Genomic DNA, 72,089 nt, shown 5'->3' with positions numbered 1-72,089 from the left:
CCCCTAGGTGTTACGCTCACGAAATAATACATTTCAGTTTGCACGTATAATAATTACCATTGTATTACTTACGTGTTATGACTGATTCGACAGACAAGATAAGATTTTCCAACATTATTGAGTTTGCCGAGTGTATTTGGGATCTACTTAGCTTTCTACGAAAAATGCTTAATTTATATAAATGCTTAATTTATTGTAATTCTATGAATTCTTTACTATCAAGATTACGAGACATATTTTAAACAAAATTCAAGTTTTAGATTTTTTTTTTAAATTTGAAGTATTCTAGACTTAAGATATTTCATAAAATAAGCGCTTTTTAGGGTTCCGTACCTCAAAAGGAAAAAACGGAACCCTTATAGGATCACTTTGTTGTCCGTCTGTCCGTCCGTCCGTCCGGACGGACGGAACGAAAAAGACAAAACGAAAAACAGACGGACGTCTGTCAAGACCCTTTTGCTCAGGAATGCGTGGAGGTATGAAGCTGAAATTTATATCAATTACTCAAGTCTACTGTCCCTTAAAGCTGTGAAAAAATCAAACTTCTAAGCCAACGCAATCAAAAGATACAGCCGTTTATGCCGCAAATTTTCGACACTTGCAAGGGAATCAAAACCTACAGGGTGCTTCCCGTGAACTCAGAATCTTGAAATTTGGTACGAAGCAACGTCTTATAAAATAGATAAAGAAAAAATTACGAAAACCATAAATTTTTAGTTACATCACATAATATATATTTTTTTAATAATTTTAAACTTACTACCCATTTCCTCATAAAAGCGTAGAGGTATTAAATTGAAATTCATACCAAATACTCAGGTCTATAATACCTTTAAGCTGTAACAAAATCAAACTTCTATGTCAACGCAATCAAAAGAAACAGCAATTTAAGCTGCATATTTTGAAACTCGCAAGTACTCGCAAGGGAATCAAAACCTAAAGGGTACTTCCAGTCGACCTAGAATCTTGAAATTTGGCATGAAGCAACGTTTTATAGCACCCATAAAGGAAAAATTCCGAAAACCTTAAATTTTTAGTTACATTACAAAATAATATATTATATATATTTATTTTTTAATAAATATAAACTTATTACTTTTTTCCTCATGAACGCGTAGAGCTATCAAGTTGAAATTCATATCAAATACTTAGATCTAATTGCCTTTAACCAGTGAAAAAAAAAATTGCAGGTTTGTACGGAACCCTCGGTGCGCGAGTCCGACTCGCACTTGGCCGGTTTTTTGTAGTTGAAAATTATTTCATTGTTCATAAAAATTCTGCTCTTAAAATTAATTTACATACCTAATCGTATGCTGAAAATATACCCTCAATTATCCGTTTTTTCCTTGTTTCGATATAATAATATTATCCAACACCCACATGTTATTTTGTATATACTTTCATGAACCATTTTCCTTCAAGTAATCCCTAAACACTTAAAGCTTCTTGCCTAATCTAAAAGAGTTTATACATTTCGAAAACATTAAGCATAATATTACGATCTACTAAAACGAATTGATAATAATAAAAATATATCTATTAGGGAAAACCTAAATAACATTGTAAATTTTAAATTAAATACATTGTAATTGTGAATTAAAATATGTTACTGAAAGTAAATTTTTCAAAATAATATATAAGTTAGTTGAAAGACCTTTGTGCAGGTCACAGAACAGAAACACACAATATATCATGACCTCGTCGTCATTTTTGTAAAATGTTGAAAATATCTTTTATTCAAATATCTGCTTCAATGTCCAAACATTAACAAAATTAATAATAATTAATTTAGCATTCGTTTATTTAAACCAAGACCAGTTTACTGCGTAAATTGGAACATTTCTTCGCTATTTCTAATTGGGAAGCCATGAATACCAACTCCTTCCTGTACGTATTTAAAGTCACATTTTTAAAGAAATTCTGAAATAAATTCTTCTTCGTGTTGTAACAAGTCTAGCGTTATATTATAATTAATGGACGCAATGCCTCATTAGGCTTTTTTATAATCATAATATAAGGCCTTGTGTCAACCTTGTGTATAATGAAATGTGACCTTCAGGGAGACATAATATAGAGTACTACGGTTTTGAAATGAATAGCTTACGGAGCTAGGTGCGTTGAGAGTAATATTTCAAGGTCGCGTCGTGGCAGTACCGTCATGGAGTAAGGTGACAATTTTGGTATCGTTGAATCTTACCAAGGAAGTTTCACTTCTGACATGGGTGCTCGGCACCCACTCATTTTTTTCTAAAGAAAGCACCACAATAAAGATAAAAATTTTCTTACGTACAAAAATTCCTCACAATGCAATTTTCTTACGTACATAAAATGAACAAATTTACTCGAGAGCTAGTGCACAAAGTCTGGTTGTATTCATGTTCAGACTTCAGAGTAAAGTTATTCTTTAATCTTCGAAGAAATAGTGACCTGTGAAGATCAAACATGAACCACGTGTCATTTAAATCCTATTAATATTATAAAATATGTGAAAGTTTGTATGGATGTTTGTTACTCTTTCACGCAAAAACTACTGAACCGATTACAATGAATTTTAGCACACATATAGAGGGTAACTTGGATTAACACATAGGATAGGTTTTATCCCGGAAATCCCACGGGAACGGGAACTATACGGGTTTATCTTTGAAAATGCGGGCGAAGCCGCGGGCGGAAAGCTAGTCTCTTTTTAACTATCGATGACGATATAAATGATGTTAGTAATGATGATGAAGATGAGCAGCAAATATACATTTTGGGAGGTTAGGAATTTCCCTTGTCATAAAAGCAGATCATTTAAGAAGAAGTAAATATTAATTACATGGATCAAAATGTTTTCGGTTACTTACATTATAGTTTAAAATACAAGTAGCTCTATCCATTTATAATGATTCTACATTACCAAATATGAAAGATCTACAATAGTATCAAGCTCCAAATGCTGTAGTATTCTATGACCAATCACATCCTATAATCTAATCAATTACCCAACAATGGGTTTTACCAAACATTTAACATATAACAGCTGTTTATTTGCCAAATTTGCCTACCTATCTGATAGCAAGGTCGGCTCGTTTGCACCCGTAAAAATTGAAGCAAAAAACCTCTGTTTCTTGTTAAGATATCATCTGTAATCTGTTTGCATAGAGCCTTAACTTGGAAGGGATCCAAGAGGACATTTCTTGCTCGAGGGAAAAATATAATATTATCATTGGAACGTTTCGCGTTCAATTGTGGGTTAGGCAGGGTTGTTTTATTTCGTACAATATTTTTTGAGGATTTTGTTAGTTATGGAGGCGTTTTAATTGTGCTATTGTGTATTTTATTGAAGATTGGTTTGTCGTTCTATGTTAGTGATGAATTATTTTATCATGATTATCTTCTTTTCGCCACTTTACTCATTAATATGCCTTCGTCTTGGTATAGAAAGCATTAAACAAGAGTACGATTAAAATTTTTAATGTTACTAAATTAAATTACGAATCAACAATTTAAGTATTTATGCTTATAAAGGACATGTTTTTGATTATACACAAGTAATAATAACTCATTCGTTACGTACAATGAATTACATTAAAATACGAAAGAATAAAACACTTTTATAGCAGACGCTTACGAACATATTTCAAACTCTAAATAACATTTAAACCACGCAAAACACCATATTCCCAATACAACCTTACAAATTATATTTTCACACATACCCTTCCCATTTAAATAATAAATTGGCGTTCCGGACCAAGTTTATTCATACCATATTTTCCTCAAAGCTAATCTACCGCAGCCCTAATGGTGGAACAAATTCCCAAGACCGCCAGCCCTATTTTAACGTTGTTTGCAAATAGCTAGGGCGGGCAGCAATATGCCTCAGGTTATATATAAAAGAAAGTCGTGTTATTTACATTATTTATTACTCATGAACAGCTGAACTGATTTTCTGAATTGTTGGGGAGGTGGCTTAGAACCAGGAGAAGGATGGATACTTTTTACCCATAAAATAAAATAAAAAATTACAACTGGGGCGGAGCTTTTATATAAAAAGTTGTAGCTAGGACACGTCAAAATGTGGCTAATTAGCCAAATTTTATATTTTCAGCTGTCCTTTTTTAAAATGGTTGAATCATGCCACCTCTCTGACGTCATTTTGTGTGTGCATGCCTGTGTGTGCATTAGTGTGCCGTTTTTGAAGATCGAATGTTGTTGTGGTAACCTACCCTTTTTAATTATCGTTGCCTCAAGTGAATGCGATAAATAATTATTTTAACGTCTTAAAATATTCACACCCAATCAAAATGAATCTATATTAAGTTATGGTAAAACTTATTTTCCTTCACTTGCCGTTCACTCATTTATCTATCTCACTACTAATATAAACGTAGTCTTAATGTTAGTCAGTGAACTAATATTCAATGATTTATGCTGACGTTTCTAGTTAAGCTGCTTAAGCTCTCAAGCATAAGGTTTGAATTTAATATGTGAAATAGTTCATTGACCTCACTGTTTTATTTAAACTAGGTATGCTGCATACAATATGACTTTGCATATTAATACAATCTTTGCATTCATAAAATATTTAATTTGTTTTAAAGATGAATATTCCAACTGAAGATGTTTCAAGAATCTTGAGTACAATTTAATCTTATATATTATCTAATATAAGTAGCTTATAATTTAATCTTGAGTATGAAATAGAAAATTCATATTTCTATTCAAGCACATTTTATTATTATTGATTCTATATTATATTATTTAGTTCTCGTGTCACATTTATGTAAACCAACTACTTCTAAACGGCTTGACTGATTTTTATGATTTTAGATGTCGTATTATAATTATATCCATAAGTGATAATAATGTCCAGGCAGAACAACGTTTGCCCAGTGATGGGTCAGCTATTATGAATATAAATATAGCTCATATATTTTTATAACTAAGTTTTCTAAAATGCATTCAGCCGTTCACGCGTGATGCTGTGACCAAGGGAAACAGGAATTTATTTGGAGACATAGATCTCTATGTAGGTAGAAAAATTAATTCCTGTTAAAGGTTAAACTTTAAATTAAATATCTAATATTGTGTTAAAATTTAAATTTAATTATATTATGTTTTTCTTCAAGTTTCAATAATACAAATGTACTTCAATTGAATATTATAAAAATGACACAATTAACTATATTGAAATTTCATTATTCGATCCGACAAGTTGTATCTATTGTGACATTTTTAATTAATCCATGACTTTTCCAACTTGATAAGGGTCAGGACAAAAGACGGTTATATAAATAAAGAAAATAATAGCCTAATTTATTAAATTGTCTTTGTATGGATTGACAGAATTAATTAAAACTCTTATCAAAATAGTATCTTAGAAGGAAGACGTTTAAAATATTATATTAGGTACTTTGAAATTTTAAATATTATATCACGTACTTTTTTACTTTAAATTGTTTTTGTCAAAAATATTCGTTTGTATAGGTATCCTGTTATAAACTGCTCAACTTAGGGCCGATTTTTCAATGCTTGGATAAAACTTATCCGTCCAATAAAGTATTACACGATAATATTAAAATGTCACGTAAACTGTCAAATACGGGCAATTAGAATACGTTTTTAAAATGGTAGTTTTATACATTATTCGACGAATAAGTTTTAACTAAGGATTGAAAAATCCGCCCTTAATTACTTACCTGAAAAAAGTTTACTTGCATATTGCCCAAAAACTTGAAAATTAGACGTTAAAAATATTACGCTTAAGAAAATGCCTTATTTGAAATTATGAAAGATTACAAAATAACCCATTAAAACTCTACACTGAATACATTCACAAATATTAAGAATAATCGAGATTTCCTAAACATAATTTACTCCTACATACATGTCTTTATAAAAATATTCACCTTAATTTAGGTAACATAAAACATTTTTAGTTCAAAAGGTTTTAATGGGGTTATATAAATACATTGAAATACGTCCCAAAAACCTGATTAGAAACAGACAGATGAATAGACTTTCATGTATGAATTTTTATATTTAAAATAACATCTTATTTCTTGAGCTCAATGTTTATTACCTACTAGCTGCGCTCCGCGGTTTCACCCGCGTGGCTCCGCTTTTGTTGGTCTTAGCGTGATGATATATAGCCTATAGTTAGCCTTCCTCGATAAATGGGCTATCCAACACCGAAAGAACTTTTCAAATCGCACCAGTATCTCTTGAGATTAGCGCGTTTAAACAAACAAACTCTTCGGCTTTATAATATTATGATTAAATAGTATAGATATAACTTATGTTATTTCTTGAACTCAATATTTATTCTGTGTAATGAAGATCTTTGTGAAATGGTTTATTTTATTGTTATTGTAACTCTATCCTTATCAATGTCCAATTTATCGTGATGTTCTTATGATATTCGAAGAAAAGAAACATACTTTTTAATAATTTATTTCATAGATATGTAATTGTTATTGAGATTGATAGATGTGTGTAATATTATTGAAGAATTTGGAAAATGTATGATTATTTAACAGATTTTTGTACAGATGATAATTATTATTAAATTAAAAATTATAATGTAGTAATACAAAAAAAGATATATATACATATATATATTGTTCAAATAATCACTACATAGTATAAAACAAAGTCGCTTTCTCTGTCCCTATGTCCCTATGTCCCTTTGTATGCTTAAATCTTTGAAACTACCTACGCAACGGATTTTGATGCGGTTTTTTTAAATAGATAGAGTGATTCAAGAGGAAGGTTTTAGAATATAATTTATTAGGTTTAAGACAAAGCGGGCGAAGCCGCGGGCGGTAAGCTAGTTATAATTATAATGTTTAGATAAGGAACTATATACTTCAGGTAATATCATAGTTAAATAGCGCTGGTTTGAAACTAGATTCTATTTGTAACTCACATACATTCATGTAATATTTTAACTGCAAACTCGAACATTCTCATTCAATGACAATTAAGAATTGCTTTTAATTGAATAAATGTTTGAGTTTGAGTCTTATGTATGTGTGTGAACATACCAAACAATACGCAGTGACTTCTTGACAAATTGGGATACCATTATTCAACTCATTAGACCGATCCATTAATGCGTGATTGATTACATTCATTGCTCATAAACATTTGGCATCAGCTGATTGCGAATACATCGTGATGGACAATTCGATGGTCAGATTCAGCATTCAGCTTTGTTTTATAGATGTACAACAATTATTTATAGAGGTATTATGGGAAGGAAAACGTTTGTTTGTTTGAACGTGCTAATCTCAGGAACTACTGGTCCGATTTGAAAAATTCTTTCAGTTTTAGATAGCTCATTTATCAAGGAAGGCTATAGGCTATCACGCTACGACCCACAGAAGTGGAGCCACGGGGGTGGAACCGCGGGGTGCAGCTAGTCGTGAAATAATCTTTCAAATTGGGCCCGTGGTTCCAGAGATTAGCGCGTTCAAGCACGAAGTGAAGCTTGAAACATTAACTTTCTTTATTCCCTTTCTTAAGTCTTTGTTCATCTGTATCAAAAATAATCGAATTTAATTTCTTGGGGCTTGAAAACACTCCAGAGGAATTTCAGATATTCTTTAATTAAATATTTATTAAAAAAAAATACATTTTTATCGCTTTACATTGATATTAAAAAATACGAAACGGACGTACTTATAGAGTCATATTAACAAAACCAATGTGTCAATACTCGTCTGAAAACAAAAAATGTTGTGTGGTTTTATGAAACCACGGTAAAAGTGAAACTTAGGCACAAAATTATCGTATTTGTACGATAATGACTCCGAACACTGCTTTATACCTACTCGGCAGCCGACCGTCATGCGACATATGCGCTACAAAGACCAAAAAGTTTGAGACGATGTAATAAAAGTTTCACTTTAAAAAGAAATATAACATAAACGATAAACATTTTACAAATTATCGCACTTATGTATGTGTTATGAGAATAATATAGGAATTCGTCTTTCAATAATATTTGATTGATTACTTTGGGCTTCAATCGATCAATACTAACTTTCATGTATGGGTTGTTTGTAGGACTTAGTAGTTAGTCACATAAATGAGGTATATTTTCAACCGACTTGAAAAAAGGAGGTTCTCAAATTGTTACCTGAGAATTTTCAAGTGGTTGAACTAATTTTGATAATCCTTTTTTTATTTGAAAGGGGCAGGCATATAGTCCTATTAAAATTTGGCTTAGTTCTGACATTTGGAGGCGGTTTTTATATTCTATTTCCGGCTATAAAGATTTTTTTTGCTTGTTACCTTTTACCCTGGTTGCCTGCAAGAGATCACTTATAGGTAATAAGGCCGCCAAATGAGCTGTACTCTTTCTACTTTGTAAAGTTTCCTCTATGTACAAATGTACAACACCAACAACTGTTTTAAAGAGTGAAATAAATAAAATAAATAAGTAAATCTTCTCATGATTTATTTCACGTATATTGCAATAATCAATTCTCTTTATGATTTTTATGGAAGACTTTCTTCTATAAAGTGAAAATGTGCTTCCATCAAGGATCCTTTCTAAGCTTAGCTTTGGTACTTATAAGATATTTCTGTTGCTAGCTCACGAACTGACTAAATATGGCCGTCGATTTCTAAAATTGTGTTTTTTCTTCCAGACATATTTATTTCGGTATTACCTAGATCATACTAATATTATAAATCTGAATTATTTTGTGTTATGAAAGATGTGGTTGGTTATTTGTTATGACACTTGGATAATATTGAACGGGTTCACTTGATATTGTATATATGCAAAACTAAAGCTTTATAAAACAAATAATATAAAATATAATACTCTACTTAGGGCTGATTTAGGCTAAAAAGCATAATAATCATAAACCTCATTTCATTTCATATGATTTTCAAATCTCCTGAACACTGCGATAAAATGAAATGTACCTAATTTAAACAGTAAACTTATTTACAATTTTATACGCACACTAGCGGTTTGCCCCGGCTTCTCCCGTGGTACATATTTCGCAATAAAAAGTGGCCTATGTCCTTACTCGGGTATCAAAATATCTCTATACCAAATTTCATGCAAATTGGTTCAGTAGTTAAGGCGTGATTGATTAACAGACAGACAGACAGAGTTACTTTCGCATTTATAATATTATATATAGTATGGATGTGCTATTTATTAAATAGGTTTGAAGTTGGTGCCGAACATTAAGCACTTAGTATTAAGCCCGTGCACCGACATCAAACCTTTTTAATAAATAGCACATATAAATAATATGTAGTAAATAATAATGTCAAATCTTTTTATTTTCTTACTTTTCCGTTTTTGAAGTCGGTTGTTTTTAACGCAGTTATTTTTATTAGTGAATATTAAGCTTTCCGTGCGATTAGAGCTTTTTATGAAAATTAAGCTCTCCGTGTGATTAGAGCTTCTTGTGAAAATTAAGCTCTCCGTGCGATAAGAGCCTTTAATGAAAATTAAGCTCTGCGTGCGATTAGAGATTTTTGTGAAAATTAAGCTCTCCGTGCGATTACAGCTTTTTGTGAAAATCAAGCTTTCCGTTCGATTAGAGCTTTTAATGAAAATTAAGCTCTCCGTGCGATTATAGCTTTTTTGAAAATTAAGCCTCCGTGCGTATAGAGCTTTTTGTGAAAATTAAGCTCTCCATGCGATTAGAGCTTTTTGTGAAAATTAAGCTCTCCGTGCGATTAGAGCTTTTGTGAAAATTAAACTCCGTGCGATTAGAGCTTTTCGTGAAAATTGAGCTCTCCGTGTGATAAGAGCTTTTTTGTGAAAATTGAGCTTTCCGTGCGAATAGAGCTTTTTATGAAAATTAAGCTCTCCGTGCGATTAGAGCTTTTTGTGAAAATTAAGCTCTCCATGCGATTAGAGCTTTTTGTGAAAATTAAGCTCTCCGTGCGATTAGAGCTTTTTGTGAAAATTAAGCTCTCCGTGCGATGAGAGTTTTTTGTGAAAATAAAGCTCCGTGCGATTAGTTTTTTGTGAAAATTAAGCTCTCCGTGAGATAAGAGCTTTTTTGGAAAAAATTTAGCTTTCCGTGTGAAAAGAGCTTTTTGTGAAAATTAAGCTCTCCGTGTGATTAGAGCTTTTTGTGAAAATTAAGCTCTCCGTGCGATTAGAGATTTTTGTGAAAATTAAGCTCTCCGTGCGATTAGAGCTTTTTGTGAAAATTAAGCTCTCCATGCGTTTGGAGCTTTTTGTGAAAATTAAGCTCTCCGTGCGATTAGGGCTTTTTATGAAAATTAAGCTTTCCGTGCGATTAGTTTTTTTGTGAAAATTAAGCTCTCCGTGCGATGAGAGCTTTTTGTGAAAATTAAGCTCTCCGTGCGATGACTTTTTTGTGAAAATTAAGCTCTCCGTGCGATTAGAGCTTTATGTGAAAATTAAGCTCTCCATGCGATTAGAGCTTTTTTTGAAAATTAAGCTCTCCATTCGATTAGAGCTTTTTGTGAAAATTAAGCTCTCCGTGCGATTTGAGCTTTTTGTGAAAATTAAGCTTTCCGTGCGATTAGAGCTTAATGAGAAAAATTAAGCTCTCCGTGCGATTAGAGCTTTTTTGTGAAAATTCAGCTTTCCGTGCGATTAGAGCCTTTAATGAAAATTAAGCTCTCCATGCGATTTTATGCGGTTATTAATTCGGCCGGTATATTTTTTTTATGTATGTACACCGATTACTCCGAGGTTTCTGAACCGATTTACGTGATCCTTTTTTTGTTCGATGCGGGATGGTGTCGAATTGGTCCCATAAATTTTTGTCTGTACTCGATGACTAAGTTGATATGTAGCAAGTAACTTTGATTCACTTCCCGGTAACCGATTGAGCTGAAATTTTGTATACGTATGTAAATTTGATAGCGATGAAACATTATCATGACATGAAGCTGATTTGATGATGCAATCGGAAGGTGGCCATAGGAACTCAGTAATATATTGACTCAACTTTATCGAGTTTGGGCTCGTTTGATTCGTGTTGAAAAATACACTAAAAAGTATTAAATAAAAATAACTGCGTTAAAAACAACCGACTTCAAAAACGGAAAAGTAAGAAATAAAAAAGATTTGATATTATTAACTAACTACTACATAATATTATTGTACATATTTCGCAATAAAAAGTGGCCTATGTCCTTTCTCGGGTATCAAAATATCTCTATACCAAATTTCATGCAAATTAGTTCAGTAGTTAAGGCGTGATTGAGTAACAGACAGACAGACAGAGTTACTTTCGCATTTATAATATTAGTATGGATTATTCAGCAAAATTATTAGCTTAAAATATGATTTGAGACCGATCATGTTTAAATTAGATCCTAATATGTATGTGGAATTGTACTTAACTTTGTGTTTAAATGCATAAACGAAATCTCACATCGTTAATTATAAAGACCCTAATACACACATTGTGAGTGTATAAGTACGTGACTATAAACATACACAATAAAGTCTGTAATTAAGGTAAAACCTCTCAAATTAACACGTATTTCGGTACATTTGTAATGTCAATTACTTGGTGATGTGTTTTTGGAACGTGTTTATTTATAATTATTTTATGTAGAAAGCTTTATTTTGGGCTCATGATACCATGACTTGAATTATGTGACTAACTACAGATTTTATAGTTTTCTTATAAATGCAATTTTAAATGACGTATGTGTTTGTTAATGTTAACTACACATCTGCGCCAAAAAAAGGTTTTTCTTTACCCTTGTGTATTGGTAATTTTAGGCACCTGTGTAAAAAACTGAAAGGCTTTTCAGCCATTTGTAGTAACAAAATATAATACAGTTTAAAATATAACAAGAATAAATCGTAGTCAGTTTATTTCTCTTTTATTCAATGTCCAAACTATAGCCAAAATATTACTATGGCCAAAGATATAGTTACTTCTATGCTGTTGATGATAATTTATAAATAATATGTTATCTTTCAGGTACTGAAGAAGCTGGCCAGATGAAATCTATGGCTCCCGCGTCCAGGGGCTGACAAAATGTTGCCTCCTGGTTTGTTTATATTCTGCTCTCTGCTGACGAGCTCATTATGTGTTATAGCACCGCAAATACCAGGTTTGTGATATTTAATTTCCTTATAACCGCACTGCTTAGGGTAGTGACCCTGCCTTCGATGTCGTGGGTTCGATTCCCACCCAGGGAAAATATTTGTGTGATGAACATCGATGTTTGCTCTGTGTCTGGGTGGTTAGTATCTTCTATATCTGTATATATTTCAAAGTATATAATAGTATGTATGTTTATCAGCCATTTGGTTTTCATCAGATCGTGCCGTGTGTGAATAATGGTCCTGTTATTTGTTTTTATTTATTCAACTGGACTTCCTTCAAAAGCTATTTTGTGGCTAAACATATATAGACGAGGAATATTTTTACTATCTCTACTACTAAGCTACTATAATATAAAGTTTTTATTCCGAAAATTTACAAAATGTTATGCCAGGGATGAAATGTATACATCTTTTACTCTTAAACTTTATATGACTTGCTTAAGTTTCAAAGTGTAACGAATAAATCTATAAATGTTATGATTTCGAATGCATTCACACTTCCATGACTAAGTTTGACACGAAGTCCGAACTTTTATGCTTTTGATACTCGTCCAAAATGTTTTAGATAAAATATTGCTGGCTAGTGATTTAATGTTTATTTTTCATGATCAGACGTGGTCAAGATAAGCTAAAGTTTAATTTAAAATATGCCTAGAGGCTGTAATCAAGTTTAGGTAAAAATTGTTTATAAGGCAAAAGCCAAAAGGTTATAAATATCACGGGAAAATAATATAACTCTCTATCAGCCAATCCTTTTCGAAATCGGTTAAGAATTTTACATCAATAACCATCCAACACACAAAAATCAAATCTAAACTAAGACATTCATGAGATCTGTATCAACTGTGATATCAATGTCCAAATAAATGTTATTCGAAAGATAATATTGTTATCCCTTATAAAATATATTTCAAAATATAAGAAGAATTTTTATTCAAACAATGTTAACTGACGTTGGAATAATCAGCAATAAATTTTATTTCAAGTTCATTCCGATTCTTTCTTATTACTACGCTGTGTTTGAAATAAATTAAAGAAATACTTCTTTATTTTAAAGTGAATAGGAATTAATATTATTATTCTTTGACATTCAAAGTCTTCATTTAAACATAGACTGAACTAAATTGTACAATTTTTGAAAATACAAAACTAACTTATTCAATTTTGAAGACGACACTTCACATAAAGTTTTCTGTTAACATTTACCAGTATTTGTTACAAATTTTATAACCAAAAATGTGGACACAAAAGTCAAATAAAGGGTAGTTAGCTCCAAGCATTTCTCGTAAGGACACGTGTGTCGTACGACTTCCGTGTTCCTAATATACTCTGTTTAAAGAATGTCTGCAAGATATTTTGATAACAAGAACAATGTCACAGTAGAATTTCGTGTAACAACCGGAATGGGAACAGTTGCTTTGAATTTGTTCATCTGATAACGAGGTACGCATACTTTTATCTCTAACAAATATTCAACTTTTATATGACAGTGTAGTACATTTACGAAATAACTTTAAACATTTTGAATAAGGAGTTTAATACGCGAGCGTTGTAAACGCACGAGGTGTCTTAAATGATTATAATCATGTGTTTAATATTACAGTTTTTATATCATTTATGTGTGAAGTTGATTAAGTATTAAGCTGTGTTAGACCAAAATCAACAAAAAATGTACTGTGTAAGTATTTACAAAGATGAGGCTATTATATTTATTTAATCTGCCTGGATTGATTTTTTATTGAAATTTTGAAAGTGTAAGATATCGATTATTTTAAGTGCACATTTTTCAACAAAAGACCACATTGATGATAATAAGTATCACCAGACTAATTAAATTCCATCCCCACGAAATTGTCTACTACAAATTCTCCGCGCTCCGAACGTCGAAACGCGTAGTCTGCGAACAGCCTAACAGATAACAGCATTCCTTAAATGCTCTTTTCTTAATATCAGTTGGTATTGCTATTCTCAATTTCCTTGCCAGTGTCGTCTGTTACAATTACAGTTTGGAAGTCTCCAATTTGGTTTGGTAAAGTTGTGACATTGTATTTACTTCTGCTTTAATATTGCGAAGGGTTTTGGAAATCTTTTTCTCTGCATTATATATATAAATGGCAAACAAGTCTGTAACATTTAATGAAATTCTTGTATTGTTTGGAGATATTATTATGATTTGAGTAAATAGGAGGAACATGTAGCGTTAGGTTAAGGGTTTATTTTCTTGTTTTTGGCAATGTAATGTAAAACTGGTAGTACAGAGGAGCCTTTTGAAGGATGTATTATATGCCCAATACTTAATTCTTCTAAAAGGTACAATGTAGTTGCATTAAAATATATTCTATTACTATTCTTTTGAAATAATGTTATATCATATGGACATTCAATTTGCAATGATTAGAATATAACAGTCTTCAATATATCAACTGCTGGTGTATTGTAATTAGTTTCCAATATTTCTTTTGTAAGTCTCATATGGATTGGAAAAATAATACAAGGTTCTTCTAATTCAAATGATTGAACAGAGATCGAGCGAATAATTAACATCCCACAACTGTATTGTTTTTAAAAATTCTTGTTTGATTTATTTTAAATGTACTGTTAATTTTAAATGCAGATACTATTATATATAGATATATGTAGAATATCTGTCTTTATGTTTTCTTTGAATAAAATATGTGGCTAGTTATGTGTTTCATAACATGACTTCATTCATAAATTGATTTAACATGATTAATGTACTCTTGATCTATGAATACTCTTATCCACATCATTTTAAAGTTAATTAGCCGCCAAATGATGACTTTTTGAAACAACGACTGATTTAAAAGCATCAAGTGAATATCCGATATCGTAGTCGTATCGGATTGTATAAATACATTAATACATACTAAATCAATAGTTATTCAAAGTTCTAGGAATAACAGCCGTTACAGCTTTGTATTTGTCGAAAGAGCAATTTTAATTAAAAAATCTCTTACAAATATTGATATGGGTGCGGATATTTTTAACGAGAAAGGCATTTTTGTTAAGATCAAAGTGGCCACAACAAAATTCGAATTTTCATGTACATTAATCTCTTTAGGTTAAAAAATATAGAAAAGATAATTAATTTTTCGGATAATTATTAACAAGAAATCCTTGTTCCATCGAATTACAGAATTAAATACTTTATTAGGCAACCACAAGAGGAATGTCTATATAGTAATGGAGTTTCATGTTGGTTTTTCTCCATAGATACTGCTTTCCGAATCGGTGGTAAATGTTAAAACTGTTATGACGATTCAAAAGTGCCTCTAGAAGAAGTCTAATTGAATAAATACATGTTCGTTGTTTTGAGTGTATCATTATTCATAAGGAAGACACTAGATCTATTGCAATTAAAAATAGGGAGCTTTATAGGGTCACAACGTTGACCCGTTTTGACAATTTCTCCCCGCAGCCAGCCCATAGCTATACTCTTACTATTATCACGTCTGTCTTATTTATAATACTCGTATAGCATAAAGTATACCCAGTTATTTAGAATGAATCTATACTAATATTATAAAGCTGAAGAGTTTGTTTGTTTGTTTGTTTGAACGCGCTAATCTCGGGAACTACAGGTCCGATTTGAAAAATTCTTTCGTTGTTAGATAGCCCATTTACAGAGGAAGGTTATAGGCTATATATTATCACGCTACGACCAACAGGGTTGGAGCCACGGGGGTGAAACCGCGTGGAGCAGCTAGTAAGGAAATTTACCAGGCCATATAGATGGTTACTTATAATTCCTCTTGTTACAGACTTCAAAACCGGTGACAGCAAGATAATCAACGGGCCGTTCTGGCACGAAGTGTTCACGGAAATATATGAAGACCCTGAGGAGGACGTTTCAACGACGACGTCTGAACCACTACCGTTCTTCGAAGACGATGCCTCGACGAATAACGTCACAGCGCAGTTGGGGAGTCGTGTTCATCTGCATTGCAGAGTTCATGACTTGGGAGAGAAGACGGTACGTAGAATTTATAATCAATCATTATAATTATTACCATTATAAATAATAATAAAAAATATCATCAGAATCAGGGCCAAGTTAAAATCAGGGTAGTGATCAGAATCAGGGCCAATATCAGAATGAGAATTAGGGTAAAGTTCATAATCATAATCTGTAATGTCTATCGTTAAATTATTTAAAATTTGTACAAATTGATATCACATTAATTTGAATAGTACAAGACTGTGATAATAATAAAGAATTATTTAAATACCTCCCAGTTTATTCCCTTTATTTCCAAACTTTTAGTAAGATTTCCTAGATTTTCTATTTGCACATAACTCATAAAACTTTCTTACAATATTTCAATATTCTTACAATCTAACAATAATTCTAATATGATCGATGAAATAAATGCTGCTTTTAATCGATAAATTAAAAGCAGTCTCATCAGCAACGTAACTGCGACCCACACGGGGTCTTTTTCTCAACCCGCACCCTCATAACGAACATGTGGCTCAACGATATGAATGCAATCATGGGAAACCGCCCGTGTAGCTGAATGAGCGGTTTTACGCTGTGGTTAACTCAATGCAGCTACCGGTTTTATCACGGCCGAGAATTGTTCCATGTCTTTAATTGCGAGTTTAGAATAGAAATGTCATTGAAATATTTAGGTAAGGATCGAAAACTTAAAGAATAAATCACGTGTTTTTAATCAAACCTATCCTTCTAATATTATGTACGTGTATGTTTGAAATCATGTATAGATGATGTCTTTTTCTTTTTTACCCAACAACATCTCATTGGTTCATTAGGAAATTTGGTACACAGATGGATTATAGAGTTACTATTTTCCCAGGTTTCCATTTTAGGAAAATTAAATTATTCAGAAAAGTTTTCTTCGATAGAAATTGTCATCAGGTGGACAGAAAATAAAACATTCTATTCATACAAATTCATATGAATAGCCGAGAAATAGCGATTTCCAAGGCGAAATCTGCACACTAGATCTCTCCACAAAGCCTTGTTATGGATCTTATAGACTATTCAATCTGTGAAATCAAATATTCTATCCATGAAATGCGTCACTGGATATGTGACGTAATGGATAGCTTACCAAGATGTAGATTCTGACTTTGAAATGTGCAATTAAATACAGTGACAGTATAGAGAGCTAATGCATGTAAAGCAATGGAGTTTGGGTTCCATTATATCTATTGCTATAGATAATAGAGGTTTGGCATTCAGATAATGGTCTGAATAGATGTCTATTTAAAGGCAGTATGTAGATTTCTTTATAATTTGTAGATTGACTCTTCTTCGTACAATAAGAACATAAACAAAATAAAAAAGTGAATCATTTTGAACAATAACCGGCATTAAATAAAATATATTTTGCCCTTATATTGTAAAAGAAAAGTTCCTTAATACTAAAGACTTAAGCGCGTCACACACGGTGAAGATACTATAATATTTTAACTTAAGATACTGTAATATTTTATATCACAGTATCTTAAGTGGTGGTGGTGGTGGGTCATTTGTAACAGGATGGCGGTTCCACAGGGGTCTTAGTACGCAATGACAAAAAGAAAAATGATGGTCAAAACTCTGATACCGGATACCTTAAGATACTGTGATATACAATATTACAGTATCTTAAGTTAAAATATTATAGTATCTTCACCGTGTGTGACGCACTTTAGACTTGACCTATCATCTTACTCTACAGAACATATTATTAACCCTCTACTACCTGACCCTAATTTCTTATACGTAACTACCTACTTGGAGTCTCTCAGACTCCCATACTTTGAACTCTTAATAAACAAAAACTATTATAAATGAAAATAAATTAAAAGAAACATGTTATAGCTTGAACACTTCTTTATTTCTTAAAAGTAAAAAAAAATACATATAACCTTATGGCTTATACTTAAAAACTACACTTTTTTTAAAGTAAGCAAAATTTTTTCAAAAGTTTTACACTTTTATTAAATGAGATCTTTAAAAAAACTAACAAAAATTAGGAACTCTCTTCATAAATTGTTTAAAGTTTAGTAACTAATCAACATAATGTGACACAAATTTTTGGCAAAAAAGATTTTTTTTTATAAAATTGCAAGGCTCAAACTTTACAATTTTTCCCGGCATATTGAGCACGCCGTGTAGGAGCACTGTAGGCTTCTTACATATGAAACACAAGTACTGCGTCTTATGTTTTTTTTTCGGGTCACATGTGAAGCAGTACTTGCGTATTGCCAACTTTTCAGGTGCTTCATAACTACATCCTGCATCTGCATCTCTGTATCCGATGCAGAATTACAGGGAAGAACACAATTTTCTTCAATATCTTCCTCGTGTTCACTGCACTGTTCATCAAAACATTCTTCTTCATTCGAGGAAAGGTCCTCCTCCAACCAACGCTCAATATTTTTATCATTCGAGGTCATTTTGAACTAAAACAGAAAAAAAAAGTTTCATGAAAAAGTCACGTAACTACCTACCTGGAGTCTCTCAGACTCCACGACATAGTTTTTTACTCACCAAAACACAGCGCGCGCGCGTATGACCTCGACGAGTGCAGGCGCGGTACTGCGGGTAGAGGGGCGAAGGTACACGGACGCACACCGTTCAAGGACACTTGCTTGTAAAGATATAGACAAAAATAAGACTGCTGGAGTCTGAGAGACTCCGGTCAGGTAGTTGAGGGTTAAAATCGATAGTAACACAAAACCTAACATTTTTTGACAGTATTTTCTAAAATTGACAACATATTCTTTGGCATTTTCTAACCACGAAAATTGCAAAATGTCTTAGCGGAAAAAAGCCCGCTTTGCTCTTGGTTAGAAGCCAACTAAATACCCCTAAAGATGTTTATTACTTAATACATCAAGCAGTGTCCACATGTAAACAGAAGAATAATCGCTTCATACAATGGAAGCTGGATTGGAGCCAATACGTCTCTATATTTATGGTGTAAACTGGATGAAACCAGTACTGTGATATTTTGTAAAGCCAGTTATGATGATAAATGCTCGTTTTAATTTAGTGTTTGTTTGGTATTGAGTTTATGGAATGATATATCGCTTCATGTTGGGTTTATTGTATTTGCTGAAATATGGTGTAAAAATGGGATGCGAATTTTATTGTTTTTCTTGACGTCAATTAATGAACGTACTGTAAGCTTTTTCTTACAATTACATCGATATTTGGAGCCACTTTTTATTTTGAAAATTATTAAAGTAATAGAAACATTAAATCCTAATTATAACCTAAAATCGATTTTTTTTTTTTTTTTTATGTATAAGTCGGCAAACGAGCTTGAGCGTCACCGTACAGAAAGCGATGATTGGCGCCGCCCATGAACAACCACAGACTCAGGAGTATTGTGGTTGCGTTGCCGGCCCTTGAGGGAGGAATACGCTCTCTTCTTGAAGCATTCTAAATTATAGTCCTTGGGAAATGCCGAATTTGGAAGGTCATTCCACAGAGGAGTAGTGCGCGGTAGGAAGTTCCTCCTAAAACGCACGGTGGAAGAACGCCAAGTATCGAGATGATGTGGGTGAAATTTGAGCTTGTGGCGTGCGCTTCGGTGGTGAAATTCGGTGGTGAAATTCGATTGAGTTACAGATCTTATTTCTGTTCCATTTAAATATCATACCTATTATATTATATCATATTATATCTCTTTTCAAATAGCTACTAAACCTTAGCGTTACCAGAATAAGGCCGCCAGCTTAACACTTTTTCTTTACTTTGTCCTAGGTACCATACCTTTTTGTTAAGTGGATGTTGTATTTTTCGATTGTTGTCAAACTGTTTTTTTTTTTAATTTTATGCGCAACAGAGTTAAAAATAACTAAATATCTCATCAGATATCCTGGGTACGTCGGAAAGGTGAAGACTTACACCTCCTCTCCTTTGGTCGGCACACATACTCCGCCGACTCGCGCTATTCACTCGCCTTCGAACAACCGAATGACTGGCGCCTGCTCATACAGTACGTGAGCGAGAGAGACGAGGGATACTACGAGTGTCAGATATCGACGCACCCGCCACTCGTTCGACGCGTGCATTTGAGTGTAGTTGGTGAGTATGAAGCTAGTATTAGTGGCTAGGTACATCCATACTAATATTATAAATGCGAAAGTAACTCTGTCTGTCTGTCTGTTACTAAATCACGCCTTAACTACTGAACCAATTTGCATGAAATTTGGTATAGAGACATTTTGATACCCGAGAAAGGACATAGGCTACTTTTTACCCCGGGACATAGGATAGGTTTTATCCCGGAAATCCCACGGGAACGGGAACTATGCGGGTTTTTCTTTGACTGCGCGGGCGAAGCCGCGGGCGGAAAGCTAGTTACCTATAAATACCACACACATACTCCATCCACTCGTGCCATTAGCATGCGTTCAAGTAGCTTGCTAGGCTTGTGTTACCTATACTTACTACACACGTAATCCACCAACTCGCGCTATTCACTCGCCTGATCACACAGTTTACGTTACGATTTATAGACGTCTTTTGACGTATTCATTTAAAAAAAAGACGGGTTGCACTCCGGGAGTGCCGGCAGAAGTGAAAACTTGATTATTAACGTTGAGCATGTTTGATATCCATCCGTCTTACGCTTTTTCGATCAGGTCGGTATGTATAAGCTATATCTGCGGTGAAAGTAAATTGTAAAATGTTAAATGGTGTAAGCTTTATCAGCTGTAAATAAATAAAGTTCACACGTAGGTATAAGAAGTTGCAGACAAACGGCCCATTGAGATGCAATCAACCATATTTGTACGAAAGTTTAACAAACACCATTAATTCATTAACTTCAATGTTTAAAAGTATTAAGATATAACTCATAATTCTCACACATTTATTAAGAGCCTCTTAGACGAGCTTAAAGTATGTAATAAATATGTGTTACAAGCAAAATTAATAAGATTATTTTAAATTCCACTGCTAACTTCATAAGAGTCAGATCCACCTGAAAATATATTTTAACGGATATTATTACGACCACGTATGAGGCAATTAGAGTAATAAGCACTTAGCACATCATATAATTTTATTAAAGATGTCAGTTTTATTAAGCTGAGAGACTTTTCGAGCTGTATAAGGGATGCTCCATATTGCAGTTGACTTTTTAATATTTTTTTCCATACAGAATCCTAATGAGAGTAATTAATAAAGTGATATTAAATATGGTAATCATTATATACACAATTATATATTAATTGATATAATGACGTAAGTGTTGGACTTCAAGTTCAAATGAAAGTACATCTTTGGACTTTGTAAAATGATAAATAAATAAAAAATATTTTTAACCTTTTTAGTTAAATACAGGAAGAAGCTGCTCAATTACAAACACGATAATTAACTAGATCAGAGTCACTTTTCATTACTCATAACATAATATAGCGATGAAATAATATCTGAAAAGTCATTAATAGGTACTCTTTATGGGTCATAAATGATGCGTCCATTCTTATTACTGCTCAGTAGATGATAATAGTAATAATTAATGATGACGACGGTCGACGACATGAAAAATTCATTTTCGTTTGAAAAACACAAGAAAGGGTATTTAAATATGTGTTTTCAAATCTACCTTAGTTAATTGTTAGCCATATAAACCCTTTTAATATATTAAATGTTTATTTACATACATACCTAAATAGAATCTAATTTTTAAGAACTAATTAATTAAAACTTAATACATAACTTGTAAACATCAAAATTTAAACAAGCAAAAATTCTTAAGGCAATTTTACGTTTCGTTTCACACTCTCAAAATAATCGGAATAATATAATAGTTTTTTAAACGTGAAGCAATATTATTCATATAAATATAAAATTCCCTAACCGAGATTATACCAGCAATTATATGCACTACGTTTATTCAATTTACGAGTCATAAACGGAGGTTATACAACATTTTATGACTTTTACTGGCCACTAACATCACCCCGTATGAGCTGTGGCTTCATATAAAAATTTACGACTTCACAAAAAATAGCGTTGTCAAGAGAAGTAACTCTCATATACGTAGAAACATAATATCTAAGCATAATATTATTTTTAAAAATTGGTATCGTAAATACATATAGGTTAAAATATAGTAGAGTCGTGTTTTGTTTTACTATGTGTAATGTATAGCCTTGTTAAATAACATCCTGTTCAAAAAACTGTATTACTTTAACTAAGGATAGGTTAAGAAAAGAGATCGGCATTTCAATTCTGGACATAGTATTTATAATTTACTCAAAATCAACACTACACAGTACAAAATAAAACAAAACACTATCAAAATATATTGTATGCAATTGAATTGAGTCCAAAATACGATCCGTTACAAAATAAATAAAATATCTAACATTAACACGAAATATAGATATACCTATATAATACAATATTTTTTCCTGCCCATTGGTACCGATATAAGCTTATAAGCCGACGATTTTCAAATAGGGTGTTTCTATTGATTTTCGTTTATCCCTCCCTACTATATTGGAAGTGTAAAAATTGTTTTTGATCGTAGTTTTTAGGATTAACGTGATACTTACTTTGAAATGGATTATTGATACGTTGCAATAAAATAGAATGACTTTTTAAATGTCTATAGTGTTCAAAGCTGCATTACTAGCTTTTCGCCCGCAGCTTCGCCCGCTTTGTCTAAAAGCAATAAATTATATACTAAAACATTCCTCTTGAATTACTCTATTTATTAAAAAAACCGCATGAAAATAATTTGTTGCGTAGTTTTAAAGATTTAAGCATACATACATGGCTGATGGGACATATGGTCAGAGAAAGCGACTTTATTTTATACTAGCGGTCCGCCCCGGCTTCGCCCGTGGTACATAATATTTACGTTTTCTCTACATAAGAACCATCCTCGTACTTCAAGGAATATAATAAAAAAAGAATTATCGAAATCGGTTCAGCCGTTCTCGAGTTATGCGCTTACCAACACATTTTGCGATTCATTTTTATATATAAGATTCAAAGTACTTAATATATTAAGTTAAATACTCGATTTCTGTCATAACTCGAGAATTCACCCACAGCTTATTTCTTAGTCACGTTCTTACTATTATACCATAGGAATTCTTTTATTCCGATGCTATTTGCAATATGTGGCTCTAATGCTATTTTTAATACTAAATGAAAAGAAGAAAGAAGGCTAAGCGTTATTATTAAAAATTGATGTAGAGAAAACGTAAATACCTCGTACTTCAAGGAATAATATAATAAAAAAATAATTATCGAAATCGGGCCACCCGTTCACGCGTGATGCTGTGACAACGCGATACGGGTTTCATTTTTATATGTATAGACTAATTTAATCTATTCATATAATAAAACTATAGAATTAATATCTGTTGGGATTTCAAGCAAAACTGCTGGACGTATTTTGATTGAGTTTTGTTTCGGCAACATAGGCATATAAAAGAAGTAAACGATAGAATTTGAAAATTCATTGAAATCGATTCTTTATCCTCGTTAATTTTGAGTTTAATACAAGCATTTAGCATTATTAAGAATATAAATCTATCCACATTATATTAGTATTGATTATTTCACTAAGTATTAGTATTGATTATTTTCTTTCGATTTTGAATACATCTGTATACACCAAAAATCCCGCTTTAAAACATTAAATACCAATACTCATATTACCACGTTAAACAGAATAATATGATATCAATTTCACGTCACTAATTAAACTAATAAATGTAATTAAAATATTACTAAAATGTTCACTTTCAAAGCGTAAATGTTAATAATTAATATCTTCAGCAATTTTCACGTAGTGAATTCGTTAATTCAATATGAAATATCAAATATTTATACCTTGTGTAGTGTTATGTGTTTAGAATATTTATAATAACATCAAACGATATTTAATGTGTTTAAAAAACCACAAGTGTTTTTTTATTCGTATAAAAATGTTATTAAAGGACATTCACGGTCAAAAATACGACCAAATTATAATTTATATTACTTACAAACGAAGATATAATGAGTTAAGAATCCATTAAAATTGTAGCTTGAAAAGTGTATTTAATTCATTGAAAACAATATTACAAGACAAAAACTTTATTAATCGCATCACTTAACAAGAAAGCGACAAACTACAAATCCCACCATGAACAAATATCCGGGAAAGTTCAATAAAAACTGTCACCCGGATTAAAGTTAACCGACTCCCAACTGTCCCGGATCAATTGGAACTCATGGACACCCGAATGTAATCCGGGCTGTCTTTAATTACGCATTTACGTCACACAGATAAGCCTTTAAGCCTAACCTAACATATATTCCCATATATGTGTGCTAGTAAAATTCTGATTTCATCAAGTGATAGGTTTTGACGTAGGGCTTCGGTTTCGAGGCTTTTCTGGGAATTAGATTTGTAGTTGATTGGGACTCGTCCGTGGATGTATAAATTTGTATTCACTATGTTCGGTATACATAATTTATGTATCTTGATGTCTAAATAATTCAAATGCATCTGCATATACCCATCTATGTATAAATAAGTAATGTTTTTAAGATAGATGGATCGAATTTTACTCATACACATTGGCAAATAAATGATGTTTTAGGATATAGCTTACAAATATTTAGGAAAAGGCATTGTCCAAACATATTTCGTTTAACACTAAAATGCGGTCTTTATTTTCTTTACTATAATATAAAATATACATACACATTTTATACACACAATATAAAACTGACGGCAACCATATTGTTAAAATTTAAATTTAAAAAGAAAATGTTCACAGAGATTCAACATTGGCGTATTAATTTAATTTTCCATACAATGCCCTCACCACGAATATTGACGTCCTACACAATAGCAGTGAAGCGAAACCAGAATGTATTACCATTTTCTTTGGATAAAATATTTCTTTAAAAGGATCCTCACACGTATTTCGTGAGACAGACGTGACTTCAATTTAATGCAGTTTCTAGACTAGTACAGCTTGCAATGCTAGGTTTTATGTGAATTCTGGAGGTGTTCAATGGTTAAACATAGCATTTAAGGGTTGAGAATTTGAAACTGCATGGTGAGCAAAAACTTAATTTGTGTCTTTATTGACATACACATAATTCCTGGCTGGCTGCCTGTCTGATAACTTGTACTTATTGTTATCTATGTATATATTATGGTGATTGAAATTATATTATGACTAGCGGTCCGCCCCGGCTTCGCCCGTGGTACATATTTCGCAATAAAAAGTGGCCTATGTCCTTTCTCGGGTATCAAAATATCTCTATACCAAATTTCATGCAAATTGGTTCAGTAGTTAAGGCGTGATTGAGTAACAGACAGACAGACAGAGTTACTTTCGCATTTATAATATTAGTATGGTGTGCTATTTATTAAATAGGTTTGAAGTTGGTGCCGAACATTAAGCACTTAGTATTAAGCCCGTGCACCGACATCAAACCTTTTTAATAAATAGCACATATAAATAATATGTAGTAAATAATAATGTCAAATCTTTTTTATTTCTTACTTTTCCGTTTTTGAAGTCAGTTGTTTTTAACGCAGTTATTTTTATTAGTGAATATTAAGCTTTCCGTGCGATTAGAGCTTTTTATGAAAATTAAGCTCTCCGTGTGATTAGAGCTTCTTGTGAAAATTAAGCTCTCCGTGCGATAAGAGCCTTTAATGAAAATTAAGCTCTGCGTGCGATTAGAGATTTTTGTGAAAATTAAGCTCTCCGTGCGATTACAGCTTTTTGTGAAAATTAAGCTTTCCATGCGAATAGAGCTTTTTGTGAATATAAAGCTTTCCGTGCGATTAGAGCTTTTTATGAAAATTAAGCTCTCCATGCGATTAGAGTTTTTTTGTGAAAGTTAAGCTCTCCGTGCGATTAGAGCTTTTTGTGAAAATTAAGCTTTCCATGCGATTAGAGCTTTTTGCGAAAATAAAGCTCTCCGTGCGATTAGAGCTTTTTGTGAAAATTAAGCTTTCCGTGCGATTAGAGCTTTTTGCGAAAATTAAGCTCTCCGTGCGATTAGAGCTTTTTGTGAAAATTATGCTTTCCGTGCGATTAAAGCTTTTTGTGAAAATTAAGCTCTCCGTGCGATAAGAGCCTTTAATGAAAATTAAGCTCTGCGTGCGAATAGAGATTTTTGTGAAAATTAAGCTCTCCGTGCGATTACAGCTTTTTGTGAAAATTAAGCTTTCCGTTCGATTAGAGCTTTTAATGAAAATTAAGCTCTGCGTGCGATTATAGCTTTTTTGAAAATTAAGCCTCCGTACGATTGGAGCTTTTTGTGAAAATTAAGCTCTCCATGCGATTAGAGCTTTTGTGAAAATTAAGCTCTCCGTGCGATTAGAGCTTTTGTGAAAATTAAACTCTCCGAGCGATTAGAGCTTTTTATGAAAATTAAGCTCTCCGTGCGATTAAGAGCTTTTTTGTGAAAATTTAGCTTTCCGCGCGAATAGAGCTTTTTGTGAAAATTAAGCTCTCCATGCAATTAGAGCTTTTTGTGAAAATTAAGCTCACCGTGCGATTAGAGCTTTTAATGAAAATTAAGCTTTCCGTGCGATTAGAGCTTTTTATGAAAATTAAGCTCTCCGTGTGATTAGAGCTTCTTGTGAAAATTAAGCTCTGTGTGTGATTAGAGCTTCATGTGAAAATTAAGCTTTCCGTGTGATTAGAGCTTTTTGTTAAAATTAAGCTCTCCATGCGATTAGAGCTTTTTGTGAAAATTAAGCTTTCCGTGCGAATAGAGCTTTTTGTGAATATAAAGCTTTCCGTGCGATTAGAGCTTTTTATGAAAATTAAGCTCTCCATACGATTAGAGCTTTTTTGTGAAAATTAAGCTCTCCGTGCGATTAGAGCTTTTTGTGAAAATTAAGCTTTCCGTGCGATTAGAGCTTTTTGCGAAAATTAAGCTCTCCGTGCGATTAGAGCTTTTTGTGAAAATTAAGCTTTCCGTGCGATTAAAGCTTTTTGTGAAAATTAAGCTCTCCGTGCGATGAGTTTTTTGTGAAAATTAAGCTCTCCGTGCGATTAGAGCTTTTTTGTGAAAATTTAGCTTTCTGTGCGAATTGCAATTAGAGCCTTTAATGAAAATTAAGCTCTCCATATGCGATTTTATGCGGCTATTAATTCGGCCGGTATATTTTTTTTATGTATGTACACCGATTACTCCGAGGTTTCTGAACCGATTTACGTGATTCTTTTTTTGTTCGATGCGGGATGGTGTCGAATTGGTCCCATACATTTTTTTTCGGATAGGCCCAGTAGTTTTTATTTTATGAGCATTTTTGTCTGTACTCGATGACTAAGTTGATATGTAGCAAGTAACTTTGATTCACTTCCCGGTAACCGATTGAGCTGAAATTTTGTATACGTATGTAAATTTGATAGCGATGAAACATTATCATGACATGAAGCTGATTTGATGATGGAATCGGAAGGTGACCATAGGAACTCAGTAATATATTGACTCAACTTTATCGAGTTTGGGCTCGTTTGATTCGTGTTGAAAAATACACTAAAAAGTATTAAATAAAAATAACTGCGTTAAAAACAACCGACTTCAAAAACGGAAAAGTAAGAAATAAAAAAGATTTGATATTATTAACTACTACATAATATTATTGTACATATTTCGCAATAAAAAGTGGCCTATGTCCTTTCTCGGGTATCAAAATATCTCAATTCAAACAATTTGATGTTATAATATGTGGATTCAAATGTATGATTATCTAATTATACATAAGTATTGTGTGGCGAATTAAGCTTGAATAATTTAATGTGACTGAATTTGGAATAAAATTAAATTAAATATATACAAGACATAATAACAGACCGTTCGTAGATGTTAAATATATAACTATGCCAATTACGTTTCAAATTTTGTGAAATTCCTATATACAAATACTATTATGTATGCATTTATTTTTAACGTGATAACGTTTTTAAAATCGTTTTAGTCGGGTGACATGTTCAGAAACTTGTGTCACACCAAAACCTCACGAGCGCGATCGCAGGTATAACGAGAGAGAGACGGACCGATCTCCCGTCTCATCTCGAGCGCTGCCACCAATAAGACATTATCACGTAAACATCTCGATCGTAAATCTACTTTACAAACAATCAATTTTTTTTTAATATATTATTAGCCTGAATAAGAAGACAACTATAATAATCTATCTGCATTATAAGCAAACTTTCTATAGGCACTTGACTCTTGAGTTACGGTTAATTTTACTATTAGTTAAACCATTAGCATATCTAAATAAACCTTCCTACAATTATGTATATGTCACGGCTAAAGGTAGGTGAGAACATAAACTTAAGATTAGCCGGCTAAACTTAGGTTTATTTTCGACGAGGTGTTAATGTTAGTTTGTTCTATCTTTAGCCGGCTAAACTTAAGTGTAACCGCAGGCCCGTGGCTAAAAATGTCGGGGTGGGTAGATTTGGTTAGCGCCGGGCCGGTGGAGGGCTTGAGGGGCCCGCACAGTGCCAGAAAACACTCGCCCTGTTCCTTACATGTATTATAGTAACCAAATCTACCCACCCCGACTCAGGGCAGAAAGCTGGTGGCTAGGTTAGGTTAGGTTAGAACTCTTAAGACCCGCACGAGCCGAGCGAGCGCAGCGAGCGTGCTGCGGCAGCAGCCGGCGAAGTGCCAGAAAACACTCGCCCTGTTCCTTGCATGTATTATAGTAACCAAATCTACCCACCCCGACATTTTTAGCCACGGGCCTGCGGTTACACTTAAGTTTAGCCGGCTAAAGATAGAACAAACTAACATTAACACCTCGTCGAAAATAAACCTAAGTTTAGCCGGCTAATCTTAAGTTTATGTTCTCACCTACCTTTAGCCGTAACATATATAAGTAAATTTAATATCTAACTAATATCGTAAATGTATTTTATCCATTGCCACATGCCAGCAACTGGCGATCATGTTTTGCTCATAAAACCACTTTTCATGCGAATAATTTCATTTAATTACAATAATTTCTATACATTTCTCCTCAACAGTGCCAAAAGTCGAGATCATAGACGAGCGTGGTCGACCCCTACAAGACAAGTTCTACAAAGAAGGTTCTATAATAGAACTGCGTTGTATCGTGAGTGAGGTGCCGCAACCAACAAGACAGGTGAACTGGAAGCATGGGGGGAGGTTACTGAACTATGACACGAAGAGAGGGGGGGTTAGGTAAGTTCATTTTACCTATATCTTATTGATTATTTTTAAAGTGAAACTTTTATTACATCGTCTCAAACTGTTTGGTCTGTGTAGCGCATGTCGCGTGTATCGCGGCTGCCGAGCAGGTATACCTACTCGGCAGCCGACCGTCACGCGACATGCGCTACACAAAGCAGTGTTCGGAACCGTTCGAACAGTTTCACTTTTACCGTGGTTTCATAAAACCACACAACGTTTTTTTTTATGTGGAGCTTGAGTTTCGGCACGAATTAAAGTTGATTTACGCTACACCGTATCCATACGTAAAAATTCTAGGAATTTAATGCGGTATTTTATACTTTCGAAATAGATATAGAAAATGTTTTCATTGAAATATTATAGGGATCTTTAATAAACAAAAGAACCACTTGCGTTTTAAAAAATATTGGCTAAAGTAAACTTTTCACAAAAATGAAATAAAATGAATGAAGTAAAATACACATTATTTAAGATGTTACCAGAACAACAGCTTCAAACCTTTTAGATTTTCAATAATAAACTATTTTTTTCGATGTTGTTTATATTCAGACCTTGCTTTTACTTTATCGTTATTTATTTTTGTGATTCTTTGAGTTTAATCAAGCTTAATTGGGATTATTTCGCGTTAAATATGTTTGTTATTTCTTTATCTAAAGACTCGATATTTCTTTCTCAGTCTTAGTAAATTCAGTGGAAACTTCAATACGTTGAAATAGAGTAACCTAGATATTTTCACGAAACACGTAGCTTTTATAAAGAAATTTACTCCACGCGAACACAAAACGGAAACCCCATTCCAATAATTGTTTGTAATTTTCGTTAATTTACGCAAAAAAGAACTCACTCAAAGGGAATTTATTCGGCCATTCTTTTCCTATAATACTCTGAGTTGTTCATTCATTATTCATTACTTAAACAAGGTGGCAAGGCTTATTTAGACCGAAATGAAAATTCTTTGAATAATATGAAGACAACCTTCTTTAATGTCTTATTTTTTGTATTTGTTTTAGAATATTAATGTTTGATAATAAACAGTTAATTGAGATTTTCATGCAGATACTGCTACTTTAAATTGGGGAAGAGCGGGTTCTCCTAGCACAGGTTTTTTCTTAAAACTACTTTTACTACATTATATTGTCTTAAAGATAATAACAACATTAATATATTATATCTTGATACAGACATTTCAAATTATCTAACAGCTATTATATTGTGGTCATTACCACTTCATCATAAATGCAGATGTTATCGGCAAGGGATCCTTCATTTTACCCTTCTGGTGTAAATTCATATCATCGTTATATAGTTAAATTTATATATTAGTTGAGTAAAACGTGAGTAATCACAGTATATACGTATTTTGTTAAATTGGAAACTATTTTAATGTTGAATTTATTTGTTTAAAGATCGTAATTTCCTGATCTCCCTTGATCACTATCAATATAATGACATAAACAGCCAGATTCCTTAATAGATTTGTAAATGAACGTAATGGTCCCTCTTCACAATGGGCAGCGTTGGGCAAGTAAGCAATCACGATACTATGTAGAGGGCCTATGTGTATGATCGGCCGTCATTGTAGATGTTTATTCATAATCGCCGTAATGGCGGCAAACATTTGTTGGGCCAACGCTGCCCATTGTGAAGAGGGCTCATAAGAGTATTTATTTTACTGTCCTATTTTACGATCAGGGTTTAGGGTTTACATTATCTGTTATCTGTGATAGGACAAAAAGCTATTTGTCAAGGCAAGGCGTTTTCTGTAATAGGCTCTTTTTTATTCAAATTTAAGATTTATTTATTCAACTAGACTTCTTTTGGACGGCTTCTGAATCGTCATAGAAAATAGAAAATGTATAACACCGGGTTTGGTACAAATTACTGTAATAACTAAATGAGAAACTTATATTTCTGGTTTTTAATAATGTTGTTATTGCACGCCTCATAAGCGAAGCGTTGAGGTGGGTACTACTGTACTTCGCGCAAAACATCTGATTTTTCAAACTTAAAATGTCTTTATGTATCATACATTGCACTTGTAAGATAATACATACACACACATATTAAGAAAAAACACTATTTTTAACGTTCATGATATTTTTGATGTCATTTTTGTTATTTAAACTAGTTAAAAAACAGTTTAAAAAAGTTCTGTCTTGGACGTCCGTGTGTCTGTATGTGCGGATCCTTTTTCTTGTTAACACGATAGCGACCGAAATACTTTACTAATCGAGTCTTTTTTTTTCTCTTACGCTTGAGTATGCTCAGGAATAGAACCCTTTCATTTTTCAGGGTCTGATTCGTTGTGGTTTAATTGTTATTAAATAAACAAAAATAATAATTAATAAATATTTATTAAAAAAAAATTATGAGGCGTGCACTTTTGGATTTTCCAAATTATTTTTTTATATTTACGTTAAATATATTTACTGAAACAAAACACTGATGTTTAAATTCGCCAACGCAAGTTTCGTGGTCTTATACAGATAAAATAAAATAGCATAAATTTATTTTAAAAGCTAACTTTCTCAGTTGTAAGAATACATTATAAAACGATGACTCTATGTTTGTGAAATAGCTTCCAGAAACTTAGTCATTCGAAATTCTCTGAGAAAATACGAAAATGCCTTAATAATGTCTGGGTGTTTCTGTATATTTATCGTATACATAAAATATTACAACCAGATTGTAAAATATAATGGTTTTCTGTTTACATGTAAAAGCTACTTATGACGTAGAGTTTTGTGTTATGAGTCAAGGAAAGTTTCTATAAAGGTGTTTAGGAAATAATGATATGAATACAGGTGTGCCAGGTTTTTTAATCATTATTGTTTTGTTATATTATAAAGTGTAACTTTTATCCGTGAAAATAAACAAATAACGAACGAAAATTTGGATAGTAAACAAAAATTTTATGTAGATCTTTTTACGTTACGCTGATCGATTTTCACGTGTGATTGTTTTAAATAATTATTTAATTTTTATTTCATACTATTCAGACACTAATCATAACACAAATATTATAAACAATAAAATATACCTATAGCCCAATATATAAAGATGGGAAACGTTAAGTTTTACACCGGGGTTCCGTAGTATAGATAAAATGTACATTTTTAGAGACAAAATGGTGAAGTAAATTCGTATCGCATTCTTTCAGATTTGAAATTAAACGCGAACAGAGTCGTGAACAGAAATCTTATAATCCTAGACTATTTTATTTCTCACGTTTTACTCAACTAATATATAAATTTAACTATAATCTTATATATAAAATTCTCGTGTCACAATGTTAGTCTGCATACTCCTCCGAAACGGGTGGACCGATTCTCATGAAATTTTCTGTGCATATCGGGTAAGTCTGAGAATCGGCCAACATCTATTTTTCATATGTACCACGGGCGAAGCCGGGGCGGACCGCTAGTAAGTAATATATAATATTATGAACATACTCGGGAAGGGTTAGATGAAGCATCTCAAACGATAACATCTGCAAATGATGAAGTGGTAATGACCACGATATAATAGCTGTTATAGCTGTTAGATAATTTTAAATATGTATATAGAGGTATATCAAGCTTAGTTGATATAATATAAACACATAGGTATATTTTATGTTTGTTTTATTATTTTCTTTAATTAATTTTTGAAATTATATGCCATTCGTTTTGTTAATATGTATCATGTAAATTTTTCAAATTTAATTTCTTGACCAACAGTAAAATAAATCCAAATATATCAAGAAAAGTTGATACAATTCTCTGTTTTCTTATAAAAAGAACTAAATACTTACAAGATTTTCTTTTATTTAAATAGATACACTGTCTTCAAGACTGATAATAAACGTAAACAGACACAATAAATAACGGATAGAAGCTAATTGGAAAGGAAAAAACAATATTCCGACATCTTTAATTAAGGTCCGAATTAATGTTTATTTGCATCTTAAAGTTAATTAGGACGCACCCCCATTTATCTTGGCAATTATAACAAATAGGGGTTGTTAATACCTCGTAAATTAAAATCTGGATCATTTTCCGTGAAACCCCTTTGGGACAATTATGTTTTTAACACCAGTTTGGGAGTATTTTGTGATATAATTAAAAGGTATATTAAAGTGATGATGTTTATATTGGTACGTTCCTTATCACGCGCTGCGAAAGGGGACTAAACAGAAAAAAATAAGATGTACCTAACGACACTTCTTACTTAATTAATATTATAAATGCGAAAGTTTGTGAGGATGGATGTGTGTGCGTATGTTTGTTACTCCTTCACGCAAATACTACGGAACCGATTAACATTGAAATTTAGCACACATATAGAGGTTAACTTGGATTAACACATAGGATAGGTTATATCCCAGAAATCCCACGGGAACGGGAACTATGCGGGTTTTTCTTTGAAAACGCGGGCAAGCCTTCGTTATTTCGGAATTTATTCGTTTTGAAAGGAGTTTTTTATACATAAAGATTAGTAAGATGAACAAGATCTACTATTAGTGACTAATAATAATATTCTAGAAATTTCCTGATACCTATACATCCGTACTAGCTTTCCACCTGCGATTTCGCCCGCGTAGTTATAGGAAAATCCGCATGTATCTCGTACCCGTACGATTTCCGGATTATCTATCGTAAGTCCTTTCTTAAGTAAATAATATAAAATCCAATCTTAATACCAAATTTCATCCAAATCGGTTCAGTGGTTCAGGTGTAGGTAATGAAGAGATAGATAGACTTTACTAGTAACTTTCGCATTTAACATATTACTTTTTTATCCTTCTTATGCACTTTAAAACCCAATTGCTTCTATAAATAATTCACTAAATATAAAACTAGCACCCCAAAATATGCATACCGCGTATTTGCATTAAAATATTCATTCTAATATCCAAGGAATTAACATGCAAAGCAATTCGACTTTACAGTGTGGAAAATATTTTGTTCAAAGTTCCCACGGAAAAGCGGGATGAGAGACACGAATAATATCAACATGGGTGGATAATTAAATGTATGTGGGGTTTCATTGTTTATATTTTAAGTTTATTAGGAGACTTTTTACAAAGCAAATTTTGTGTGGATTTCATCATACTTGTTCAAGTTAAATAAGACTTTAATATAATATTATTAATACTTAACACCATAAGATACGTAATAAATATTATATAGAAAGAAATACTAGAAAAGTAAGATTTGCTCGAATTAAAAACTCATAAACACAACCTAAAAATTCAATTATTTAAAAAAAATGGTGTGTATTCAAATTTATAAACGTACGTAATAAAATGCAATCATCGTTTTAATATCCATTTAAATAGAAACAAAATAATAAATAACAATAATCGTCTCGTTATTTCAACTCACCAAAATTTTAAAAGCCTTAAAAGTTGAACGATAAATATGTATAACAATCGTCTAGAGACTACGCCTAAGTAAATAAAACTCTGACAGACTGTTAGAGCGGTTATAGACTAGCGTTTTATACGCGCGTTTAAAGAGCGTTTTTGGAAACGCATGTAGGCACGTATACAGGGTATTTTTCAAAGGTTACCTTTTGTCACACGCGCAACTCGTACGAACGTGGGTACGCTTTTAAGCTCGTACAGAATCTCCCTCTCATTCGACGGCGAATGAGCAATGTTTCAGTTTTTTTAAACATATAAGCGCACGTAAAACCGATTTCTAGCTTGGAGACGCATGCCGTGGCGACAATTTGCCATGGTATATTATAATAATAATCGCTCCATGCCGATTTCGGCTACAACGGCTGCTAGCTCAATACTGTGGGTCAACATTGCCCTGTCGTGTGCTTACAGGTGGCTGATGTAGCCAATTGTATGTTATGTACATATACATAGTCTATATAATAATAATACAATAAAAAAGTTATTATTATATTCTAATAGTCGTTGTGTTCTTACTAAATTCACCTTAAAAAATATTATGTCGATGTCAGGCGTTCCGTATGTACATTATATAATATTATGTATTTAGAACGGGGCGGGCGCGTAATCGCGTCAGCTGAAACGCACGCCCAGAAATAGTCTAAAACCTGCTTATTGAATAAATATGAAAGTCCCCAATGGAATTAACCCTTCTGCTAATGATCCAGATTAAATTTACGGGGTGTTAAGTGCCCTTGTTTGGTAATTGGGGAGATTAAGCCGACATAGATGAAGATTTAGCATGTGTTTACGAGTAAGTATGTAGGTTGGATTAAGTTTGAAGTTAACACTTATACATTACACTGTTATATGATACTTTCGTATAAACTTAAAAAAAAATGCGATACCTAAAAACATCTGTTAAAATAGTAGTTCATGTGGAATGTTAAGTCTTTTTCTAATAAAATAAGTTGAAGTCATCAATAAATAATACAAAGCAAGATATTAATCAGTTCCTTATTGGCCAAATAGCACGATTTTATTTCTTTTTTGTGAACTGTCATTATTAGCCAATGTTGAAAAAACACAAGAGATTATTTTACCGTATTATTATTTTCTTTCTGTACAACTTCTACAATGCTAGTTTCCTAAGCGAGATATATCTTATAATAGTTAGTATTTGAATGCCTGTAGTCTGTACCTTTCTTTGTCTCACAAATCTGCAACTACCTGCATTAATATTTACTGCGGGTAGGTGCGGTACATTTAGGGGTATTTATAGACTTCTAACGCCCCTTTCCTTTCAGTGTGAAGACGGAAGCCACGGCGAACGGAGCTCTCTCCAGACTGTATATAGCTAACGCTAATAGAAACGATTCTGGGAACTATACATGTTCGCTCGCTGATGTTGCTGCGTCAGCCGTTTCTGTTCATGTGTTGAGAGGTAATTATGGTTTTTTTATTATTTAATTTGTTTCTTATACAAATTTTTAATCTTTAATTATTTTTAAAGATGTTTTTTTGGAAATAACAGTTTTTATCTGGTTTTGTTAGCTATGAGGTGGAGATTTAATCCTTATTTGTATTCTATTATATTATTCTATTGTATTATTCTCTATAATATTTTCAACAGTTTAATTTCTGATACAGATTATACTAATTAAAGCTTTAATCTAGTTCTGCTATGATTTCTCTATCAGCTGTCTTATAAAATTTATTTTATATCTTTTTGTCGTCATTTTATAGTGTAATAGAGTTTTTATAATATCAAACATTTAATATCAGCTTGAAGTATTGCTATAACCAAATAGTTTAATTCAAAATTAGCATCTCACATGTACCTCAGAAATATCACAACATACCAAGTAAACGGATAATTCCTCAAATATATTCCATCTCATATCGCAATAATCTAAGCAAATACGTACCTAAAAGCGCTTCTATGCCAACTAAACCGATTTTGGTACCATTATTCAAATCCTTACAGGCGAGAATCCTCTAGCGATGCAACGCGGCAACGCGTCGATGTTACATCCATCGCTTGTTATGTTCTTTGTATATATCAGCTGACGTTTATTAAGCGCGTAATGTACGCGCTGTGTATAAATAGTCGTAGATAGATTGTATTGATTGGAGCTCTTAGTGGTTAGGTTCCATTTGAGAACTTTTTTTTTAGTTTTAAAATGGGTTTTATGTAGACTGATATTTTGACAATTTTATGTTTTCTTGGGGAAAAAAAATGTGTGTCGAATCTAGTGTATCTTTAGCTATGGAGAAAGCAGTTTGTGATAGCATTTGAGGGATTTATTAGAACACTTTAAAACTAATTCATTTATTTACGGGCTTTTAAACATATTATGTTTATAGCATCCTCCACTTTTAAACTAGAAATGTCGTGTTGGTGATAATAACATTTGAGTGTATTAATTTGTTTAATAATAGAATATTTCTTAACTCTGTAAAATCTCACAGAAGAAATATAATTTCAATATGAAACTATTATTTACATATCGAGTTGCAAGCTGCAAAAGTTTTTCATTTCCGCTTTCTGTTTACATAAGTGAATAAATTCTTCAAGCATCTGTTCACGAGTTAAAAACTTGTAGTATGCTTGTAATAAGCAAGTTTTAAATAAGAATCAAGTATTGAAGTATTTTCGAATGAAGGAATGTTGATATTGTGTCAAATAAATATGAGTATTTCTGAATACAAGTAAATTATGATTATTTCGATTACTAAAAGGATGAGGAATTTTTAAAGAATAGAAAAAACAGTGATCAGGAGGCGGAATCGAACCCGCGTCTGTCTCTACGCCATCCGTGATTCCGCCTTGAAGTAAACTCAAAACTGTTTTTATCATAACTGAAAAGCGCAGTACATGTTTTGTTTTAAAAATTTAACAGTCAAAATAAAACCAATTTGAAATCCCTTTCATGCTAAATTTCAAAACATAACTTCTACTACGAAATAGAGAGGTAAAGCACCGAATACACAAACGGCTAAATAAAATATAAAGCATGTTTTACACAATCCATTCAGGTTTTAAAACTTACCACAAAGAGCTTCGACCCTATATCTTAACTTAGATGTAAGTTTGCGTCTTTGTCGGTTAAGTTTAAAGGAAACATTAAATAAAGATACGCTAACTTTACGAATAACATTTGGAAAAAGATGGCTGACGTGTTTCTTTTAGTTACATTTACAAGAATGAGGTTTTACTAATGAATGCTACAAATTATGGAGTTATTGAAAAAGTGTTCTTGCTTCAATAATATTAGCATCCTTATTGAATTACTGCTTTTAATTCTGGATGATATTTAGTATTATCAATGCAATTAATTTCATTAAATTTCTTGGAGGATGCCATTTCTTGATTTTTAAGAGTGGTTTCAGGTCATTGATATTATAATGTATTTGAAGCATTAACGGACCACTCCCCTATCTTACTAGTATTAAACAAAACTCAGTTACATAAACATAAACCAGAAGCTTACAAAACAATATACGACAAACAAATTATATCAAATATTATCAATGAAACAGATTGGCAACATTTTTATGAAATTACAGATCCGAATAGTGCAGCTAATTTTCTAACACTCACAATAAGTAGAGCTATCGAAAGAAGTCAATGTTTAAAAAGAATACCCAATCGTAAACGCCCTTTGAAGCCTTGGATTACACGAGGACTAATTAAAAGCATAAGAATAAGAAACAAATTACACGCTAAAACTAAAAAATCACCGTGCGATGAAGAAATCATAAAAAAATATAGAAATTATAGAAACTTATGCAACAAACTAATTAAGACAGCAAAGAATACTTACTATAAACACAAACTTGAACAGCAGACTGGCAATATAAAAGAAACTTGGAAAATTATCAAAGAAGCATGCCATATTACCAAAATTAACAACAATTGTACAAACTTACTAAGTATTAACCCTTGCCCTACCAAATCTCTTAATGCTGTTAATCAATACTTTGTCTCAATCGGATCAGCTCTAGCCAATGAAAGTCTCAAGAAACTCAACCAATCAGAAGTCGAACTAGCTACTCTAGCCAGAGACAATGATAGTCCAACCAATTCATTTGCATTTACACCCACAGATAAATATGAGGTAAACACTATCATCACTGGTCTCAAAAATACGAATGCTTCGGGACATGACAATATACCCACACCTATAATTCAGACTTTCAAAGATATTCTTTCGGAACCTATAGCCCACTTGTGTAACTTAAGCCTCTCAAGCGGAAAATTTCCTGATGTATTCAAGAAAGCCATAGTTTGCCCAATATATAAAACCGGGGACAAAGCTCTTCCTTCAAACTATAGACCAATATCATTGCTTTGCACCCTTTCCAAAATACTAGAAAAATGCGTCAATAAAAGACTCATGAGGTACCTGGAGTCACATAAATTACTTCACTCTAACCAACGACGCAACCTTACGAGTAACATCAATGGTCACCTCGTATCTTGACTCGAATAAGAAATGCATTGGGGTCTTTCTTGATTTACAGAAAGCCTTTGACACAGTTTCTATACCTATTCTGCTAAGTAGGCTGGAAAATGTAGGTGTTAGAGGTATTGCCAAAGACTGGTTCCAAAGCTATCTTAGCGATAGAACCCAAAGAGTAAGAGTTGACAACAATCTTAGTGCAGAGTATAAGTGTACGTACGGAGTACCGCAGGGCAGTACGTTAGGACCTACTCTGTTCTTGATTTATGTCAACGAATTATGTAAACTCAATATTGGATGTGGACAAGTTACTATGTTTGCTGATGACACTGTTGTTCTCTTTAATGCAAAGACTTGGTCTGAAGCCATTGATAGAACTGAAAATGGACTTCGATGTATAAGCAAATGGTTAGAAAACAGTCTATTGACTTTAAATACGGGAAAAACTAATTATATTTGCTTTAGCAAAACCTCATCTATGCAGCCAAGGGGGAACGTCAATGTTAAATTACATATCTTTCCATGTAACCGCCATAACAAATCTAGCGTATGCTCTTGCCCAATACTGAATAGGACCGTCAATATGAAATACCTGGGTATCTGGATTGATGAGAAACTAAACTGGAAAGAACAAATTATTAGCACGTCGAGCAGGCTCAGACAACTTATAGTTATTTTTAAAACCCTAAGAGACATTGCAACCCAAGAGTTAATTATTAGAACATACAAAGCACTGGGTGAATGTGTGATCTCATATTGTATTGTTAACTGGGGTGGAGCTGCGAAAACATACATGATACAAGTAGAACGTGCGCTTAGAGCTCTGCTCAAAGTATCGCTCAAACTACCGTTCCAATTTCCAACATCGCTGCTATTCAAGAGGGCTAATGTATTGAGTGTTCGTAAGATTTTTGTGCTTCAAATAATTAAACGGTTTCACCGCACTGAGGTACCGAAAAATAATAATCCCTTGAATACTAAAAGAACCTATCGTGTACCTGTACCTTACACTAAGACTCGTTTTGCACAAAGGCAGTTTTATTATCTAGCACCCATTCTTTATAATCGTTTCAGTTTATATACTAAAAATGCTTTTGCTCTCACTAATCGTAAAATATTACAAAAACTAAAAGAATGGCTTTTACCACTCGATTATTCTGAAATAGAGCACCTTTTAATGCCCACATATACAAAATAATTATCAAATATACCTATAAATTATTTTATTTTATTTTTTTTATTTTCTTTAAATTTATTTATCTACCTATAATGATAAGTTTAAAATATGTTTTTTTTTTTTTTTTAACTATATCAGCTTTCTTTTATGTTTTAAAAAACGACATTGGAACACATTCACACACATACATACGCACATACAAACACACACACACACACACACACACACACACACACACACACACACACACACACACACACACACACTACTTGCACTACGTCTTCAAAATACACTTTTTTTTTAATCTTTAATTACTTCGTTTATTATAAATGATACTAATCAAATAATTATTTTAATTGTATTAATTATTTTAATTGTATTAATTATTTTAATTGTATTAATTATTTAATTGCTAAACAGTAAATATTGTGGAACTAAATATTATGTTATGAAATGTAAATTGTTTTAAATATTTTAATTTATTAATTTTTTTTTTTTAAATACATATTATGATTTATAAATTTTCTTCTTGTGTCAACTTTAAGTAAAATTTTCTTTGTAACTAATTACTATTTTAATGTATTTTATTGAACTATTCTAATGTATTGTATCGGGAAGGCACAGACTCCTGAAACACAGCGAAAGCTATATTGGGAGTCTGGGGTCTATATTTTGATGTAAGGAACCTTGTTCAATAAATGATTTTTATTTATTTATTTATTTTTTATAATAAAAAAGACGGGTTGCACTCCGGGAGTGCCGGCAGAAGTGAAAACTTGATTATTAACGTTGAGCATGTTTGATATTTTGGAATGGTATCCGTCTTACGCTTTTTCGATCAGGTCACGTGTCCTGACGCGAGTTTAAGATTTTATACCCATTACAGAAAAAGTGCTCAACGCCGCTAAAGAAGTTTTCACTTTAAAAATGTCTCGGTGTGTTATTAGTGCCGATAGTTCAATCATGTCATGTTACTTGGACGTTATCGTGTGTGCGTGTGTGCCGTTTTTGGAGATAGTATTTTGTATTGATGGTAACCTACCTACACCTTTTTACTAATAATATAATGGTTTCAAGACCAATATTTACATGCTCTATGAACACACAAAAGATAAATTACACATTAATTGTAAAATTTGAAATTGCAGTTTCGTCTTTATTGTTTAATTTACTCCATTTTGTGATCATTATTATGAAGCACCACATTCGGATAATAAATCTAATTTATTTAATTAAATATATTTACAAAATTACTGCAATTAATGTGTAATTATTTTCAAAGCCTCATTAGTTAAACCTTATTTGTTGGCTTCATCTGATCTCATTATATTGCAATATTTATAAAATAAATTTGAGGCACAAAACCTTGATTTCATTTCAGTTACATGAACATAATAATATGGCGGAAATCATAAATAATACCGCTTTAAAAAAACTCCAAATGTAATATAATTTATATTAAATTCTACAGCTTTTTCCAACTGAGGAAATTACGTTTCAATTGAATAATATCTTTGTGTGGAATTTTTAATTTGCATGCGATTATAAAATTGTTTGCTTTTAAATCATTTTATTGTTGTAATAAAATGATTATACAATATTGTAAAGCATTGGGGTAATTGTGAATGGTAGGATACTTCCAAAAATATTGGTTTTCTATACAATTCATACTGATTCTTGTTACTCTAATAATGTTACTTTCAATAGTTATATTGGTGGATTACACAGAAAGAGCATATTATTATGATGTTCCGTGTATTAAATATTACCTTTTTCGCATCTATGGAAATAGTATTGTTTGCATTGAATCTATGGTGTAATATAAGAACTAATATAACAATTTGAAATGGATATCAAACTTTTCAGAATTAAAATAAATTCATAATTCCCTTAATGCACTATACTTATGCACCTATCTATTAATTTATAACAATGCAATTTGTGTTTATTTCTCATAATATACAATGTCTAAATTTAAACATAAATGGGTTGTAAACATTTTTAAAATATCTTCAACTTTAAAAAATGTTAATTTACTTATTATGTATTAAAATCACTCTACAACTTGTTATAAAACTTTGATTAATAAAAATAGTAAAATAAACATAAATTTGTTTACAAAACAACAATATAAGTGTATATAATTATATCGTAAGTAAGATTTGTATGATAGTTTGTGTATGTTTAACACTAGAACTAACTGAAAGTTTTTATTGTTACATAAACAGACTGTAAACGATGATCATAAGTCACTATTTTAATTTTTCTTTATTTAATACCAACAGCAATATAGGCAATGTTCTTTTTTGTTTTAATATTTCATTGTTTGCTATTTAAGTATTGTTATTTTAATAAATTTTGTGAAAATCAAAGCTTCTTGACTGGTTTTGAAATGAAATTTTAAATTGTGTTTTACTATTTGGTGAAATGTAAATCAGTGAGAAAGATAAAAATAATTCAAGAAGATACTTATTCCCAATTACATTTTCCGGAAACTGTTATTCTCTCCTAGTTTTTTCTCAGTTAATTAATGATCCTGAAAATCTTTTGTCCAATAAGTAAAACAAAATTTAAATACGAACTACTACCAGGAAAGCATAAAGTTCAGAAGCTTGCAACGCGAACTCGATCTTTCCTATAGTTTACAAATAACGAAAGGTCATCGTACTATCATACATCTAGGTACCAGGAGAACATAACATACAGAAGTTCTAATATTCAAGTGAAAAACCAGCAAACGCTTTCACTACGCTAGAAGTCACAGCGTTGGACATTCAAAGTTCCTCCACGCTATGTTAGTTGGACAAACTTAACTGCACAAACAATCTGTGCAGATAAAGTTTGTCGAGCATTATTTGCGAATTTCACTAGCCAGGATTGCTTGAGCAAATTCTTATTAAATGTATGTGATATTTGTTTGTAAAAGTTAGAAATTGTTGTTTTCTGTTCCTTGGGACAGATGCTTTGTACGTCTGTTTCAATGTTTGAGTTTTTCAAGCCATAGATTTATTTATATAAGAGGGACTCTGAAAGCAGAGGCTTTTTATGTCTTCATTTATCACTAGATATATTCAGGAGATAATCACTGTATTGACAATCTCTGTACCAAAGGGACTATCACTTATTTTAGGTATCATCTGAAAGCGATCATTGTTCCTAAATAGGGGGGATTTATCTTCTGTGTCCTGCCAGACAGAAAGTTGTTATGTGTATGAACCCAGGTTTCGTATACATAAAGGTCATTTTTAAGTTCATTAAAAAGGTTAAATAATTTATGTTTATAGTAAAGATCTGGACCTTAAATAGGTCGTATTATTGATATTAAGCTCGTTTTTTTCTAATTGAGAATTGTAAAGGCGTTTTCTTCTGTAACAATTATGCACAACAACAAAATATTGTAAATAATTTATCTAAATATTGTATAATAATATATTTCATTTCCTTCATACATCTACAAATCCAGACTCATTTCGATTAGGTTTTGTAAAATAGTAGTTGTATATTTTGTATTTTTACAACCGAAGATTTATAAGTTTAAGTGTAGGTATGTTTGTAAAAATTAACTGTAAATTGTAATATAAAATTTCAACAATATATTCCATGGAAGGAATTTCTTTATGCCTATATTAATCTTACATTGTAATAAAGTGATAACAATAACAAGGAAATAAAACATTTCATTGCATTCTGTCTTTTATTTTACACCTATAGTTATAACATTTTTAAAAATATCTATTGCATTTTTTTAAACTTGAAACTGCTGAACTTATTTTGATGAGTGTGGGTTAGAGTTGAAAGTTATTATTTGTTATAAATTATGTACTTATGTATTATTGGTTCCACGAATTTTAATAGAAGATTTTCAGCATGCCTCTATGGCCATTTGGAGTATACCTACAAAGGTAAGTAAAATCCATACTAATATTATAAATGCGAAAGTAACTCTGTCTGTCTGTCTGTTACTCAATCACGCCTTAACTACTGAACCAATTTGTATGAAATTTGGAATAGAGATATTTTGATACCCGAGAAAGGACATAGGCTACTTTTTACCCCGGGACATAGGATAGGTTTTATCCCGGAAATCCCACGGGAACGGAAAATATGCGGGTTTTTCTTTGAAAACGCGGGTGAAGCCGCGGGCGGAAAGCTAGTAATTAAATAATATTCGCTCCATACCAAGATAAACACGTAAGTCGTCAATAATAAAATAAGGTACATAATAGTTTTTATAAAGTTTTCGCAAATAATGTGTACGTACGGCGATGTTTCCTGGTGTTTTTTCTTTTTACACGTAAAATATCCATAACAATAAAAACATTTTAAATAAACTCCTTGTTTTTACGTGCAACGTAAAAATAGTAGTTTATTTTGAAGCGTTGTAATTTAACGAACAAAAGATCCTCCTACAGTAGGGCTGCCACTAAAAGATTCCAAATTTGAGAACTATAATAATTTAACCAGAAAACTTCGTCCAGCAAAGTTTGCATTTCATTGTCTTGGTAAAGTAATTGTACTTAAATTTTCATTTTAGCAAGTTATGAATGTATTCTTTAAAATGACTTTAAACTAGATTTGCTTATAAAGTTAAGAATAGCTTTATGGTGGTGAGAGTTTGAATCTTTATAATGTTTTGAAGCAAATTATTTGTGGAACAATTGTTGCAAACTAACTTGCATAATACAACAATAATAGCAATATTTTATTAAAGCATTAAAATAATATATTAATAATTTAATTGAGTGACAGCCCTGAATAAAATGATTATTTCGCACACTCTGTTAATTTGCCGCTCGATTTAAAGAGTGAAGTAATGTTTTTCTACGCTAGTGCACCTGTCTCTATATGGAAGCTTTTTATGTCAGACCTTTTTATTCCCAGTACTGATCGATCTACTTTGGTAAGTTTATTTTTACTTATAAGGTTCATATCCTATCCTATCCTACTAATATTATAAATGCGAAAGTTTATGAGGATGGATGTATGTGTATGTTTCTCTTTCACGCAAATACTACTGAATCGATTATAATGAAATTTAGCAGATATATAGAGGGTAACTTGCATTAACACATAGGAGAGGTTTTATACCGGAAATTCCACGGAAACGGAACTATGCGGGTTTTTCTTTAAAAAAGCGGGCGAAGCCGCGGGCGGGAAGCTAGTATATTATAATGCGATAGCAATGATGGGAATTGTCTGCAAAATTATCGAATATTATTTTCGCGGTTCGTTTGAAGACATAACTATTTTAATTGGGTCATCTGAGCTTGTCCAACAAATCCCATTATAATTGTAAATTTTTGAGGATGAAAGAATGTTTAATGTGTACATTATTTTGATAAAACTCGTAGGGTTCAGCCTGCGTTTGCAATGTAAGCGAAAAAAATGTAATTATTTACGACATCACATTAGAAACCTCAAAAATAACAGTACTTCTCTACTATTTAATGGATGTTATCTAATATATATATTATATATTTATATAATTTATATATCATATATCATATATATATTATAAAGGCGAAAGTATGTAAGGATGTATGGATGTATGGATGTTTGTTACTCTTTCACGTAAAAACTACTGAACCGATTACAATGAAATTTAGCACATATATAGAGGGTAACTTGGATTAACACATAGGATAGGTTTTATCCCGGAAATCCCACGGGAACGGGAACTATGCAGGTTTTCCTTTGAAACGCGGGTGAAGCCGCGGGCGGAAATCTAGTAATACATATAAACCTTCCTCTTGAATTACTCTATCTATTAAAAAACCGCATCAAAATCCGTTGCGTAGTTTCAAAGATTTAAGCGTACAAAGGGACATAGGGACAGAGAAAGCGACTTTGTTTTATACTATGTAGTGATTAAGGTTTAGACTAAGCGAGCGAAGTCACGGGCGGAAAGCTAGTGATATAATATTTAGCTAGGCACAATTTCTTCTGCTTCGCGAAACATAGTTAGCCAGCAAAGGAGGCTCGATTATCAATTTATTTTATGATATGTATTTCCGTTGCGCCCTTTGATCGAGTTAAATGTCATTTCGCTTCCACATGGGTACGATATTATTAAATTATATCAGATTATGGAATTGAGATTCCATTTTTTGATGCGAAATAAATTAGTTTCTCTGCTGCCTGGGAGACAGTTTCTGTACAGAATGGCATAGGTAGCAATGTCGTGATTATTAATTAGCTAAACCTTTTCTTCAATTTAGTTAATTAGTTTTATTAATTCATTAGACCGCAGTTACCCTTTCTTCAATTTAAATCTGTTTTAATTGATTACAAATCCGATAAAGCGGTTGAATGTTCCTGTGTGAAAGAGTACCAACATGCATCCATTTATGCTTAAGGGGTTAATTTTTGAAACTTTTTAATTACTTGTGTCTGTTTAAAAATTGCATTCAAATATGTGCGTTCATAGAGCCTTGAAAGCTTTAAAAACAGACAAGCAGTCGTTCACATTTATAATTTTACTAGCGATTCGCCCCGGCTTCGCCCGTGGTACATATTTCGCAATAAAAGGTAGCCTATGTTCTTTCTCAGGGTCTAAAGATAATCTGTGCCAAAGTTCATCAAAATCGGTCCAGTAGTTTATGCGTGAAAACCATACATACATACATACATACAAACCTTTCCTCTTTATAATATTAGTATAGATAATATTAATATAATTTGTTTAAAAACCGATTTAACAATAACTTGACACAATGCATACAACTTGTTTAATCGAAAGTAAATATGATATTAGGTATTTCGTGTAAACATTATTAGAAACAGCATACCTACTCTATTCTTTGTGTAAACAAGGTTCATATTTCAGTATTAAAATAATACGATATATCTGGCTACGTATTTAAACTGTATTAGGTATATTATTAATAACCACTAGATATAAATGCAATTAATAAAATGTTCATAATTATAGATTGAAATAGGAACGATATTGTTAACATTCTTGTTATTGGTAAATCTTTTCTTGTGTAAAAATCCATGAGTACTTATATTAGTACTAGTTAATACTACTTATTGATTCAAATTAATATTGCTTTTAACAAATTATTTCTCTAATTTAAATTACTTTCGCTTCTTTTTAGCTCGAGTTACGTAGTAAAATTTATTACGGTAGTTCAAAACAGTATGTTCACAATTTTTTTCTGCACCGAATGTGGTACCTAGCCATGTATTAATATACTATAATTTCCTCTTTTTATAAACGTATATACTATGCGGTAAATTTCACCATAATAATATACTAAATAAAGCTTAAAACAAAGGCTAGACCGTATTTTCAGCTTAACTCTTGGGCACTTTACATAGCTTTTAGAATTTACTAAATTATTTTGTTAGCCTGGTGCATCAACAATTTAAAGTCTCATGAAATACTAGGTCTCGGCCCGTGGCTTCGTCCGCTTTATCAAAAATATAATAATTTATATACTTAAACCTTCCTCTTGAATCACTCTATCTTTATGAAAAACCCCATCAAAATCTGTTCCCTAATTTTATAGAATATACAGACACATAGACGGCGGAGAGCGGCTTTGTTTTATACTATGTTAATCGTCAAATAATAATTTATGTATTATCCCTTGAAGTACTAATTTCTTTGCGAGCAGCCTAAGCTAAGTTAAAGCATGTCGTTAAAGCATTCGTAAAAAGGAGAAAAATTCAATACTAAACAGTGCTATAATAATAATAGAAATCTGAAGGCTTTGAAGTACAAATTTTAACATTCACAAAGACTTGTTTTCAAAACAAAACAACTCGTAAACAAGAATTGAGTAAAAGACCTAAACAAAGATTATTATTAAGAAACTTAGTACTGAAGTATTTCATCCAATTTGCCTATTATATTGAACTAGTTGTGCCCCACGGTTTTATTCGCATTCCTCCACTCGTAGCGCTATGATATAAACTAAACCTTCCTCGATAAATGGGCTATCTAACACTGAAATATTGTTTAAATGGGACCAGTAGTTACTGAAATTAGCGCGTTCAAGCAAACAAAGAAACAAAATAAATTCTTCAGCTTTTTATATTAGTAGATGTTTATATTTACTACGTAGATAATAAATTTCAATCATAAATAGAATCTGGAATACCCATACTAGATGAAAAACTTAAAGAAAACATCCGATAATGTATCAAATCAGGGTGAAGGAAATTGGATTTATTATTATGTTATCCTTCGATAGATTGAAAGGTAACATCGAGAGGATTACGTGTAGTTAATAATGTGTTTTGTTAGGTTAAAAGCACAGCTCAAATTGTAGAAGTTGTTCAGCACAAATTGTAGAATAAAATACACGAATTATTCGGTCATGTGGTGGATTTTAGTATGCTTTAGGATAAATGAGCTGTCAACTGAAACTGTATTTTACATCTATTTCAATCAGTCTTTAACTTTCTTAAGGATCCCACTATATTGATTCGTTTCTGTTGTTTGTTTAATTGTAGTTTGCTTTTTTTTAGGTTTTTGACAATAATACCATGTTTAGTTTTTGTTGTATTAACTACTAACTTTCGGTCCGCGACTTCGTCCTTATCCTAAGTCCTTTTTCTATATTTGCACCCAAATTTTATTCAATTCGGTGCAGTGGTATAGACGTGAAGAAGCAAAAGATAGACAGACAGATAAACCTACTTTCACATTCATAATATCATAATAGTAGAGAAGTAAGGATAAGCTTATCAATATGCTAAGGACATGTTTCTCAGCTCATGTGTAGAAATGGAACGAAAGAAGATATTTCATGAATAATGTATCGAAATATCTGAGATGATATTATTGCATTAAATCCAATTAAAATAAATTGTTGGTGTCTTATGATATAAAAACTAGATTTCCGTCCGCGGCTTCGCCCGCGTTTGCAAAGGAAAACCCGCATAGTTCCCGTTCCCGTGGGATTTCCGGGATAAAAACTATCCTATGTGTTAATCCAAGTTACCCTCTATATGTGTGCTAAATTTCATTGTAATCGGTTCAGTAGTTTTTACGTTAAAGAGTAACAAACATCCATACATCCATACATCCTTACAAACTTTCGCCTTTATAATATATATTAGATATTAGATATTAGATGAATCGCAAAATCATAATCATAATTGTATTATTTTTACTAACATAATTTTTAAGTTATTAATTGTTACTAACAAAATGAGTCCTTTTGAATAAAGGAATGAAATGTGTTGATAAGCGCATAACTCGAGAACAGCTAAACAGATTTCGTTAATTATTTTTTTATAATATTCCTTGAAGCACTAGGATGGTTCTTATGGATAGAAAACGTAAACAAGTACCGCAATTATTAAAAAAGAAGGATTTTTTGCAAGTGGTATGTATGTATACCCGGCGCGGCCTAAGATGATCACTATGACACTGACAGTTATTGTCAAGAGACAAACTTGTAATGGCGTCACCATTAAATTAGAAACGTATTGGAGGCGTCTAAAAATGGCATTTATTAATTTTTACGTAGCTTTATGCCATTACAATGATATTCCGTTGGAATTATAACAATTCTTAACATTTACGAGAAATTATATCAATCTGACTTTACGTTTACGTCCTTCAAAACTTACATCGTTGGCATTTATCGACTAGTGCGGAAAGTATCGATAAACAAATTTCGATAATGAAAACGAGTTCACATTTTTTCCATGCTTAAGCTATAGTTTATTCTCTATTGAATGGAACAGAAGATCGCAGCATAATTAATTAATTAATTACCGTTCGCGTTAATTTACTTACCTATGATAATATAAGTTTTTTAGAAAAATTAAATGGGGGATTCCATTTTCATGATAAAATAATATACACTGTGTTAAGAGCGCATATTCTATTTAACGCAAGTCAAAAACTCCGCGATCTATTACGATAGATCGCGGCTTGCGCTATCCTTTTACTATGAACAGCATAGGTCCACAGGAGAGCGCCGAGCAACATGTCCTCTCTCTGGAAAGGCTCGCTGCCGACTGATTTTAATCGGGTCGCGCGCAGTGTTTTATAGTACTTTAAAAAAAATTGTAGAAAAATAATAGAGGTACCTTAGTTGATTTTTTAAATTTTATCTTATAAGTAAGACATTCTTTTATTGCAATATGTATAAATTATATTCAATAAAGTCAAATATCTTGGTGAAAATAATCATTTTGTCGACTATAATTTCTAAAAAAATTCACATTGTTCGGATTTTAATTTCGTAAGTTAGGAGTCCAAAATAAAAAAATCTTTTAACTAACTACTTTAATAAGGATTTTTGCAGTTAGTTAAAAATAATTGTGTGTTAGATCTGTCAGCAATTTCAGATATTTTTAGCTTCGAAATTGACACTAAAAGTGAAATCAAGTAATCATCGGCTCAGTTATCTTGATGGTATTCAGAAATACTGTATTATTTGAAAAAATCTCTTAACTAACTACATACACAATAAAATTTCCTAAAATTATTAGTAATTCATATGTTTGTAAGATAAGTGGTTGATGGACAATCTGGTTTGAAAAATCACATATTTGAGCTAAACAGCGCACGGACCGCGTACACGGCCTTAAACGGGTTAAAGATTACGAGAAAATGATAAGGTGCATTTTTATGTTTTGGAAAACTTTCGTTTTACTTACCGTTTCGTTTACATAATAGACGTTAAAAATTCATTTTATAATATTTGTAAAAACATGTTTACCGACGTGGCTGAATGCAAACCACGCCTTAGCCTATAAAATAGTAAAGTATCGACACGATCCATCATACGAGCAATCACTAAGACGAACTGTCATAGGGATCATCGCCGCGCCGGGATTAAATACTTATTGCTAAAATAAAACCTTTTCGATAAACAAAAAGAAAACAAAATTTCAATTTATTGGCAATGTCATCAAAGACTTCCAATTATATAAATAATAAATTAAAAGACTGTGTTGAAAATGGGACCAAAAGGTTCTGAACCATATGTTATCCCAAGCCATTGTGAATTTCAAAGCATTAAGGGCATACCACAATTGGAGCTGCTTGAAAAGGAATTAGCCAAGAAGGGTTTGAAAGACCCTTGGATGAGGTATAGGAACTATTATGTGCCCTATTATTCAAGGTTTTAATTAATTACCCAAATTTGACAAAAAAGATCTAAATCCTACTACTATTATACCTAAAGGCGAAAGTTTGTATGGATGTTTGTTACTCTTTCACGTAAAAACTACTGAATGGATTTGAATGAAACTTTACCACAATATAGCTTTTACATCAGAATAACACATAGGATAGGTTTTATCCCGGAAATCCTACGGAACGGGAACTATGCGGGTTTTCCTTTGAAAACGCGGGCGAAGCCGCGGGCGGAAATATAGTTTTCATGAATAAACGTAGCTTTTAATGGTCTTTATGTTCCATGGAATAATGCAAAGATGTAATAAGTACTTATAGCCATCTTTAAAATTTAGTTTATAACAATGATCTAGTCTTTTTTATAAGTACCATAAATGTATGACAAATGTATCAACAAGATACATTTCAACAAAACAGAGAATCAATCTTTTATATATAAAAATGAATCGCAAAATGTGTTGGTAAGCGCATAACTCGAGAACGGCTGAACCGATTTCGATAATTCTTTTTTTATTATATTCCTTGAAGTACGAGGATGGTTCTTATGTAGAGAAAACGTAAACATGTACCACGGGCTAAGCCGGGGCGGACCGCTAGTAGTAAATAAATAAATATTTCAGGACAATTTTCACACACGGCACGATCTGATCCCATACTAAGCTTTCGCTTGTGTTATGGAAACCAGATGGCTGATAAACATACATATATAATTTTAAACACATACTTATATAGATAATTAACACCCAAACACCCACAGCAAACATCTATGTTCATCACACAAATATTTACCCCGGGTGGGAATCGAACCCACGACCTCTGGCTTGGAAGGCAGAGGCACTACCAACCACGCCAACCGGTCAGTCAATAGTAATTGTAAACATTTTTTGAATTGTATTTTTCACAATAAAAGTCTATCAATACATTTTCATAGAAGTCTACTTAAGGTAGGTAAGGTAGTATTCAAGCTATTTAAAGGAAGTTATAAAACATCTCAGGCAGGTAAGCAAATAGTAGAGCAATTAAAAGTTACCCAAGGGAACTAGAATTTAATTGAAAATCCAAGGTTTGCAAACATCTAAAAATAGAGTAAAAAAAACCGGTCAACTTTCGTTTAGATTCTTACAAGGGTTCCGTAATTTTGTAAAATCGTTATAAATTTTTAATAAGCTAACATTTACTTTTATTTTTTTTTCTTAACAAACAAACAAACTTCTAACAGGCTTAATTCTATTATTAGAGCTGTATGTTCGTTTATTTTTACTAATTTTGTAGAGTTTATGAAATATGTAGGTAAATATAATGTTTTGCACTACTGCATAGAAATATATTATTTGTGCAATTACTTATTAATATTAATAATTAAATATTGACACTATAAATATAACAGTTCTTTAAATAAATATGTAAGCAGATAGAATACCACCTGCCTTCATATTTGTTATCCGATCACTTCTAATTTCATGATCCAATATTGTCATATATTTGATAAGTGTAATTTAATATTATTGAGACATTCTTGAGAGAAATACGAACAATCGGCGGTTAATCAAAGCCGTATTAGATTAAATATTCGAAATTATTGTACATAGTACTAGGCTGTTCGCCCCGGCTCCGCTTCGGTTGCAATTTTTCAAAACTTTAACGCAAAAGACTATATCAATTAATTTTCATGGTTTTAAGCTACCTTCCCAATAAGTTTCAGCCAAATCAGTTTAGCCGATACTAAAATGACTTTACTTTATATAATACTAGCTGTCCGCCCGCGGCTTCGCCCGCTGTGTCTAAAACCTTATAAAGTATACACTAAAACCTTCCTTTTGAATTACTCTATCTATTAAAATAACCGCATCAAAATTCGTTGCGTAGTTTTAAAAATTTAAGGATACATAGGGACAGCAAAGCGACTTTGTTTTAGTAGTAATATAGGTAATAATTAGATAATTTCCTACAGGAATGAAATCTGGCGGCATCATCCAGGTTTTGGTACTAAAATGAACAGAGCGGCCAAGCTATTCTTCCGAGGTCTTCCTTTGGGTTTAGGGCTTACTATAATAACAGTGGCTTTAGAAAAATTTGCGGGTGGTGGAGCGCATGGCGGTCATGAAGAACATTAGAATGTATTTGAGAAAGGTTCTGAATTAAACTTTATTGAGAATTTGTTGTTTTATTTCTAAATTGTAATGTAATACCAGAATATTAGTTACTAGCGGTCCGCCCCGGCTTCGCTCGTGGTACCTCCGTCTCCATTTCATAATCGTACCTCGAGGCGCTCCGAAGGATATCATCCTTTTATTGTGGATATCCCCAATATTCGAACTCGCCGCTTCGAGTCTTCCTTCATCATAAAAACAGCTAAGCAATGGAATTCACTCCCTAACACCATTTTTCCTAAACAATACAACTTGGACCTCTTCAAAGCCAGGGTGAATAGGCTCCTTCTAGGCAGACGTGCAACCAAGTAGGCCACATCACCGCTTCCCATCAGGTGGGATTGTGGCCAAACCTCTGCCTATTGTTAATAAAAAAAAAAAAAAAAACCTACATTTTTACGTTTTTTTTTCGAACCATCCTCGTACTTCAAGGAATAGATTCCGCAGCGCACGCGATGACAGAATTTTTATTAAGGAATTTTTTGCACCTTGGGTTACATTATTGCATTTTTGGTAAGGATCTCTAATTTTTTTGAAAATGCAATATAGCCTATGTTGCTCAGTGAAGATGCAGCTTTCTAATAGTGAAAGAATTTTTGAAATCGGTCCAGTAGTTTATGCGTGAAAACCATACATACATACATACATACATAATTACAAACCTTTCTTTATAATATTAGTACCTATAGATTGTTGAATCAGATTAGAGAATGAAACTTTTTGGTGAAACTAGAATTTACTCTTTACTTTCTCTAAACTTTGGATAACTTCACCTTTTTAGTGAGGATTTGATTTAATTTTTAGGAAACTATGCTTTAACATCTATATCAATTAAATTTCAAATTAAAAATTATAAAAGCAGTTCAGTAGTTATACATACAAAAGTTACTTATAGCTTCAAGCATCGTGCTAAAGCGATGTCTTGTTTCTATGTGTAACTTCATGTTCGTACGAGAAAAGCAGAAACATTTTTTTTTTATTTAAGATATAATTATTTTTCTGATATTTTTTCTCTGATAAATTTAATAATATTTCTGAAGAAGAAATTTTTATAAAATCATTCCACATAGCATTATCTAAGTAAATTTTCTCAGTTAAAAGAAATGTGAACATTTACATACGAATCTTGTTCCACTAATTGGTAACTCCATACCTAAAGAACATCTGTCAGGCTCGACTAAGCAAGAGAAACATAATTCTAAATCAAAAGGAACTTCATAATAAAAGGCTGCTATTTTTCAGCGCGGAATAAATTCCGAAATGTCTTATTGCTCTTAACGTTTAACTAAGTCCGACTGTTCTAGAAAGAAATTGAGTCGAACGAGCAAATTTTATTCAAATTGTTACTTACAATCGTGAAATTTCATCAATCACGAATAAAGCGGTACAAGAAAGCGATCCGGTTTTGTTGTTTGATAATGTTCCTTTTGTTGTTGGGATAAGGTAGGGTTTTGAGTGGGTATAGTGAGGTCTATGTCTATTCAGAGAGCAGACCTCAAGACCCATCCAACCTAATAGACAGCCATCACGCAAACACAATTGAAAGCTTTGTTCTTGGCATTGTTTGCAAAATAAGTTAAACGTATATAATTATGGTTGGTGTTGTTTATTAGCTATAAAGGGTTTTAAATTTAGACCTTATTAGAAGGCAAAATGGGAGATAGAAAATGGCGGAAAGTATTATGTTTATTATTTATTTATTTAACACTTTATTGTGCAAAAAACAAAATATACATAAAGGTTACAAAAATAAGATTAAAAAGCACAAAAGGCGGCCTATCACTATGCAGTGATCTTTGCCAGGCAACCACGGGGAGAAAGGCAAAGAAGCGCAAAATGTTGTCAGAAAAAATAAAAACATATTTTTAGAATAGGGTAGAAATAATAAGAGAATACAATAAAATATATACACATTTTATACAGTACATGATATACAGGGTGTACCAAAAAGTAGTGATGAACGGAAGCTGAGAGGTAGAGGACCTAGAGGGCTATCCGAATCACCCCCATGTATGTTATGCGATTTTTCGTATTTTCGGAGTTATGACGTTTTTTTCAATTTTTCACCTATCGCCGAGTACGATGATATTTTCACTCATGCTGACGTCAATGATTGCGGAATATGCTTGATTTTTTTTGTGTGCTAAGCTGAAAGATAGGCCAATTCAGTATAGTAACATTTACTATCGTTAGATCTTTGAATGGAATAAAAAAAGAATTAAATGGCAAGAAAGATAAAATTACCCAGTATGTTCACCACTTCAAGGGCCCGTAAATAAATAAAATCACATAAAAAAAGTTTTCCATTTGACTTTTAAAAACTTGCTCTATCTATCAAATAGCTACCCTGAAAATTTCATTTAATTATTCAGAAGGCTTCAATCGAAAAATTTAAATCTAAATGTGGTAAGTGCAAAAATTGAATTAACATGATGATCATTAAAACCAATAAATAGGTGTTTAATTACCAGAAATTTTTAAAATAACCCCGCTGTTGCTCAATGCAAGTGCGACATCACCGTAAAAAGTTGTCTTTTAAATGTCTGAATGCCCTTTTATCATTTTTAATGGTTTCTTCTGCTACTATGAATTTCCGGGTTATTTCGTCCAAATTGTGGCAGTCTCTCGTCTTTGTAGTATCCCCACGGAAAAAAATCAATAGGATTTATGTCCGGGGACCGTGCAGGCCAGGCTAAAGGGCAAAGATACCCTGAAAGATGGATTGGTCGTTGCAGCCTGCGCATGCGCCGGTGACGCCTGCCTTAAAGCCGGCCAGGCTTTCCACGGTCCCTCGACCTAAACCCCATTGATTTGTTTCAATGGGAATACTAAAAAGACCTCGGCTACTTGAGAGAATGCCACAATTTGGACGAAATAACCCGGAAATTCATAGTAGCAGAAAAATACCATTAAAAATGATAAAAGGGCATTCAGACATTTGAAAGACAACTTTTTACGGTGATGTCGCACTTGCATTGAGCAACAGCGGGGTTATTTTAAAAATTTCTGGTAATTAAACACCTATTTATTGGTTTTAATGATCATTATGTTAATTCAATTTTTGCATTTACCACATTTAGATTTAAATTTTTCGATTGAAGCCTTCTGAATAATTAAATGAAATTTTCAGGGTAGCTATCTGATAGATAGAGCAAGTTTTTAAAAGTCAAATGGAAAACTTTTTTTATGTGATTTTATTTTTTTACGGGCCCTTGAAGTGGTGAACATACTGGGTAATTTTATCTTTCTTGCCATTTAATCCTTTTTTTTATTCCATTCAAAGATCTAACGATAGTAAATGTTGCTATACTGAATTGGCCTATCTTTCAGCTTAGCACACAAAAAAAATCAAGCATCTTCCGCAACCATTGACGTCAGCATGAGTGAAAATATCATCGTACTCGGCGATAGGTGAAAAATTGAAAAAAACGTCATAACTCCGAAAATACGAAAAATCGCATAACATACATGGGGGTGATTCGGATAGCCCTCTAGGTCCTCTACCTCTCAGCTTCCGTTCATCACTACTTTTTGGTACACCCTGTATACGTATATACGTAAAAATGTTTATTGTTTGTATAAAGCGAATTTTTCAAATCGGACCAGTAGTTCCCAAGATTAGCGCGTTAAAACAAACAAACAAACTCTTCAGCTCTATAATATTACTATAGATTGTTTCAAATTGGATTGGTATAAAGTATATGAATCTAGGCATCATTTTTGCTTAATTTATTTATTATAGAAACGAAGATATAATATTATACTACAGGAGACAAAAAAGTGAAGTCCCATGTCCCCTAGTGGGGTAAGGGGCAGATGCATTATGCATCTGTTTCACTGATCGATTTTCTTTAGGGACAAGTAGGTGATCAGCCTTCTGTGTCCTACCAGACCGAGACATTTTTTTTTCTTCGTCTCCACCGGGAATCGAACCCAGGACCCCTCGGTGCTACGCTCACGCGTCAACCACTGTACCAAGGAGGCAGTCACAGGAGACAAGAGGTCTAAGTATGATCAATGGGACAAAAGAGTAACAAGCACGCACACATCCTCACAAACTTTCGCATTTATAATAGATACTAGCTTTCCACCCGCAGCTTCGCCCGCGCAGTCAAAGAAAAACCCGCATAGTTCCCGTTCCCGTGGGATTTCCGGGATAAAACCTATCCTATTTCCCGGGATAAAAAGTAGCCTATGTCCTTTCTCGGATATCAAAATATGTCTATATCAAATTTCATGCAAATTGGTTCAGTAGTTAAGGCGTAATTGAGTAACAGACAGATAGACAGAGTTACTTATAATATTAGTATGGATTAGTAGGATAGGATAGGATTATTACAAGATACAATATTATGTATACTCTAAATCCACTATATTCCTTAACTTTCTACGATAAAGTAAAACCATATGACATTCGTCCACATAAAACAACGAACCAATAAATAGCAGCAATACAAACTTTGCTAGCTCAGTTACATATCGTTGAAAACACGAACAATGGTTAAATATCAGCAAGCATTTACCCTTACCACGAGTTCGCAATCGAATCTTGCGTTAACTGCATTTGTTAGCGAGTACAAAATTCAAAATTCATTTGGTCATTGCTTCAACACGTGGACTTAACTGCAATAGTATCTAGATAGTATCAGTCATCATTTTTCATGGTAAGTACCGATTAATTATTGTAGAAAACGTTACGTGAATCGCTATAGTGTCAAGATTTTAATAGGTTTTTTTTAGTTACCATACCGGTCCATACTACCGAAATAAGTATTTTAAGTGACCGAGAGACGCTGTTATAATTTTCCATACAATCTTTTTACGCAGTCGCTAGCCAGTAACATCACTGTAAATTGATGGTAGTATAATAATAGGCGTACTGTACGCCGTAGATTTAGTCTTTAAGTAAGAAAGCTATCGAAATCTTACTCCCAGCGTCTTGTAGCGTATTCTATAGATAATCGGTACCATGACACCTAATTTGAAAGACTCTCGAGAAATACTGTGTCAATAATTGTAGTTTACTATCGAATACAGTAAACGCAAGATTATCTAACTAACGCTAGCCCCATGGTAAGGGATGGAGATTAGAGAAACGGCCTGATATGCGAGATTAGTTGCTAAGTCTCTGTACATTTCATGAAGGTTTTACTCAAAGCGAAAGATTTCGTTATTCACGTTTAATGAAATTTATTGTTAATTCCTGTTCTCGTTTTCAATGGCGGGAGTGTTGAATACACGGAAAATTAAATTGTTTATAACTAGTTATTATTGCTAGAGGGTTAAAATTGTTAGTTATATTCTCACAAGTTCTAATTAATAGTATCGTATTGTATGATAATGCAAATTATCTTAATTTATTGTATGCTGAAATTTTTGAAAGTTTTTGCTTCTTATTGAGGCAATGGTGTACCTTTCAAATGTATTAGGTTTTCGTCCAAGTGGGATGGAGTGACAAAATGTAAAGTGCACTTATATTATACATACTAGGTTTCCGCCCGCGGCTTCGCCCGCGCAGTCCAAGAAAAACCCGCACAGTTCCCGTTCCCGTGGGATTTCCGGGATTGCGTCATTTTCCCGGGATAAAATACTTTTTATCCCGGGAAAATTATCCCGCATACATGCATGTCCTTTCTCGGGTATCAAAATATCTCCATACCAAATTTCATGAAAATTGGTTCAATAAATATTAATATTAATATAGTATGGATTGTTTATATGTATATTGTATCTATTGCGTATATAAACGTACTGACGTTTGTCGGTACTAACAATTAAAATGCGAGAGTATCTATCAAATAAAAAAAATTGGTTGTCTGTAAAGTCGGTTTACTGACGATAGTTGAACGTGACAACGTCCGATTGTGCTTCTTTGTCGCTCGTTCCGCGCTCTCGCTTGCACTTCAAGCCTTACATGGAACGCCTCAGAGTGAGGTAACGCCGCATGAGTCATGTTTTTTCGTGCGTGCAGCCGGCTCAATCGAATTATAAGACGTTGGCACGTCAAAAATTGTAATGATGAAATATAGTATAAACTTTTTGAAATTAATGTATGGGGATTCACACTCATATTAATTATTACAAATGAAATAATAAACACATACTCGTAGTAAGTAAGTATTAATAGATCTATATGAGTATTAAATATCATTAACAACATCTTATTCAAATAGGCTATTTGACAGTATAAAAAATAAATTACTTTTTTGTGTAATCCATATATATACAGGGTGTCCCAAAAAGTAGTGATGAACGGAAGCTGGGAGGTAGAGGACCTAAAGGGCTATCCGAATCACCCCCATGTATGTTATGCGATTTTTCGTATTTTCGGAGTTATGACGTTTTTTTCAATTTTTCACCTATCGCCGAGTACGGTGATATTTTCACTCATGGTGACGTCAATTATTGCGGAAGGTGCTTGATTTTTTTTGTGTGCTAAGCTGAAAGATAGGCCAATTCAGTATGGTAACATTTACTATCGTTAGATCTTTGAATGGAATAAAAAAAAGAATTAAAATGCCAAGAAAGATAAAATTACCCAGTATGTTCTCCACTTCAAGGGCCCGTAAAAAAATAAAATCACATAAAAAAAGTTTTCCATTTGGCTTTTAAAAACTTGCTCTATCTATCAGGTAGCTACCCTGAAAATTTCATTTTATTATTCAGAAGGCTTCAATCGAAAAATTGAAATCTAAATGAGGTAAGTGCAAAAATTGAATTAACATGATGATTAATAAAAACAAATTAAAACCAATAACAAGGTGTTTAATTACCAGAAATTTTTAAAATGACCCCGCTATTGCTCAGTGCAAGTGCGACATCACCGTAAAAAGTTGTCTTTTAAATGTCTGAATGCCCTTTTATCATTTTTAATGGTTTCTTCTGCTACTATGAATTTCCAGGTTATTTCGTTCAAATTGTGGCAGTCTCTCGTCTTTGTAGTATCCCCACGGAAAAAAATCAATAGGGTTTATGTCCGGGGACCGTCGAGGCCAGGCTAAAGGGCAAAGATACCCTGAAAGATGGATTGGTCGTTGCAGCCTGCGCATGCGCTGGTGACGCCTGCCTTAAAGCCTGGCCTGCACGGTCCCTCGACCTAAACCCCATTGATTTGTTTCAATGGGGATACTAAAAAGACCTCGGCTACTTGAGAGAATGCTACAATTTGGACGAAATAACCCGGAAATTCATAGTAGCAGAAGAAACCATTAAAAATGATAAAAGGGCATTCAGACATTTAAAAGACAACTTTTTACGGTGATGTCGCACTTGCATTGAGCAACAGCGGGGTTATTTTAAAAATTTCTGGTAATTAAACACCTATTTATGGGTTTTAATTTGGTTTTAATGATCATCATGTTAATAAAATTTTTGCACTTACCACATTTAGATTTCAATTTTTCGATTGAAGCCTTCTGAATAATAAAATGAAATTTTTAGGGTAGCTACCTGATAGATAGAGCGAGTTTTTAAAAGCCAAATGGAAAACTTTTTTTATGTGATTTTATTTTTTTATGGGCCCTTGAAGTTGTGAACATACTGGGTAATTTTATCTTTCTTGGCATTTAATTCTTTTTTTATTCCATTCGAAGATCTAACGATAGTAAATGTTACCATACTGAATTGGCCTATCTTTCAGCTTACCACACAAAAAAAAATCAAGCATCTAGCGCAATAAGTCACGTCACCATAAATAAAAATCTCATCGTACTCAGCGATAGATGAAAAATTGAAAAAAATGTCATAACTCCGAAAATACGAAAAATCGCATAACATACATGGGGGTGATTCGGATAGCTCTCTAGGTCCTCTACCTCCCAGCTTCCGTTCATCACTACTTTTTGGGACACCCTGTATATAAGGTTTTTGAAGCGATTTAAATTAATAAATGATATAAATAATAACTTATTTATTTATAAATCGTCGAGAAAAAACATCATATTTTTTAAAATGACCACGTGACCGAAAACATCCATGATTGGCTGCATCTGCCATGACGTCACAGCGGCGTAAATAACAAGAGATCCCAACGTATAATTACGTCGTTGCTGAATTTCGCTTTTGGTTTTGTTTCTTGTATAACTTATTTCTTGTGATTCAAGGTGTCTGTAATCAGTTTTGTTCTTTATGTGTTATTTTTGTTTCTCATGGAACCTAATTTCGAAAAAGCAGACAGTAGAAATCTACCTAAAGTGGACGCTATAATTAGGAAATAATATTGTAATACTGTGCTATAATGGTTGGCATGTTCTTTAAAAACAACCAAGATTTTTACGCTCCTCAATTGAGAAATGTGAAAACAGCTACGTAAGTTAATATTTCAATCGTCATTCATTACCTTTTTAGTTAATTGTACCTACAAACATGAATCACAATAGCACAATAATTATGAAGTATACATTTTTTAGATTAAGTCCTTTATTTTTCATTTCAGCCATCCAGTTTATAGGATTGACGTGTGTGTATTGATTATTTTCAATATCAATACAAACACGTCATAATCAATTTTTATATATCATTATCTTACCTCAAGCAGGTAAGTAATGAGACGATTTATACTATGTATTGCAAATAAAATAAACTGCCTACTAAGTATTCAACACCATACTTACATCGAAGTGGTCTTCACAAAAAAATATAACTGTTTTAATTGATATACATATCTAATATCACTTGGATTTCTGCGAGCTAACTGCAACCACTTTCTACGCATTTTTATATCTTTTGGAGATAAATAGTTTGTCAGGGGTTTTAATAGTCGTATTTCTGCATCCAGGAACTACACACCACCTATAAGAACTCATTTTCTGGTATTTAAACAGATTAACTTAATTATACTATAATTAAAACAAAAACGAACAATAAGTACTAGGAGCAAGTTGATGTTTACGCCGCTGTGACGTCACCATGGTCGCGAGACGCCATATTCTTCAAAATTGTGTTTTGGCGGCGTATTTGAATATCATGTTTTTATTTTCCATTTTCTCAATGAATAACTACAAAAAATTAAGAAACATGTGTTTTGTGTGCTCTATAAACGTATCTTAATAATTTGAGACAGTTTTCAAAACCTTGTCAAATAGCCTATTATTGATATTAATAAAATGGTTTAATTGAAATTCTCTATTTGCTTGTTTATATTTAACGTTCAATTCATTACATTTACATCCTAAATACTCAAAGCAAAGCTTGTTTTAAATATTTACAGCTTTGTTCATAGCTGTGGATATAATTAATTTAAACTGATATTTTGAAGGAAACCATTGAAATAATTACATTGGAACTAAATGACCTGGAGTCGAGTAAAATGTATAAAAATGTGTTAAAATTTTTGAAGTGGAAGTTCTTTACGCGCGTTGAGAGTAAAATTTCAAGGTCGCGTCATGGCAATACCGTCACGTCATAAGTACGGAGTAAGGCGATTTTGCCAAAGAAGTTTCACTTTTGCTTTTGCGTGTGCTCGGCCCACACTTTTTTTCTATTTTTTATTGACAATAGTGAAGCGTTTGACTACGATCTCGCCTGATGAAAATGGAGTGCCTAGAAGGTACCTACATGTTCGTTCTTCTCTTGTGACCCCCAGATTGTCCTCCAATAAATATTAACTATATAAACTAATTTGTGCTATTTTAGTGACTTTTCTTCCAGTAAAGTATTTAAAAGATCTCGATTGACACGATGTGAGTAAAAATAGCTGTGAAATCACTGTTGTAATACGTGACTGAAATTAAAATACCAGTGATTTAACAGAAGCTACTTTCATTCCAATCACGTCAATCAACAATTCTCTTTGGAGACCCAAAAGATCTCATGTTATATAATATAGATTCAGATATCTTAGTAATAAATATAAATTATTGAAGTTTATATTTGGTCATGATTCCAATTTTCTCGCTTATTTTAGTATATTAGATGTTTTATTAGTATCTATTTTTTTTCTTTTGTTCATAACATTACTGGTTGAGTTATTTTAATATAATCGTGTCCATTTAGATACATTTAAAATGTTCACATCAGATAAGTTTTAGAGAGAGATTTTAAGTTTTTCCTTGATATCTTATTAACAAAAATAGTCAGTCCTCAGCTAGCAGATAAATACCTAATTTAACAAAAGAATTGTATTTATACAGGGGAACAAACCCCTTCTTCTTTGAAGTCGGTTAAATATTGATAGCGTCTCCATGTCGTCAATGCAGACATGTGCTCAATGCACATTTAGATTATATCAATTCTGAAATAGCTTTAAATGTTCAATACCAAACACGTGTCTCTTATCAGAATTGCGTATGAGGATTATAATAATAATTATGCCAAGGTATACTCCATTGACCAAGACCATTAATAGGCAAGACTTGAGCAATCTTTTATATTGATTTATGAATGATTAGGCCGCAGTGTACCTGGTCTAGGCAAAGATTATCACTTAATTCTGATGTTTATCTTTATTTTCACCGACTCTTGCTTATATCACAGATAATATATATATAAATCTCTCTTCTTAATATATATTAATCTCGTGTCACAATGTTTGTCCTCGATGGACTCCTAAACCACTTAACCGATTATAATAAAATTCGCACACCATGTGCAGTTCGATCCAACTTGAGAGATAGGATAGTTTAAACATGTAGGTACCACGGGCGAAGCCGGGGCGGACCACTAGTACTATACTAAATACTAGTACTTAGTAATATTATAAATGCGAAAGTTTGTAAGGATGTATGGATGTATATTCCCTCCTCTTTCACGGGAAATCCTGATTTTAATAATTCTTGGCAGTGATGTAGCTTATGTACCAGAATAACGTATAAACTATAGAAATACATGCTGTTGCCCGCAGGTTGCTACTACTACAAAAAGCGAGAATGTAATTTTCAGTCACTCATAACAGCACTTGTTTCATATAATTTAAGATTTATCCATAAGCAGTTCCTTTCAAACTAATAATTTCATATAAAAACAATTTCCAGGATCACATACACATTCAATGGTGAAAGAATTATCGAAATCGATCCACAAGTTCCTGATATAGCGCGTTCAAACAAACAAACTCTTCAGCTTTATATTATTTGTAAAGACTAGTTAACCCGTGCCCACTTTGCCGGACGTCAAACAATGTTTATCGGTTTAACTTCTCAACTGGTAAAGTTTCATAAAAACTTACTTTATTTTTTACCCCTTTAAAAGGCGAACTTCTAGCCCTTTCTTATTTCTTTCCTGCACTATAAAATAAGGCATGGTGTACAATTTTTTGTTGTATATTCTTCTAAGTAGACATTTCTTAAGGTTCGTCGTTAAGTCAGCTTTCTTAAATTGGTGTTGAAACATAAAGATTTACACTATAGGGTTTTTCATTGCTTTCTATTGGCAAAATATTTTTTAAATCGGTTCAACAACCTACAACATCACAAGATCTTGATAATATTAGTAAAGATTGTTTGTGAAGTGTATATAATTTTTATGTAAAAAAAATTGGTTTGATTGTTTGTGAAGTGTATCTGTAAAGTCGGTTTACTGGCGATAGTTAAACGTGACAACGTCCGATTGTGCTTCTTTGTCGGCTCTCTCGCTTGCACTTCAAGCCTACATGGAACGCCTCAGAGCGAGGTAACGCCGCATGAGTCATGTTTTTTTCGTGCGTGCAGCCGGCTCTATCGAATTATAAGACGTTGTCACGTCAAAAAAAATTATAAAAAACCTTAATGCTTTGCTGTTTGCATCACTTTAATACAATTCAGTTTGGATGGGCTTAAAATATTGCCAATATAATATTGAAACAGATAATTACTTGGAAATAAAACAAGAAAATCCTAATCATAGTAAGAACCTGTGCCTTCTAATATTGAAGTTTATAAACCTTTATCGTTGTCCTTTAGGGCAGGCCATTAACTCAATTATATCAACAACTACCGTATCACTTATCATCAAAACCACAACAAGCCCTAAGAATTATCAGATAAATCATCTGCATTTGTAAATAAACATAGCCCTTTATCTGATACTTCAACAATTAACCATATCTGTCAAAATGGTGTGAAGGTCACCCTATCAGGCAGATAGCCAGCCCTTTTGCAATTCACAGGTATAAAATCAGTTTCATTAATTGACAATCTCGTTAGTAAATTAGTAAAATGTTGATGTTAGTGTTTGGTGTTTGCCTTGTCGGGTATTCGGGTAAGTTTGAGTTTGAGTTTGACTGTGCAAAATTTTAGTTAATGGAGTTATAGTTTTGTTATTGTGATGACCAGTGGATAGTTTATGTATGTTGCAATTATCATTAGACATCTGTGAGACTATTCATAAAAATTGATTAATATTAGACAGAAGAGTACATAACTGGACGGAAGACTCTGCGTTTTTCGATACTCTATTCTGTATTTTTTTCTTCAAATAAATAAAAACGCCAAAACTTCGTCCAAAGCATCTACATTCTATAGTTCTAGTATCTTCTACATTCTTTCCATCTTTACAGTAAAATTATGTACCTATCTAATCATTATTGTGGTTGATATGATGCCACAGTGAGCTAAAAATTACACCTGTCCTTGTAAGAGAACCTAATAAATTCGATGTGTAAAATTTCTCGTAATGACAAACATTTAAAATGACACCTATTTTAGTAAGAGAACCTAATGTATACTTTTAAAATTTCCCAGTATCCACACCAGCCATAGAAGATACTAGAATAGTAGGAGGTGAAGATGTTGACATTACTGAGGTGCCGTATCAAGTCTCCTTGATGTTCAGAGGAAGGCATACATGTGGTGGTGCTATTATTTCCAATGATCTTGTGATCACTGCTGCTCATTGTTTGGTTGGGTAAGTTTTAGATAAATCATTATAATCGATTAATAACAGCTATTAATAATCGATTTATATCATATAGTTAGTATCATAAGCATACATAGGGATATAGAGACAGAGAAATCGACTTTGTTTTATACTATTATAATCGTATATAGTGAAATAGGAGTACATTCATATGCCCATTTATTAAAGATAAGTTTTATTATAATATATACGTTTAATTTTAATAAATACCAAAAACTAAAAGTAAAATCATAGTATAATCATCCTATTATGTTCTTTGAGAGAACCGCTTAAACCAAGAAAAGTAAAGAATAAAACTTCATCTCTTAACACAGATTATATCAAACTATTAGTAGATTAGTAGAAGAATGATTATCAAGACTTTCAAGCAAAATTCTGACTCTAACGGTGTTCTTACAGTTCCCTCCCAAGTAATCTTCAAATCCGAGCCGGCTCTTCCTCCAGTCGAACTGGCGGTGAAATCTACCAAGTTGGAGACTACGTATACCACTCTAACTTCACTTATAGTCGGATGGACTGTGACATTGGTGTGCTATGGCTCTCCCAGCCCATAGAGTTCAATGAAAGAGTAGCACCTATAGATTTGTACGAACAGGATGAAGAAATAGAGGATGGTGATGAGACAATTGTTACGGGATGGGGCAATTTAAGGGTAAGTATTGTATCGGAATGTTGAGGTTAGAAGCTTCTGGTAATAATGAATTAATTGAAATATAAGTTGACCACGTTGATATTAAAAGATGTATTCTATACTAGCAGTCCACCCCGGCTTCGCCCGTGGTACATGTTTACGTTTTCTCTACATAAGAACCATCCTCGTACTTCAAGGAATATAATAAAAAAAGAATAAACGAAATCGGTTCAGCCGTTCTGAAGTTATGCGCTTACCAACACATTTTGGGATTCATTTTTATATTATGGAAGATTATCAAATGGCAATTCAGTCAGTTTGATATAAAGTTACCAAGGTATCGTTAGTAATGTATAATAAAAAGGAACTAAAAGTAGTTCATCAGATGAAAATCAACTAGCATTCTCGACTTTCCGGAATTTGTGATTAAAAATGTCTGAATCTAAGGTTATTTTATGTGTTTAAGTCTCGTTTCTTACATGCAAAAATGTTCTCTTCTGATCCAAATGAAAGCATTTAAATAAATTATTTATATCGCTTAAGTTTATTTTGTTCCTTTTTGTTCCAGGAAGGTGGTGGCTCTCCACAAACTCTTCAAATAGTATCTGTACCAACAGTGAGCGAAGGCATGTGCAGCAGGGCGTATTCACCACTATACAGGATCACCAAGTCGATGCTTTGTGCCGGTGTACCTGAAGGTGGAAAGGATGCTTGTCAGGTATGTACAAAAAAAAACGTGAAAAAAATTAAATACCTAATAATAAATTATTTATTTAAGACTAACACAAAAAATCTTATCTAATCGAGTTAAAAAATATCCACATGTATTAGTCTGTCTGTTGACGTATTTATATACGCAAGAGGTAATTCGCTAAAAATGTTTAACCCGGCATTGACTTGATTGATTACATAATCAATCATTTCAATGCCGGGTTAAAAAGCCATCTTTAAAATCAGACAATAAAATTTTGTTACATTTTTAAGTCTTAAATCTAAGGAATTTCCTATTTTACAAACATTGAATTAGCAGACTTTTAGCAGGTTGTAGTGATTAGATTAAAATTGAACTGTATTTTAATTCTATAGATATTTTCTTTTTGTGATCTGATTTCCATTCTTCCTTTTTCATAATTTCGAAGTGTATTTATATAAATTCAAGAGCATTAACAAAGCTTTTGTAATCTATCAGATCCAAGCAGCATAAATATTGAAGCTGGTTTCCAGAAAATTCTTCAAAGATTTAATACCAGCTATTTTAAAAGGTGCAAATAATAAACTCTAGAGCAAAATAATAAGAGCTAGTTTATGTAATGGCAAGTTTTATACACCTCATAATTGAAAACTTCAAGGCAATTTGCATAATTACTTTGTTACTTGAATATTTTTGAGTTTATTTCAATATTTTAGCTCATTTAAATTATGAAGGACTGTTCTATTTAAGGTTATGATATCTTTGGGAATGAATCTTTTTGTTCTATAACTTATGAATAATTATTAATAATTATTATCTTTTATATATAAAAATGAATCGCAAAATGTGTTGGTAAGCGCATAACTCGAGAACGGCTGAACCGATTTCGATAATTCTTTTTTTATTATATTCCTTGAAGTACGAGGATGGTTTTTATGTAGAGAAAACGTAAACATGTACCACGGGCGAAGCCGGGGCGGACCGCTAGTTAATAATAGATATTATGTTCGTATAGTAGGTAACTAGTAGTATTAGCGTTATAACTTGATTATAACTAATTTTCAAAGTCTTATTGAAATGCAAAAGCATATATTGCATAGCTTCTATCGCGGGCCTTGAGCGCGGGGACTGAATTCCGTAACGAAAAAACCTCACGCTCCCCACTCCGACGGACACGGAGGTGTGGCTTGAAGGCATGCTATGCAATAGCTTTACCGCGGCTGTCCCCGAGTGCCACACGTCTTTTTTAATCTAGATGTGATAAAGAAATACTTAAAATACATTTCTTAATATAAAATGCTGAAAAACTTGAAAAGGATACTATAATTCATGTTACAGTCACACCCTTAACCTGGCCGGTAGTTTTATAAAATATCTATAAAGTTTTGTCTTTTGGTGGAAAAGTAATAATAATATGTATCTTCCCAGGGTGACAGCGGCGGCCCCCTCGTCCACGACGGCAAGTTAGCTGGTATCGTCTCCTGGGGCCTCGGGTGTGCAAGACCGAACTACCCAGGGGTCTACGCGAAGGTATCTCACCTAAGGGACTGGATAGACGACCAGGTCACGTACTTGAGACTGAAACATATATTTAGAATTTTTTGAGAGATTTTGTATTTTATATAATAAAGGTTTTGAAAATTTGTTTTGTTTTTTATTTCATGTTCTAAGTACCACATTGATAAAAACACGGGTGAAAAGTTTTACCTGTATCTTTTTTCAATAATTTAGGGGTACACTTTTTGTAAAAATGGCTTATAGGCCAATAAAGGACGAACCTTTCAAATATTTTCCTTTCATCCAAATCGGTGCTATAATTCTGCTGTGGCAGAAGATTTCGCATACTTACATAAAAGTCATTCAATAACAGAATGACCAGCCGCAATAGAGGCTTTGTTTTTGGAAACAGCTAGCCGTAATGTATTACGGTGATTTATACAATGCGACTGCAACTTAATATGTATCAAAACCACTAAAATAATAATCAAAACCACTAATATAAACATGTTTTATTAACACCTAGCCGAGCTAACAGACGCTGTAACTCTGTGAAAGGAACAGTATAAATAGTTGTTCAGTTTTCTGAAATTTTACAATTTTCTGCGCAATTTTCCTTTCATTCCGTAAGAACCTTTTACAAAGTACCTATTAGAAATTTTAAATAAGAAAAGATGAAAAGAATCGAGAAAGTCGCTCTCAAGGTGTTACCAAGTGAAATAAAGATTATTTTTTAAATTCATTTACCGATGTAATCTGTACGTCTTGTATTATAGAGCTGAAGAGTTTGTTTGTTTGAACACGTTAATCTCAGGAACTGTTGATCCAATTTGAAAAATTCTTTCAGTGTTATATTATAACTTATTATCGAGGAAGGCTATAGTCTATATATCATCACGTTAAGACCAACGAGAGCGAAGCACTGCGGGTAAAACCGAGGGCACCGCTATTTTTATTATAAAGCTGAGGAGTTTGTTAGTTTGTTTGAACCCGCTTATCTCAGGAACTACGGATCTGATTTGAAAAATTATTTCAGCGTTAGATAGCTCATTTATCGAGGAAGGCTATACTATTTTATCCCAACACCAATAGGAGCGAAGTAATGCGCGTAAAACCGCCGTGCACAGTTAGTTATAGATATTTGTAAAATACGCATAATGTATAAGACTACGAAGGTGCAAATAATAATAAGTTAGTAAGCGTACAATTCAAATACAATTAAATTGTTAAATTTCAATTGCAAGTTAAAATTAGGTATCTTTAACCGAAATACGGTTTAACGTAAATGTTTGAAGTTCCTTGTTCCTTTGTGAGGTTTGGAACATACTGTTTCACTAATTGTAATTATTCAGAGAATTGTCTTGTAATGAAGTCATGTAACAATTAAGGACTTTATACTATTACAATCAAGGGTTTTATATTGATAATTAATTTTGTGTTAACTTTTAATTCTCAAGAAAAAAAAGACGGGAAATTATTCAAAATCGGTTATATACAAACATACAGGTGAAGCTAATAAAATAGCGTGTTCGAAATACGTCCGATGATTCTAAATATTTGCAATATACTCGACAATTTCCTCTGAAAATAGTTTTAGTACCAATGCATTAATCTGTGAAAGAATACCTCGCGTGAAATTAGCTTTCTGTATTAAGTTCGACGACATGTGATATAGATATCTATAGTCTAGACCTTAATAATATTAATTATAGCCTAGTCTTCAGAAGAGACCGTGCCTAGTGGGAATCAAAATAGACTATAATGTTCCTACCTTATATTACATCTCCTAGCATACCTACTGTATTACGTTCGATACAGCCCAACCTTCACAACATACCTTTCCTATTGGGAACCAAAATAGACTTTGTTCCTACCTGATATTATATCTATTAATATTAATAGTGTTTAATATCAGTAGCTAAACATAGTTTCATAATTCACATGAAATAAGATATTACGAGGCAAGCTTTAAGTGGATAATCGCGTTTTATTACAGTGTTCAAATTCTGTAAAATTGAACACTGTAATACTACACCCATACCACACCACAGATTATAATATACTAGTACTAATCCTGTTAAACCCACGCCTAATATAGGCTCAGTAAATATTTACCTACATAATAAATAATCAGGTTCGTAAGCTATGATTTGATGGCACTAATAATAATAAATTCTATTATACTAATCTATTCAAATGTCGGTTGTTCGCATGATGAGTACATTAATATTTTTTTTTGCGAATATTCAAAATTAAAAGTTAGAACTTTTGCCAACCTTTATTTTCTTGACCTTCCTTTAAAACTTTATTTTGCTGATTACCTTCTGCTCTGGTTGCCTGGAAGAGATCACTAGTAAGTGATAAGGCCTTCAAATATACTTTACTAACAACAAAAACCTTTAACAACAATAATTACTGACATAAAAATCCTTCTTAACAAAATATTAACAAAAAGCTTAACACACAAAATCGCAGACCTCTGGCTAATGAATATAACGTCACGTTAGTTCAAGAGTAATGCTAGTACAAACAAACAGTCGTTTTTGGCATATTTATCGACTCTTATTAAGCCGTTCAACTGACCATTGATAACAACGAAAAGGGAAACTATAGTTTTATAGGTGTGGCCATGAATACAGCGTTTTAAAATTTATTCGTATTTAATTGAAATTTAAACTTACTCAGCTCTACTAGAAAAATAGCTTTCCTGTCCTAGCGCGACATTTTAAGTTGATTTAAATACAACACTATATAAACCTTGTAATGTTGAGTCTTAAATATTTGGTATAATTTTAATTCGATAATAGTCATTAGGAGGATCCACACAGAGAGCAGCCTTGCGAAGCAGCTCTATTTCATTTAAATATTTAGCGTAATAAATTAACT

At 32.6% G+C, this 72,089-nt stretch overlaps 3 protein-coding genes across 3 annotated transcripts; all 3 read left to right on the top strand.

The window, feature by feature from the left end:
• Window positions 1-11,945: 11,945 nt before the first annotated feature.
• LOC149478479 (zwei Ig domain protein zig-8-like) lies at window positions 11,946-37,005 on the top strand. The gene is made up of 6 exons (XM_089709389.1): window positions 11,946-12,072; window positions 15,850-16,061; window positions 19,922-20,135; window positions 29,081-29,258; window positions 35,961-36,097; window positions 36,641-37,005. Exons 1-6 carry the CDS (start codon window positions 11,997-11,999, stop codon window positions 36,721-36,723), a joined length of 900 nt encoding a protein of 299 aa, XP_089565515.1. The 5' UTR covers window positions 11,946-11,996; the 3' UTR covers window positions 36,724-37,005.
• Window positions 37,006-51,225: 14,220 nt separating this feature from the next.
• On the top strand, window positions 51,226-53,517 carry LOC149478478 (NADH dehydrogenase [ubiquinone] 1 beta subcomplex subunit 3-like). Its single transcript, XM_089709615.1, has 2 exons — window positions 51,226-51,356; window positions 53,355-53,517. Exons 1-2 carry the CDS (start codon window positions 51,226-51,228, stop codon window positions 53,515-53,517), a joined length of 294 nt encoding a protein of 97 aa, XP_089565741.1.
• A 12,107-nt stretch (window positions 53,518-65,624) lies between these two features.
• LOC149478477 (vitellin-degrading protease-like) lies at window positions 65,625-69,350 on the top strand. Its single transcript, XM_089709435.1, has 5 exons — window positions 65,625-65,727; window positions 66,210-66,372; window positions 66,784-67,036; window positions 67,584-67,733; window positions 69,135-69,350. Exons 1-5 carry the CDS (start codon window positions 65,685-65,687, stop codon window positions 69,309-69,311), a joined length of 786 nt encoding a protein of 261 aa, XP_089565561.1. The 5' UTR covers window positions 65,625-65,684; the 3' UTR covers window positions 69,312-69,350.
• The last annotated feature ends 2,739 nt before the right edge of the window (window positions 69,351-72,089 follow it).

This window comes from Colias philodice, chromosome 22 (genome assembly GCF_061535455.1).
Source record: "Colias philodice isolate Cphi_HAF_F1 chromosome 22, ilColPhil1 Martin Lab GWU primary, whole genome shotgun sequence".
Classification (NCBI taxonomy): domain Eukaryota; kingdom Metazoa; phylum Arthropoda; class Insecta; order Lepidoptera; family Pieridae; genus Colias; species Colias philodice.
Note: the sequence above shows the minus strand (reverse complement) of the source record. Positions and strands in the feature narration are given on the sequence as shown.

What these genes read in the sequence shown, in the direction of transcription:
- LOC149478479 (XM_089709389.1), top strand. Translation starts at nt 11,997, where the DNA reads ATGTTGCCTCCTGGTTTGTTTATATTCTGCTCTCTGCTGACGAGCTCA. An exon ending in CGTGCATTTGAGTGTAGTTG is followed by an intron (nt 20,136 to 29,080) that starts GTGAGTATGAAG and finishes TCTCCTCAACAG; the next exon opens with TGCCAAAAGTCGAGATCATA. An exon ending in TTCTGTTCATGTGTTGAGAG is followed by an intron (nt 36,098 to 36,640) that starts GTAATTATGGTT and finishes AAATCCTTACAG; the next exon opens with GCGAGAATCCTCTAGCGATG.
- LOC149478478 (XM_089709615.1), top strand. Translation starts at nt 51,226, where the DNA reads ATGGGACCAAAAGGTTCTGAACCATATGTTATCCCAAGCCATTGTGAA. An exon ending in TTGAAAGACCCTTGGATGAG is followed by an intron (nt 51,357 to 53,354) that starts GTATAGGAACTA and finishes AATTTCCTACAG; the next exon opens with GAATGAAATCTGGCGGCATC.
- LOC149478477 (XM_089709435.1), top strand. Translation starts at nt 65,685, where the DNA reads ATGTTGATGTTAGTGTTTGGTGTTTGCCTTGTCGGGTATTCGG. An exon ending in TTGCCTTGTCGGGTATTCGG is followed by an intron (nt 65,728 to 66,209) that starts GTAAGTTTGAGT and finishes AAAATTTCCCAG; the next exon opens with TATCCACACCAGCCATAGAA. An exon ending in CGGGATGGGGCAATTTAAGG is followed by an intron (nt 67,037 to 67,583) that starts GTAAGTATTGTA and finishes TTTTTGTTCCAG; the next exon opens with GAAGGTGGTGGCTCTCCACA.